General features: G+C 37.3%; 4 protein-coding genes and 3 pseudogenes across 4 annotated transcripts in view; 6 read left to right on the top strand and 1 right to left on the bottom strand.

Annotated features, from left to right (window-relative positions):
- The first annotated feature begins 5,861 nt into the window (after window positions 1–5,861).
- LOC122199268 (olfactory receptor 51A4-like) lies at window positions 5,862–6,815 on the top strand. Its single transcript, XM_042904156.1, is given in 1 exon segment — window positions 5,862–6,815. A coding segment is annotated over 1 exon segment (954 nt).
- Window positions 6,816–22,464: 15,649 nt separating this feature from the next.
- On the top strand, window positions 22,465–23,384 carry LOC122201223 (annotated as a pseudogene).
- Window positions 23,385–27,096: 3,712 nt separating this feature from the next.
- On the bottom strand, window positions 27,097–28,053 carry LOC122199270 (olfactory receptor 51I1-like). The gene has a single exon (XM_042904159.1). It carries the CDS (start codon window positions 28,051–28,053, stop codon window positions 27,097–27,099), a length of 957 nt encoding a protein of 318 aa, XP_042760093.1.
- Window positions 28,054–40,059: 12,006 nt separating this feature from the next.
- Window positions 40,060–43,964, top strand: LOC122201221 (olfactory receptor 51G2-like). Its single transcript, XM_042907139.1, has 2 exons — window positions 40,060–40,066; window positions 42,970–43,964. Exons 1-2 carry the CDS (start codon window positions 40,060–40,062, stop codon window positions 43,962–43,964), a joined length of 1,002 nt encoding a protein of 333 aa, XP_042763073.1.
- Window positions 43,965–53,885: 9,921 nt separating this feature from the next.
- On the top strand, window positions 53,886–54,806 carry LOC122201220 (annotated as a pseudogene).
- Window positions 54,807–64,204: 9,398 nt separating this feature from the next.
- On the top strand, window positions 64,205–65,136 carry LOC122201219 (annotated as a pseudogene).
- Window positions 65,137–71,321: 6,185 nt separating this feature from the next.
- Window positions 71,322–72,089, top strand: part of LOC122200844 (olfactory receptor 51V1-like) — a 945-nt gene continuing 177 nt past the window's right edge. The window contains exon 1 of the mRNA XM_042906620.1: window positions 71,322–72,089. This exon is cut by the window's right edge and continues 177 nt beyond it. Within this exon, the coding sequence (XP_042762554.1) occupies window positions 71,325–72,089 (765 nt within the window). The 5' untranslated portion in view covers window positions 71,322–71,324.

The following is a 72,089-nucleotide window of genomic DNA, read 5'->3' as shown; positions in this document are numbered from 1 at the left end:
ATTTTGCCCAGTGACCTGTGGACTATGAGTTTTTCCAGTGTGGCTGGGAACAGGCACTTACTCAGGCCATGTGTGGGTTATTAAACCTATTTCATTTTCCTCTTAGAGAGTTGTTTCTTTGCCTCAGGTAAAGGCCACTTCTTTACACATATGCACCAATCAGGACTCTGATAAGTATTTGAGGGAACCCTCTGCAGATCTTCAAGGCTCTACCTTTGGTAGTTGTCTCCTCTTTGTTACTCTGTCTCATGAACTCTATAAACAATTTTGTCTTCTTGGATTCTCAGCAATGGTTCCTCAACTCAGGAAGTTCATAGGCTCTGTCTAGGTTTCTGCCTGGAAACTCTCTCAAAGCAGTGAGCTAGGGCCATTGTAGGATTTATTTATTTATTTTTAAATGTTTATTTATTTATTTTGAGAGGGGAAGGCAGAAAGAGGGGAGAGAAAGAATCCCAAGCAGAGTCTGAGCTGCACAGCAGGGAGCAAGACACAGGGCTTGATCTCATAAACATGAGGCCATGACCAGAGCCAAAATCAAGAGTCAGATGTTTAACAGACTGGGCCACCCAGGCATCCCTGTGGGATTCATTTTGTATGTTTCATTGTCTTAAAAACTGTTACTTCATACAATTTTTCTAATTATTTTGGTTGAGAGTAGAAGATGAATTCAATTGCTCTTACTCCATTTTTGCCAAAAGTAGTCCTCCTCATCATTTATTTTTCATTGATCAAGAATATATTGAATGCCTCTATATGATAGGTATCCTTCTAGGCATTGCGAATGAAGTAGGAAATAAAGATTAGAACTTTAAAAGGAGAGGAAAATGTTACAATCACAGGAAAGACATAATAAAACTTTAAAAAGAGAGAAATTGTCTAACAACTAACAGCTTTGCAGTAAGAAAAAGAAGGAAAACCCAGAAGTTTAAATAAAATCCTGCTAACTCATACTAATATAAGTGGTCCTATACCTCTCAGAAAAAAACTATAGCAGTACAATGTTGAGAAATAATATAATAATGGATATTTATAACAATGATAGTGAAAGAAAGTGTCCAAACCTCTGCTTCTCAAAAACATTAGATTACAGTTCAAAATTATTCACCTCAGAAAATGATCCAAGCTAAGTATGGATACTTAAAGGTCACTTATCAGGAAAAATCACTTCTTGAAAAAAAGGTGTATCACATGTTTGTGGTGAAGAGTAGAGATACAACTGGTTTCATGCTGGAATGTGTGATTAATTACAGGGACTCTGGAGTATTGAGAAAAGCAGGCTTCGCATGTCCTTGCTTCCAAAGACTTTGTTTTCTGTGACATCTCATATGTAGCACATTGAAACCACTATCTCAGGAGAATATTTTGATAATCTCCCTCTGGCACCTTGTGTCTAAGATTTTCTACTTGTGGCAATAAATAACTCTGGCTGCTGGGCAAATATCTCTATCAGTGGTTTCTAGCATCTTCTAAGAGCCCATCCATTCTCCATCTATGCCAAGGAAGGTGAGTCCAAGAGAACTGTGCTGCTGAGCTCACCTGCCAACCAATGCTGAGGATGCAGGTTGCATAGTAAGGAGGTTGCCTGGCACATAAAAAGAACTGTTGAAAGTATATTCTTTAAAAGAACAAAGATGAGGGGCACCTGACTTGCTCGGTCAGAGGAGTATGTGACTCTTGATCTCAGGGTCATGAGTTCAAGCCCCAGCTGGGATATAGAGATTACCTAAAAAAATAAATCTTAAAAAAACAAAAGAAAAAAGATGGCGAACCCTCTTTAGGAGCTGCTTCATTGAAGTTTTCCATAGATTCAAAATGAAAGTCATGGAAGATCAGTGCCTTTAAAAAAGAAACCAAAAGGGAGTTGGGAAATGATGAGAATAAAGACATCTAATTGAGGAGCCAAGAAGTGTGTTCTGTAGTTCAAGGTTAACAGATGGGGATTCATAGTACATAAGTGAGAGAGCAAGGTTTTGTTGTGGGTTCTGGAGGAAGACTCCAGGAGTGATACATACATCTTAAAAGGAATTTTTTAGGAGCTTGGAAGGAGGGCTTATGGAGATGGTATTTAAATGTCTTTGGCTCTCCAGGAACAGCCAGCAAGATATCTCTCTGGCTAGGATGAGCAATCTACCAGAGTTAAATGGAACTCTAGCACAAGGATAACTGGAAATCAAGCAGGTTGATAAATACCAGAATGAATATTCTTCATCTGATTGTCACCTCCTTCTCTGCTTCTAATTTAGTGGCATCTACTCTTCAGTTCTAAACGAGCCTCAGTGAGGAGGATGACCCCAAAACTTTTTCCTACATCGGTTTTTAAAAGGGAGCTCAGGACACCTGAGTGGCTCAGTCAGATGAGCATCAGACTCTTGATTGCAGTTCAGGTCAAGGTCTCATGGTTGTGGAATGGAGTCCCGCATTGGGCTCCATCCTAGGCATGGACTCTGCTTGGGATTTTCTCTCTCCCTCTCTCTCTGCCCCTCCTCCACATGTGCTGTCTTTCTCTCAAAATAAATAAATAAACACTTAAAAAATAATAACAAGTAAAAAGGAGCATGGATTTCTTGTGAGTTTTAAATCTTCGCTAGGGGTTAGCAAATTTATACTACAGTAGGAACCTCTAAACAAGTAATTTATTTGTTTAAACAAAATTTACTATGAGATTTCTCTGTCCAAACAGTATTGGACTGCAACATGTGAAGGGTACAATCCCAATCTTAAAGGTATTTAAAATCAAACTGCGTAAGGAAAACTCCTTTAGGTTTCAGCTGGAAGACAATATAAAATTATATGTCATAAATGCCATCTATTGGGGGGAAAAGTACATTCTGTATGGATTTAATGGCTTGAGGAATTCTTATAATATGAAATAGCATGAGAAGATTTTATAGAATGCTGGATATAGACTGGCTTTTATTTTTTTATTTTATTTATTTTATTTTTTTAAAAATGTTTATGTTTGAGAAAGAGACAGAGTGTGAGTGGGGGAGGGGTTGACAGAGAGGGAGACACAGAATCTGAAGCAGGCTCCAGGGTCTGAGCTGTCAGCACAGAGCCCAACACGGAGCTGGAACCCACAAATCATGAGATCATGACCTGAGCAGAAGTCAGACACTTAACTGACTGAGCCACCCAGGTGCCCCATGGCTTTCAATCAATTAATTTAATCACCATCAGTGGAGATAGAGCATGATCACATTTGGGATCCCATCAGAAAGTGTACAAATATTCTGATGTTGGAATGAGAAAGTCGTATGTGGTGGAATTAAGCAACCAATCGGACTAGAGTGGAGAGTGACAAGAAAAACAATAAAATTAGTTGAAATAAAAGACATTCTCATGGAACAGGGCTAGGCACACCACAAAAAGTATTAAACTTGTAACGGCTAAAAAAAATTGAAACACTAACAATATGACTGAATATATACTTGAGTTTCACATTGCTGGTGCAGTGATGTCCCTGGTGTATGGATGTGTGTGCTGGTAGTGCTTCATGGCTCAGTGACCAAAACAGAAGGGGGAAATGAGTATAAAAGAGAGAAGAATGAATTCCAAGGTATATTGGGAAATAAAGCAAAGGGAGGAAAGATGGTTATGTGTATATATGAACCTGTAGTATATGTATTTCTGTGTGTTTAAATGAGGTACATTGTGTATTGTGGTGGGTCAGAATTTTATGTCTGTTCCAGCTCTTAGTGTGGTGGGATGCAGTGTGTTGAGTAACTGTGGGTGTGTGGTATGTTCAGATGCCCTCTCTATTCTGAACTATGACTTTCTTCACCCCCTTCTCCTGTTCCTCCTCCCTCTCTTCCTTCTGCTTCTTGACTCATGACAAGGAAGGCTGAGATATTTCATGTATACAGCTTATATATATATATATATATATATATAACAAAAATAATAATAAATAAAATAAATAAAAATAAAATTAAAAAATAAAAATAAATAAATAAAAATAATATTTTAATATTAATCTTTTCTGTATAATATAATATTTATATATAATTTATAATATATAAAGCTCAGTATTCTAATTGCCTAAAGTCAGTCTTCTTATTAGGGGCCCTCCTTATGAGGTGCTGATTCACTCCCTCAGCTAAAACGACATGCTTCGTGAAACTCTTTTTAATAGACATTCTATGAAAGAATATAGTAGGAGATAGTAGACATTCACTACCAAGAATATGAGAGTAGGGGACTGAACAAGCATAGATCTATACATCAATGCATGGAAATGTATATATTGTGATTCATTTGGGATCTGCTCCTCGAGAATATGTTTATATCTATAAAAAGATAACTTTGCTTACATTGACATGCTTTTAAAACAGCACAGTTTTGGCTGAGGGGAAAAAAAAAAAAAGAATGTCTCTTATGCTAATATTCCCCATCTCTAGCTTTTTTCCTGAAAAGGAATCCTTCATCAATCTCTGTTTAATTTTTCTTCCGGTTTTTCAATTTTGGGGCATACTTTTAAATGATATAATTTCACAAAAGACATTGTGTTTTGATTTCATGCTCTTCCAGGTCAGTTATATTACCTCCCTTCTTCCCCAATCTCACATATACGAATGCAGTTACATCACTGTTTTGTTTCCGCTTGCAATCGTAAACAAAAAACTTAAATCTAAGTGTATTCAACCAATTATTTGTAATCTCTTCCTACCCTTCTTTGTAAGATAAATACATAAGTGCTAACCTCATTTCCTCCAATTATGCTATTTTTTGTTTGAGCATAGTTGACAGACAGTGTTACATTAGTTTCAGGCATACTACACAGTGGTTCAACAATTCTATGCGTTATTCTACACTCACCACAAACGTAGCTACTCTCTGTCACCGTACAACACTATTACAATACCATTGACTGGATTCCCTATGTTATGCCTTTTATTCCCATGACTTATTCATTCCATGACTGGAAGCCTATATCCCCCCCTCCCCTTCACCCACGTTTCCCAAACCTCCAACTCCCTCTGCCATTAGTTTGTTCTCTGTATTTATGGTCTCATTCTGCTTTTTTGTTTATTACTTTCTTTTATAAATTCCACATCAATTACGCCATTTTTAAGATATTTACTGAAGTATTGTTATTTACTTCCTAGTAAACGATATCTATGTTTTTAAATAGATTTATTTCAAATTTTATTCAATAAATTATTTGTTAATATTTGAAACTATTCTAGCACCAGCTAAGATATAATAACAGTATCCACTTTAATGATTTTATAACTCATATTTTGAAAAATCAACATACGAATTAATTGTAAAAATGAAGGATGTCAGGATGTCACATGAATTTTTTTTAATGGTTTGAGGTTTATGTGGGTTATTGAAATATCCTATGCTTTATCTCTATAGGTAAAACAAACAGGAAAAATGACCAGATTTCCAGATGCCTGAATAGGTATGATGTTGATGTGGAGAAAGTGCAGGAATTTCTTTCAGAGTTTCAATTAAGGTGATTGAAAATAAAAATGGAAGCAAGCATAATTAAATAAATTAAGAAATAGAGTCCTCACAATAATTTTTTCTAAGCACTGAGATAAAAAAGAAAATTATTTTCTTTAAAGAAATTTCAAGAAATTTTCTTTGTCACTTGATCCATGTTGGAGTCTTCTGGGCCAAAGGAACTCTAGTAGCTCTTACCTTTTACTAGTAGTTATCCATTGCCCTAACTCCAGGTAGTTATTCAGATAAATTTGGAAACATTTTAAGGATCAATTCTTTGGTAGATAAGGATTTCTAGGATTAGTGCTGCCCCAGGGGAGTTAGGTGCACTAACTGAGAAAAAATCTGTGTTTTTCTCCTAAGAGAAATGCCTAGAAGCTCATTTGGGCTGGATCCCAAGAAATATCCTTATGGGTCCTATAAACAGTAGCTGGTTCCAGCCACCCACTCTTCTCCTAACAGGCATTCCTGGACTGGAGGTTGTACAAATATGGATCTCTATCCCACTGTGTGTCATGTATCTAATTGCTCTCCTGGGGAACTGCATCATCCTCTTTGTTATCAAAACCACCTCCAGCCTTCATGACCCTCAATACATCTTCCTATCGATGCTGGCAACCACAGATGTGGGTCTGTCTTTATCAACTCTACCTACGGTACTCAGTGTCTTCCTCTTGAATCACAGAGAAATTGAGTTCCATTCTTGTCTGACACAAATGTTCTTCATCCATACCTTCTCCTCCATGGAGTCAGCCATCCTGTTGGCCATGGCCTTTGACCGATTTGTAGCTATTCGCAACCCATTGCACTACACTGTGGTCTTAACCTCTCCTCGGATCATGGGGATGGGAATTGCAGCCATGGTTAGGGCTGTGGTGTTGATGGTACCCTTGCCAATCCTGCTCAAGTGATTGTCCTTCTGCAGGGATGTTATTCTATCACATTGTTACTGCTACCACCCTGATGTTACGAAGCTGGCCTGTGGCCCTGTCAGAGTCAACATCATCTATGGACTGTCTCTTGTGCTCTGCTCCTTTGGAGTTGACTCTGTGTTCATTGTCATTTCATACATCCTTATTTTGAAAACAGTGCTGGGTATTGCTTCAGAAGATGGTCAGCTCAGAGCGCTTAATACTTGCATTTCCCACATTTTCACTGTCTGCATCTTTTATGTGCCACTCATTGTCCTGGCTCTAATTCATAGGTTTGGTACATTCACATCTCCTCTTCTCCATGTCACCATGGCCAATCTCTTTCTCTTCTTGACCCCAGTCCTTAATCCCTTGGTTTATAGCCTAAAAACCAAACAGATAAGGTCTGCAGTACACAAGGTACTCAGGGCCAGGAGAAACTTGCTGAAGTAGTCAAGTTTGGCTTAGTGAAAGTGACATCCTGACTCTCTCTTTACCTTTCATCTGTCTGTTTCCCTCTGGGAAATACATCATCATTTCAAGGATGGTTTTGTGAGAGTGGAAGTATTTTCTTTTTGTCTGCCAAGTGGATGGTATTATTTTGGTTATTGTCTTGATGCAATTTATTATTTACTACTTTTTATCTAATTTATCATCCATAAAAGTATTGTGTGAAAGATCTTACTGAAATAATTTTTCTATCTCTCTTCTACTTAAATATTTGAGTTTAAATAATTAAGTGATTTACAATTAGGTATAAAATAAAGGTCAAGTTATTAACATATTTTAGAAAGTTTTCCATTTTCTTATCCTCACCTTTCTCTCCAGCCTCTGACTACACATTGCCACTTTTTTTCAAACTGGATGATTCAATGTATTTTTATACATATACACCAACCTTCCCAAGACTCTAAGCATTTACCAATTGCTTGGCTTGAAATTGTAACACCAATATTAAACAAAAATTTTTCTGGGGCACGCCTGGGTGGCCCAGTCAGTTGAACATCTGACTCTTGGTTTTGGCTTGGGTCATGACCTCACAAGCCCCACATTGGACTCCATGCTGGCAGCATGGGGCCTGCTTGGGATTCTCTCTCTTCCTCTCTCTCTCTCTGCTGCCCTGTTCATGATCTCTGTCTCTCTCTCTCTCAAAATAAATAAATAAACTTAAATTTTTTTCTGTGATGAGTTTTTCTAACATTTTAGTAGAATTGTCATTTCTCTTTTCCTCTCAATATAACCCACTAATAATTTTATTATAATACAGTACGATTTTAGTTACATCTTCATGTCTATCGTCCCCAGTTAATTAAGAATTGTTGTGGAAAGCATTGTGTTGCTTTATTCTAAATCTCTGGTATATACCTATTTAGTGTATATACCAGTGTATATACCAAGTGTATATACCAGTAAATCTCAATTGTTTTCTTTAATAAATGAATGAATGTCTGTGAGCATAAGTAATTGCATTTGGCAATCATGACTCTTACCTGCTAACATAACTGCTGTTTAATTACCCTCCCCTTCTAAACAGTCAGGGGACATGTCTGTTGTTTCTGTCATTGCATCTTCAGTACATAGTGGAATATATGTAATATTGTATACAATGAATGCATACTAATACATCAACTAATAAATATGTCAATTAGAGATGTCATTGGTATTTTGTTGTACTTATAAAGGTATGACATTTACACATTAAAATGTAACTATAAAACAAGTGGGAAATCTTTAAAATGATGTATTATTGAAAGACGACAGGAAATTGAGTTATTGGATGTCTACTTCAAACTCCAAACTTTTAATTACATTACAAAAATTAGCCTCGTTTAAACCAAAGGAAGTAAATTTTATTAACTCCATTTTAAAGGAAAGGAGACAGTTAAAAGATACTAAATAATATTTCAGTATCTCCCCAATCAAAAATTATTGGAGTCAGAATTAAAAACCACCACATATTATGTAAATAACACATAAATCCTGCCATATCCTAGTGTTTTTTGCCCTATATAAGATTTAAAGATATGTAGACACATAGGTGTCATTGAGACCCATGTATTTAATTGCAGTATGTAAACCTAATTTTATCTGTATTAATGTTCACTTACATTAGACACTACAAATTTCCTGATTCCAGCAAACCCTGTCTTGTTCAAAAATACACTATTTTTCTTGTCACCCTATGTCTGCATAAAGCACACAGTGCCCAAGAAAGCCGCCCACTGTAGAAGGAGGACTTAAACTCACATCCATGTTCCTTCAAACATCATGCTCTCAACTTCACCACATACTGAAGTCTAAGAAGAAAATTGCCAAAATGTATAGCCTTACCGCATTGTGAAATGTGAGTGTATGTGGAGGTCAATGTGTGTATATTTTTATTTGCTCTTTTTTTAAAGAAACATTGGGATATTCTATTTGAAAGACAGATGGACGAGGCAATTAACAATCATCTTCTGTAAAACATAAATTAACTACAATTAGCTAACACAATGGAAAAATTATCTTGTTCTTACGAATTTCTACTTATCTATGAAAAGAATCATTCACGAACACAAGTGAAACATCTGATAATTAAGGAAGGGCTTCTTTTAGTGTTCATTAGACATCAGAACTTGAAAGTTGTCTCTTCTACAGAAGTTGATCATTCTGTTGAGAGTTGATCAATGGATGAAACTCATTGTAGTATATGCATACAATGGAATATTATTCAGCTATAAAAATGAAGTATTGACACACTGTAGCACAGATGCTCCTCAGAAACATTATTCTAGGTGAAAGAAACCAAACACAAAGTGTCACATATTGTATTATTTCATTTACATGACATATTCAGAACAAGTAAAAGCATAAAGACATAAAGTAGATTGCTGTTTGTGAGGGGCTGGAGGAAGATGAGAATGTTGATTAACTGCTTAGTGGATATGAGGTTTTATTTTGGAGTGATGAATATATTCTGGCACCAGGTAGAAGTGATGAATGTACAAGATTATGAACGTACTAAATACTATTGAGTTGTACACTTTTAAATGGTTGACTTTATGTATATGAATTTCATTTCAATAAAAAGAAAAAAGGAAAAAATTATTCCCTAGACCAAATTCGATTGATATGTTAATGTCCAAAGAGAGTCTGGGTCAGTGTCCTTAAAAAAAAAGTGTTTATATTTGAAAAAAAAAAACATCATTTTAGGAATGGAATGATAAAATATGGAATTTTGCTCACTGGAATAGACTAAACAAGAAGATAGTTCTGAGAGGCGGAGAGTTTTGGGTGATTATCATGTGTCAATACATATCCTTCAAACACCTGGCTCTCTTTTCTTTTTTTTTCTTTTTTTAGAGTTTATTTATTCATTCTGAGAGAGAGAGAGAGAGAGATAAAATCCCAAGCAGGCTATTCCCCTAGCCCTTGACAAACTACCATTCTACTTTCTGCTTCTCTGAGTGTATTTTAGATTCCTGATATAAGTGGAGTCATGTATTATTTGTTCTTCTAATCAATATATTTCACATTTGCAGGGATTTAAGAGAATAACGATAATCCAGCCAATTACTTATGATTTGGAGAGAGTCTACTGGGAAGAAACAGAAATGTAAATTGTTATAGTGTATATCATGATAGGGGTAAGGTCAGAGTCCTGTGGATTATATAAAAAAAGCAACTAGCCTAGGATTTAAGGGTCAAGAGAAGGCTACTGCAGAGGTTGAGATGAGAAAACGGGTATAAATGACAACAAACAACATTCAGTCAGAGGAAAGTAGATCAGGTATATTGGGCAAAGTTCACAGAATGTGCAAACACATGGTAGTAAGACAAAACATTTTGCTTAGAGGAAATGCAAGTAATACAGTGTAACCAAAGGAGATACTCTGGAGTAAGGGTGACAAAGGGCAATATGGCAATGTAATGGTAACTGATATATTAACATATTAATTCTAATAATTAATTAAGATTATCTATCTTTTATTAGCTGATTCTATATTTTTCCAGGGCATTGAAATGCTCTGCTTGGGATAGACTGATGCCCTCAGACTGTTTTCACCATAACCAAGGTCACGCTGGTGATCTGTTAGGAAAAAATTTCTCATATATCTTTTTGAAATTATTTAACAATTATTAGAGTTCCCACTGTTAGGCCCCTTGCCTTGAAATGGATAGTATTTCATGTAGTTATTTTTTCCTGTTATCTTTCATAAACCCCCACCTCCACATACACACACACACACACACACACACCATGACGCCATGCTCCCAAATAGGAATTCTTTAGTTTCAGTATGGCCACTGCATTCCACGACCTATTACTGCTTATTTCTATGCATTGTATTTGGAAAAATAGATGTATGCAAAATGGGAGGTGAGTGAACACTGTAAATGTTTATATCAATATTCTGCACTCCCTTTGTTTTAGACAGTGTTAGGTGGTGAGTAATAAATGTAAAACACCTTTTTTTTGGCAAAATCGGACTGGGTGATTTCAGACAGTTTGAGAGAGAAGCTGTGTCTTAATTTCATGTACACACTGCACTTAACTGATAATTTTCCTTTGTATTATACAGGTGATTTCTTCAATTGCATTTCCTTTCATCAACATAAAGCTTTTTTATATGAAGTCTATCAGTTGATTCCTGCCTTAGGTTTTCTCTATTTCATTTTTCCGTAGTTTCTTCTAACGAGATAGCCCTCAGTTCCATCCATACAATTCAGAGGCCAAAACATGATGATTTCTTGTTGCTGCCTGTGTGCGTGCTTGTGTATCAGTACTGCATCCACATATCTCTGTTTTAGACTCCAGATCCCTCTTGTACTACTGGTAAATGCATACACAATAAAATAGTTGGAGTAAAGAAGATTGCACATTCCTAAAGTCATCATTAAACTCCACCATTTTTCACCTTGCACATCCTATTCATGATAACATCTCTTTTTATTGCTTCTGCTATTGCAACAGAGCAAGGCTTTTTAATCTCTTAGAGATGATCTTTACCAAGTAACTAAACTATATCCCAGAGCAAACCCTAAAAACATTCCTAGGAATGCAAAAATATACAGTAACCAGATTTACAATGTTTAGCATTTAATTAAATAAATATCAGACATACAAAGAAGGGAGATGCAGCCTATATAATAAGGAAGAAACGTGAACCAAAATTGACCCACTTGGATGACTGAGAGGATGTCATAGTAGAGCTAAGCTTAGGAGTCAATAAGCCAATAGACAAACTGGATTCATTGAATTTTTTGATGTTATAGAAGGTATAATATAGGAAATCATTATCTAGTTATTAAAAGATAAGCAAGGATTTTCTCAGTTAAGGATGAAAAGCTTACATCAGGTATAGGTATTGGCAAGTCAAAAGCTTTTTTGAACTAACATATAGTATTCAGAATATTGAAACTTGTTTCATGAGACTAGGGTACCAGAAAAGGTAGACAAGTCAAGGGAAGCCTAGCATATCATATACATTAGATTAAGTTTATCATATCAAAGCTGGATTGTATTGCAAAAATTCTAAGTAAACAGCATGACAGTATTTGCTTTACAAAGTTTATACAGCAGTGTAAATAGTTGAGGCATGGAGTAACATTACATGAAGAAAACTCAGTTATTGCAATAGATAAATAAAGAGGTAAAAAAAGCTTGAATTAGTGAAAACCACAGAGATAATAGATATATAAACCCATTTAACATATATTTAGGTGGTAGAGTGAATGAAATTAATGAAAATTAAATGTGGGTAAATGTAAGAGGACTATAGAGAGATAATAGGATCATTATCTTCTCTATAACAAAATAAAACTTCCAATTTATGTACAAAGGGAATTTAAAAGAAAGAAACATTTGGAGCAGAAGTTCATGAATTTGAAGACTGCTGTCATGATGAACATATAGACGTACATACGCTTATCTGGAGATCAAAAAGAAGTGGAAAACTTCTCAAAATGATTAATAAAATGTGTTCAGTAATTATGTTAAAAGCAATATATAAACTAAAAGTAGTAGAATCTATTGGAAACCAGGGCAAACGCCCTTCTCTGCAGAGCCTGGATTTTCACATATTAGGGGGAATGGGAAGAGTTTTCTTGAATTGAGCCAATGCTTGGGTAAATGAGCAATAAAAAAAAAATTATCTATGAACTTACTGCTATGATTCAGGAACTTGGCAATTTGACACAGTTAAAGTAGTGTAGCAGATATAAATATTCTCAAGGAGATTTCAGTGCAGGAGACAAGGAAGACAAAAAAATAAAATAAAATTAATAAAACATAGTGGAAAGAAGAGAGATAAACTAGAAAGTTAGAGAATAGGGTGGGGGATTTGTCAAATTCTTTGGACTTCTCACAAACTTGCTGAGTTAGAAACTGCATTTGGAAGTGGAAGAATACTAGACTTGCCTGTGACAGTGGTGTTGTCATGAACACTGTCCAAGGATCCTTCATCTGTCCCCGTTTTCTTCTCAAGATGTTTGAAACCGCATGTGAAGGAAGAAGTGGGAACGCATAGTATATTATGACTATCTAATTTATATCTTTATTTATAAAAGCTATAATTTATACCATTTCATTCTATATCCACATTCTACACCTAAAATTACAACAAAGGTCATCAATATTTGCAAGATCCTCCATCAGCAAAAAGATGAAGACCTGCTGACACTCAGATAATGGTCAGCACTTTTTAATAATAAAATATTCTAAAAATAATGTGTGTACATTTTTTTAGACACAATGCTATTGCATACTACAAAGACTAAGGTACAGTGTAAACATAACCTGTATGTGCACTGGGAAACCAAAAATTCTCTTGACTCACCTTATTTCAATATTCAATTTATTGCAGTGGTCTGGAACCAAATCTACAGTATCTCCAAGATATGCCTGTGTATTTTTTCATTATTTTCTATCTAAAATTTTATGTTATGCTATTTTAAATAATTTAAATATTCCATAAAATTTCTTATTTTACATTAAATAGCTTAGGTTAAAAGTTCATGAAACTAGTTTACAAAATTTCATTTTTTCTTTTTTTTTTAATTTTTTTTTCAACGTTTTTTATTTATTTTTGGGACAGAGAGAGACAGAGCATGAACGGGGGAGGGGCAGAGAGAGAGGGAGACACAGAATCGGAAACAGGCTCCAGGCTCCGAGCCATCAGCCCAGAGCCTGACGCGGGGCTCGAACTCACAGACCGAGAGATCGTGACCTGGCTGAAGTCGGACGCATCACCCACTGCGCCACCCAGGCGCCCCTAAAATTTCATTTTTTCTAATAAAATATCACATAGTAAAAATTGTAATAAGTAATGACTTTATAGTGCTTAATACCTGCAATGAAATTTTCAGATACAAAACAAATTCGAGCTTAGTAAGGAATTTATTTTAAAGGATTATTGCAAAGGGAGGAGCAGACTGTTGCAAGAGGGAGAGGGCTGTGACTAAAACCTGCAAGCATCTCAAGGATTAGGCAATATATTCTCTTTTTTAAAAAAAAGAATATTTATTTATTTTGAGAGAAAGAGAGAGAAGGAGTCAGGGAGGGGCAGAGAGAGAGGGGGACACAGAATCCCAAGCAGGCTCCATGCTGTTACAGCAGAGCCAGACATTGGGCTCCATCTCAGGAACCATGAGATCATGACCTGAGCATAAATCAAGAGTCCTTCACTTAACAGACTGAGCCACCCAAATGCCCCAAGAATACATTTACTTTTCTTTTTTTTTTTTTAATGTTTATTTATTTGAGAAAGAGAGAGAGAGGGAGAGAGAGAGCACGAGTTGGGGGTGGGCTAGAGAGAGAGGAGACACAGAATCCGAAGCAGGCTCCAGGCTCTGAGGTGTCAGCACAGAGCCTGATGCTGGGCTGGAACTCATGAACCCATAACGTCATGACCTGAGCCCACATCAGATGCTTAACTGACTGAGCCACCCAGATGCCCCAATACATTTTCTTTTATAGACAGGAGTGAGCTAGACTAGGAAGACCGAAGTGTGGGGAAGTGCAGATGAAAATGTGGTGTGATTGGATAGGGAATCAGAAAGTGTTTTATCCTGAGGCCCACGTATTCTCCAGGGGGGCTATCAAAACTCAGAGGCCTGGGGGAGGAGATCAGCTTAACCACCATTTGTTGAACAAGCATTAATATGTTCTGATTGTTCGGTGGGGACAAAGCAGTTTAGCTAAATATATACGAGGCAAAAAAAAAATGGACAAGGGGAATATGAGTGGTCTTTGTCTGGTTTGTTATGGGTAAAAGGGGGGGCATCCATGAGTCTCATCTCTGTCATATGGGGAAGGGAGGTTGTTTGCAGAAAGCAGTTTTCCCAAATACAAAGGGTGTGGGGTAGCTTGATTATTTGTTTTCCAGGATGACAGGGGCTCAGGTACAGCTCAACATTGTCAATTGTATTATTTTCTTTATATGTTTGATGCATTAATACAAATACCCATTTCATAGGCATGCAAATAAAGGCACAGTGAGCTTCAGCCATTTGTTAAAGGACACCAAATTGAGTGGCCAAGTCCAGTGGAGCTTTGTCTCCAGGCATTCTGACTGCAGAACCTTTTAGTCTTCACATTCAGTGACCCTTAAGCTTAAATACAGTCAAAAAAACTTGGAATTACATTTTTTAATTTTTTTGATGTTTTATTTATTTTTGATAGGGAGAGAGGAAGAGAGAGAGAGCACGAGCAGAGGAGGGGCAGAAAGAGAGACAGACACAGAATCTGAAGCAGGCTGCAGGCTCCAGGCTCCAAACTGTCAGCACAGAGCCCGTCTTGGGGCTCAAACTCACGGACCGTGAGATCATGACCTGAGCTGAAGTTGGATGCCTAACTGACTGAGGCACCCAGGCGCCCTGAAATTACATTTTTAATTTCTGTATAAACATGTTGGATGAACCTGGACAATTCACACCCCTGCTCAGTGTCTCCCATCTATAAAATAATGTATCAGGATGGTCTTTATAATCCTTTTTCATTCCAGCATCTGTGAGGAAGGGACTCATCAACAACTGAATTGACATATTATTTATTTGTTTTTGTGGGGAAGTGTTCTTTCAATAATCTTGCAGTCTTTTCATTTATCCAAAACTATAACAATATGCTTTAAATTTCGTCTCAGAATTGGTCTGGCTGAGCTAACATCTGTGTACTTGTGTTCTCTCAAATAGGTGACAGCATTTTTCTGTCTTTCCTAGGTGCCTTGGCCCCAAATGTGAACAAGGACTTTACGTATGGAGACCTGAAAACAATAAGTTACTACAGCTCAAGATGGGTACAGGTTGGTTAACACTGGAAATAAAAGCACTCTTACAGTGGTTGAATTTAAGGCAACCATGATGAGTATGATTCAGATTGACATTTTGAAAATTAAAAAACAATTTTTTAACTAAAAATAATAAATTCCAATCCCTTGTCCTTATATTCTTCTAATAATTCACACACACACACACACACACACACACACACACACACTCAGACATGACACTAAATTTTCAACAGAGAAAAGACACAGAACTGAAATAAAATGAAAGCATTTATTTGGGGGGTCTCAGAATTCCAATTCAGGGAGCCAAAGTCCAGGGTTTTTTTTTTTTTTAAAGACAAAAGGCAATGCCCTTATACATTGTTAAAGAATTTTTGTTGTTGTTGGGAGGAGAAAACTAATCTCTGCTAAACAATTGGGTGCTAAGGCTATCAGAAAGCAAAAGTCCATTACTGTGGCACTGGAATATTTTGGTTTGGCCCAGTTCAAAAGTTCGAGGTTCCAGTGGGTGAGAACGTGCATAAGGTCCACCTACCTCCTCAATGGCCTCCTGCCTCAATTTTCAAACCCCCTGACATAAGTTGCCCCATTTTATCTCACCTTTCACAAAAATCTCACTATGGATCTAGCTACTTCCATTATTTATTCACAAAAGTGGTTTTTGCTACAAATGACCCTGTACAAGGACAATGAAGGGACATTTTGCTGAGCTGTTTTGTTTTGTTTTTTCACTACTTACTTCCTGACCTTATTCCCTTAGGGATTCTGTGATCTAGGACATCACAGGCCTGGTCAATCCTCAAAGGAAGTGGAAGAGACAGAAGACCTTTTACTGCCTTTTAGCTATTCCACCTGAAAGAGGGAAAAATGCCCCAAGTATTATGCATGGTCCAACAGATGCTACTGTCTTTCCTAGGTGCCTTGGTCCCAAATGTGACCAAGGACTTTTCTGACTAGACTTTATGTATGGAGACCTGAAAGCAGCAAGTTACTACAGCTCAAGATGGGTACAGGTTGATTAACACTGGAAATGAAAATACTCTAATAGTGGCTGAATTTAAGGCAACCAAACCATTAAGATTGCTGATTCTCTCTTTTGTTTATCAGTGTTAGCCTTTACTTTTCATTCCTTTCCATATACTCGTTATCCATTTTCTCTTTCTCAATTTTTTCTGATAGTTAAGTCCTTAGTGAGTTAAACCATTTTACTAAATGATCTAAGTGGTCAATGTCATACATAGTTTACAACAGTATGGTTTATCCTCTTTTGAGAAACTAGAACAGAAACTAACCTACTTTATTTTGTTGGAATATTTGAAGAGAACATATGGGATGAGAGTTACTAGATAATTTTTTCTTATTGCTCCTCACACCTGATCTGTGGAGTCTTTGAACAACCAGCAAAGCATCCTCCCACCTCAACCCAGGAGTAATTAAGAGAGACTATTGTTCCACAGCCCTCAACTGACTTGCAAAAAAAGAAGATTCTGTACCTGAACAGCTCCTTCCTTGCCAGACTCTCTCACAGTGAGCATATGATCCACCTGGCAGTTGCTGAAAGTTCTTTGTATATGTATCATGCAGAGTGATGAAAAACAGTGTGTAACTTTAATAATGCAATTCTACAAGGGCACCTGGGTGCTTCAGTCAGTCCAGTGACCAACTCTTGATTTAGGCCCAGGTCAGGATCTCAGGGTTCAACAGGATCCAGCCCTACCTCGGGCTCTATGCTGACAGTGCAGAGCCTGCTGGGGATTCTGTCTCCGTCTTTCACTCTCTCTCTCTCTCTGTCCACCCCTCCCCCAAATTAATAAATAAATAAATAAATAAATAAATAAATAAACATTTAAAAAATAATGCTGTTCTACAGTTGAAAGAATGTGCAGACTTTGATCTTTGAAAGGTAGGTGCTCTCTTTCCAAATCCCCTACCCCCCACCTGATTTTCTTAAGACCTATCCACCTCACTCCTTTCTTAGAGTTTCCTACTTCCACCGGTGCACACTCTGTTGTCCTTTTATTTTGAAGTTTCTCTATCAAAGGCAGTGTGATAGATTGTAGTTAATCCATTCTACAGAACAGAATATTGAGGAACAGAAAGGTTAAGCAATTGGTCCAAGATCACAAATCTAGTAAATTGGAGGGGAGGTGGTAGCAGGATTCTGATTTGAGTCTCTCTGACTCCAGAGCGTAAGGTCTTAAACCCCATTTTAAATCGTCTTTCTTATCTCTGTTATTTTGTGAAAAATCTTATGCTATGTTTGTGTAACTTATATTTTTATAGATTTTATAAATATAAACATATAGTTTATATTTTTTCACAACCAGTTTCTCATTACCCATTCACTCCTAGATGCTTCCTGTCAGTCTTGCTTTCTGGTGATTGATTGATTGTTTGATTGATTTTGAGAGAGATAGGGGGAGAGGGGGAGGGCCAGAGAGAGAGGGCCAGAGAATCTGAAGTGGGCTCTGTGCTGACAGCAGTGAGCCAGATGTGGGGCTCGAACTCACAAACTGTGAGATCATGACCTGAGCCGAAGTCAGATGTTTGACCACCTAAGCCACCCACACACCTCTGGTGTTCTGTTCTAGAACCACTTTTAACAACAACCTCTCTAATCACCAAGAACACCATAGGGGATTTTTCAGTTCTCGTGTTTCCGTTACAGAACATTTATTTACTTCCTTTGACTATCTATTTGTTGAAACCTTCTCATTATTTTATTTCCAGGACAGTCCACTCTTCCGCTCTCTTTTTTTCTTAATCTACTCTTGTGTATCCTGTGCTTTCTTGCTTGTTTTCCTCCTCCAAGTTCCTGAGTATGGACATCAAATAAACCTCATTAGCTCTACACCTTTTGGCCATCCTTCCCATTACAGACATCATCTATTCCAAAGTATAGCTATAAACGAACTGAAATACCTTTTCCTGTCAATATCTAAGCCAAGAACTCAGACTCAAAATCTTAGCATAAAATGAGAGTGGGGGACTTCTTGCTACACATCTAGTTAACTAAATCCTGTTTGTTTGGTTGTTTTTCCCCCCCAAAACACCCTTGCCTCCATTTCTCCCTAGTGAATCAAATATTCTTATTTAGGTTTTTACCACTTGACCTTTTAATGATTATAAGAATTGCTGAGGGGTTTGTCCTGAGACCACACAGCCTTACCTACTAATGTGTTTTGGGTTCTGATACTTGGTAGAAGTCTCATTATGCATACCGCATCCTCTTTACCCCGACCTTATGGTTTCCAACAAGACTCCATTCTACCTATTCTATCTTATTTAACTTTCCCTGTTTTTACAACTCTTCATTCTATTCAGGAGGATATTCTCAGTGCTCTTCCCTTATAAACCTTATTCTGAATTCCACACCTTTGCTCTTGAAGTCAATCAGCCTGCAATTATTTCTGATTTTGCCTCTTCCAATTAAAGTTCTTCATCAGCCAATGACAAGTTACATTTCATTCTCTCCTTGAATCCTTCTATGGCTTTTCAAGTCCTCATTTACTTCTCTTTCAATGTATGCCTGCTATTTGCATATTTATTTTACATAATTTAACAGAGGAGTGTTGTTGAAAGAGCACAATAGGACAGAAAAATTAGGCTTTTCTAAGGGCTGACTGAAAGTCATGTGACCTTAGGAATTATTTACCCTTCCAAGCCTAATTTAAGGTTTAGTGTGCTTTTGGTTTTTGTTTCTCTTTGTTTTCTTTGTTTTGTTTATTTTGATTGTGTTTTTTTTTTAATTTTTTAATGTTTATTTATTTTTGAGAGAGAGAGAGAGAGAAAGAGAGAGAGAGAGAGTTGGGGAGGGGCAGAGAGAGAGGGAGACACAGAATCTGAAGCAGGCTCCAGGCTCTGAGCTGTCAGCACAGAGCCTGATGCGGGGGTCAAACTCATGAACTGCAGGTCATGACCAGAGCTAAAGTCAGACACCTAACCAACTGAGCCACCCAGGTGCCCCAATTTTGGTTTGGGTATAGTAAGGCTGGCTTCCTCCTTGCTGGGGTGAAATTATAACCAAATAAAATAATGTTTGAGAAAAAAATAGTGAAGTTCTATTCATTGTGAGAGTTCGTTATACAATGCCTTTCCTTGTTCATAGTTTTGAACTGATGTGCTTTCCACCAAATATATTGTACTCCATCAGGAACTTTAGAACAGGGATCATAAGTTGCATAGCATCTGTTATCAACTGCAAATCATGGAACAATATGTGGTACATATTAAGGGTTCAATAATATTTGGCAACTGTGTCTCACAGTTTTCTATTGTTCTGTCTCTCATTGCACTTGTACAAGAGTCTGGGTCACGATAATTGCCATTCTTCAGTTGTCCTTTATAAATTTCCTCTTTTTTAGTACCGATGCATACGGGCACTTGTACCCCAATGTTTATAGCAGCACTCTCAACAATAGCCAAATTATGGAAAGAGCCTAAATGTCCATCAACTGATGAGTGGATAAAGAAATTGTGGTTTATATACACAATGGAGTACTACGTGGCAATGAGAAAGAATGAAATATGGCCCTTTGTAGCAACGTGGATGGAACTGGAGAGTGTGATGCTAAGTGAAATAAGTCATACAGAGAAAGACAGATACCATATGTTTTCACTCTTATGTGGATCCTGAGAAACTTAACAGAAACCCATGGGGGAGGGGAAGGAAAAAAAAAAGAGGTTAGAGTGGGAGAGAGCCAAAGCATAAGAGACTCTTAAAAACTGAGAACAAACTGAGGGTTGATGGGGGGTGGGAAGGAGGGGAGGGTGGGTGATGGGTATTGAGGAGGGCACCTTTTGGGATGAGCACTGGGTGTTGTATAGAAACCAATTGGACAATAAATTTCATATATTGAAAAAAAATTAATGTCCTCTTTTTTAACTCCTTTTATTAATTACATTAATCTTCTATTATTGTTTCCTTTATTTAACATTCTACTTCTGTTTTTTAAGCAGGAAGTTTGATGTAATATATACTGATGTAGGACACATGGTTTGAAAATGATTCTTAGCCACTAGCAATTGATTCTTAAATAAGTGACTTCTACTTCCTATGCCTCTAAAGTGACAGAGAACTCTGTTTTGCTTCTAAGGTACTGGAGATAAATGCTTGCTTGGGAGCTATAAATAGCCAGTGGCCATAGCCATTAAGGCAATAAACTTATGTCAGATAATCCTGCCCAGCAACTCGTTGCACAGCAACTGTTGGTTTTATACAGACACACTTTTCCCCAAAATGCTATGAAAGCATTCTCATGGCTGTGCTTACAACAGAAATGTGTTAAGGTAGCCTGGTGTCCTGGGTGCCAAGTTTGTGTGGTTTATTTAAATTTTTTTTTTTTTTACATTTATTTATTTTTGAGAGACAGAGTGAGACAAAGTGAGAGTGGGGGAGGGGCAGAGAGAGAGGGAGACACAGGATCTGAAGCAGGCTCTGGGCTCTGAGCTGTCAGCACAGAGCCCAATGCAGGGCTCGAACTCATGAACCATGAGATCATAAACTGAGCCTAAGTCGGATGCTCAAGTGACTGAGTCACCCAGGCGCCCCTGTGTGGTTTATTTTAGCCTAGCGTGTCCTGTGTTGATTGTGGTCTGTCCCACACAATCAATTCATTATAATTATAATTCATGTATTAAGTTCTTGTTTTATTTATAGATATATTTTATATCACTCTTACTGTGTTACATATGTATTTGCTTATTTGTTTGTACCTGTATATCACACCACCAAACAGTAGCCTATATGTAGGCAGAAATCATATCTTAGTAAATTTTGTATCCCCAAAAGTAGTAATGTGTATTTTTTGTATTACTTAAGAATATTTAACTTGAGTCCAAAAAACAAGATGTTAAATGGAGTATAGATTAAACTCATGAGATACTTTAAACATAGATAGGGAGTAAATTTATAAGTAGCTTAGAAGATATCATATGACTAAGATATAGGCATCATTCATCAATTATGGTAAATATGGATAGTAGGTAAGTTATAGGAGTTATTAAACAACATGTTAAAGATAAAACATATGGAATCTATGATAAACAAAAATTTTATTTATAGATAAGAAGAATAGAAAAAAAGTCATAAGGCATGATAATGCCATGTCTAGAATGGCGGCTGTGTGATACCTAAATCAGTCACCTATTAATGACATCCGTTGTGGTTTTGTCCTGGTCCCACATGCTCTCAGCATAAGAAATACAGGTAAAATTCATAGATATTCCGCAGTCTTATTGATGAGCTACAGCTGTGGTCATGCATGCATGATGCTGTGTGCCTGATAAAGTGTGAGTTGACCCCAGGTACCTTTCATCTGTAGGATTCCCTTTGCTCAAACCTCAACTCTGGTGATCTTTCTAACATGATCAGCAGAGAGACAGAACAGAGAAATATTTCATAATCTAGCATTCAGATACTGTGGGCCTTCCTTCCTACTTGGATGCAATTCTATGTGTATTAACACAACCCCATCTCTGTCCTCCTGCTTCTCACTGTGTGTTTTAAATTAACTAAGTTAATCATGTGATTTGTGAATATTACTTTGTTCTGTGAATGTTTCTGTTCAAAACTTCCTTAGTTTATCTGGTAGTGTTTTTGAAGGCTACCATTGCATCCACAAAATTGCCCACAGGATAGCAGTTACAAATCACCTAAGAATTACTCATATAGGCTTTCTGAATTAAACTACATTCTACCCTATTCAGTTTGCTTGGCATGCAACAGATATTTAGTTTGTTTCTGCCTCTAGACTCTCTCTTCAACCACTGAATGAACTTGAATTAATTTACCACTTGATTTTCCTACATGTGTTCTCTTTTTTAGGTTTAGCATCATGCTTATGTTCAATGGCACCTACTACCAGCCACCCTTCTTCCTTATTTCAGGAAGACTCATATCTGAGTCTCCATCCAACTGAGCATCACGTATATAATTGCCATCCTGGAGAACAGCATCATAATTACCATAATACACAAGAATCCCAGCCTTCATGAGCCTCAGTATGTATTCTTATCCATGTTGGCAGCCACCGACACAGGCATGTCAGCATCTACACTGCCTACTGTACCTAATATGTTTCTCCTTAACCACAGGATTGAGTTCCATGGTTGCCTAGCTCCGATGTTCTTCATCCACACTTCTCTTCTGTGGAGTCAGCCCTCCTGTAAGCCATGGCTTTTGATTGCTTTGTTGCCATACGCAACCCACTGTGCTACACTGTGGTCCTGACCCATTCCCGCATTACTCAGGTGGGATTGGCTGCTATGGCTCGAGGAGTGGCGCTGATGGCCTTCTTGCTCATCCAGCTCAAATGGCTTCCCTTCTGTAAGAACATCATCCTATCCCACTCATTCTGCTTCCACCCTGAAGTGATGAAGCTAGCTTGTGTGTCCATTCATGTGAACATCACCCATGGGTTGGCATTGGTTCTCTGCACCTTTGGTGTTGACTCTGTCTTTATTGTTTCTGTCTTATGCTTTGATCTTGAAGACAGTTCTTGGCATTGCTTCTGGGGAAGGATGACTTAAGAAACTCAACACACGTGTCTACCACATTGTCATGGTCCTCATTGTCTAGGTCCCACTTATTGCCTTAGTTCTGATCCACAGGACAGGCAGATACAACTCCCCTTTACCCCACATCACTATGTCCAACATTATCCTTTTCCTCACACCTGTCCTCAACTCTTTTGTTTCTAGTGTGAAAAGAAAACAAATTAGAAGTGCAAAATGTAGACTGTTTGCACTTAAGTAGGTTGATGGAACAGAGTAAGATCCCTTTGAGGGACTGACTGAAAGTTACCAGGGATATTGAAAAAAGAAGAACCAACAGACATTATTTTCCTGTGTGCTCAGGTACTTCCTTTAGTACATCTCTGTATGGTTTTATTGTAATTTTTCTAGAAATATTGTATTCCTCTCTGGTTTTAAATATTCAATCAAGAAAGATGCCCAAAACCCCTTTCACCTTCAGTTATGTTTCTCATTCCTGGTGTTTACAGCACTCACCTATGAGCCCATTTCAATCTAAAGAGTCCTACAGATACTTCTATCTGAGACTCCCACATGTATAGCTATATGGCTGAAATATTATTTAAAATAAAATATTTACATTGTTATACAGACATATACTATCTTTTGGGAGTTTGAGATATTAGAGGGGAATATTCCAAATGAGAGAAAAGAAGGCTTATTTTCACTTTCATAATTTTTATTTAAATATGTTTATGTTTTATGATTCCTTTGCTGAAACCATCTCAATCTAAGCCTCATATAACATGAAAATTCAGTGAGAGATTAAAATGAAAATATAACAAAGCAGTGTACCTAAAATCTTCCATTTATGTAATGTATTCTTGATTTTCTCAGGTTGTATTAATTTAGATTTCATATTTAGTTGAAGATATAAATATATACTGCTTAAGCTAAAATCAGGACTCTGAAACTTATCTGTTATGTATCCAGGGAACATGATGACCCTGATTTCTGTGCTTCAGTGTCTCTATCAGTGAAAATGAGTTAATAATGGTATCTACTCTGTAAGGACACTGTAAGAAGAAATGTGATAAGTTATGTAATATGTCTATAACAATGAAGAGTATATTGCAAATGTTCAATGAATATGAATAATTTTATTATAAACCAAAAATATGGTAGAGGACAAAGGCCAAGCCAGGATTTAAAGATAAATACAAATGAATAAAGGCTTCTGTCATTCAGATGGTGATATCAAAGGTGACCAGAGGATAATACAGTTTGGTCAAAGACTTATTTAGAGTTCTCTTTTTATATATATTTTATAAAATATGTTTGTTTGCAAATATGTAAAATGATTCAGACCAGGTTTATATATTTCATATTTGTGTATATCATATTTATATGCCCAATATTATCATTGCAGATCAGAGACAGGCATCAAATTCTTTATATATACTAGTGATGCCTCTAAAATAACTATAATACAGCAGAGCTAGACATTATTACTTCATCCATTTAAAATTTTTTCATGTTTATTTATTTACTTTGAGAGAGAGAGAGAGAGAGAGAGAGAGCAGGGGGAGGGGCCAAGAGAGAGGGAGAGAGAGAATCCCAAGCAGGCTCCATGCTGTCAGCACAGAGCCCAATGTGAGACTCTATCTCATGAACCTTGAGATCATGACCTGAGTCAAAATCAAGTCAGACACTTAACCAACTGAGCCATCCAGGTGCCCTATTACTTCATCCTTTTTTAATCAAGTTATGTGGACATGAATTCATGGTTCATTAATTTATTGATTCAATAATAATATTTAATTCTTTTATTTTCACCTTTTGTCCTTTGTGACTCCTTATTTTACATCTTCACACAACCATTCTGGGGTTCACTATATACCACACTGTATGGGACAGATGAATCAGACAAAAATACTATCATTTAGGGAAGTACCACTTAGTAAGTGAGACAAGACAGGAATACATTGGCATACTTTAAGACAGAATCAAATAAAGTATCCAATCCACTTCATAACAGACAGAATATGCCATTAAGTTACCTCATCATTTAATTTATAAGTGAAGAAATGTAAAACAAAATTATCAGGATAGGTCACAGATTTAAAGGAAGGATCTCAGGGACTCAAGCTTAAGGACTCAACACTGTCATGTCACTTTTCCTCTCTGGGGCATCCTCTTATATCTGCTTATTTTCTCCTCCATACTCATGCTCTCCTAATGTAGACAGGTATTGCTTCCACAAAGCTATGGAGCATGATGACCACGTGTGATGTGATCGCCTTCCAGAAAGGAGACTCTTTCACACTAACTCTAGCATAAAACATGAAGGAGATTTTCTTTCCTCAGTTTTTAATATCTATAGCTGAAAGATCAGGGGAGGGATATGGTAGAATTTTGTTATTATTGGTCTCATTCAAACTCTACAGACAAGTAAGGATTTCCTCAAAGGAAAATTGTGCAGTGTTTTAAGACAATGAAACAGTTGCTGAAAAATGATCCCCAGTTCCTTCTACTCATGCTCAGGGAAGTCAGAGTTAGGAGGCTTTTGGCCAGACTCACAATAAAGAAAATGATTAAATTAGGCCTTAAAAGATGAAGAAACAGTTTAAGAGTTAGAATTTTATTTAATTTTTTCAGCGTCTTAATTATACTTCTCAAATAATCTCTCCATAAAGGTAAAGACCATACTTAAAAAAAAAATAACTCCCTTTATGTTGTTAATACCTAATAGATAGAGCTTACTGAATGCTTTTGGAATTGAGATAGATTTCCAGCTTCCATAATACTTATTCTCTTGATCTTCTCTGTCTTGCATGCAGAAGATCTTGGCAACCCCAGTCCTCACTAGCTTACTTTCCTCTGAATTCATATTAACAATTCAAAGCAAGCCTCAGCCTTACTAATTACATTCTGTAACATGGTTTTGCTGCTATTTCCTGATTTCCATGGGTAGAATGTAAGCTATACGAATATTAAATCTAGGTCTTTTATATGATTCTGGTGTCTACCAAATATGTCAAACATACATTAAAATATTTTCCAGTTGATTGTTTGAGCTATCCTTTAGAAATTCATTCAAATCTCTCTTAAAGTTGTTTGAAATTCTTGCTAATGATAACTGCATGTTTATTCATTCCCATGGACAACTAAGTCTCTCTCTTTACTTGCTTCCTATGCTGATCCTAGCAGGACAATTCTTCCTTTGCTTACTCTAACTTCAAGAGTTGACCCTAGAAGAGAATAAACTAATTTGTTTTTCCTCTTGGAAATTTAGGTGAAAAAAAAAAAAAAAAGATGTAGCCTTGCTTTAACAGTCAGAATATAACCCTATCTACCCTCAGTATGGAATGTGAAATAAAACAATATCCAAATAAAGCATGAATTCTGAATGAAGTAGCAAAATGAGTAAGAATAACTTTTTATCAGATCCTTATATATTATTCTTTTCAGAAAGCTCCTTTACTTTTTGTTAAAAGTCAGAAGGTTCAGACATTAGTTAATATCCAACTATAAGAAGTAGTCAGAAATAATAAACATACAGTCATAAATTTATCATCAATTTTGAATTTTCGTGCTTCAGCTTAAACAACATTGCCAATCAAGAATTAGGAGACATTTTGTTTTCTCTATAAAATTAATCCCTCATTGATCTTTTACAATCCAGAGTTAGACTCCTCAGTTTAGCACGTGGGGCAATGTGATTTTCCTCCAACTCACACACCAAACACATTGAGCTTGGCTTCCTGTTGTCATTTCTCCTTACCACTACCAAAGTCATCATTCATGATCACAGTTATGATCTTTTATCTAAGCGTTCTGCCTCTCTTTCCCTCATTAGTTAGATTAAATATTTCTTGAGAAAACCTAAGTATTTTATTGTTTTGAATTCATGGTGCCTAACATATTACTTGGCACACAGTAGATCCTGAATAGCAGTTTTTAAATTGGTTATCTCTTCTAATATAGAGAAAATATCATTCCCCAGCAATGACACGTTGCACCCAAAATCGCTTGCGCAGGGCAGCCTGGATCTGCCGGGATTTGAGACTATAGACGAGAGGGTTAAGCAGTGGTGTCATGAGGAGGTAGGCATTACTCATGGTGGTATACAGAATTGGGGAAGTGTCCTGGGTATAACGATGCAGCACTGCCAAGCTGATTAGGGGCAGGTAGAACACAAGCACCGTGCATAGGTGACAGGCACAGGTGTGCAGTGACCTCCAGTTTCTGTCTTGAGTCTCCAGCTTCATAATAGTGTCCAAGATCTTCATGTATGAAGCTAAGATGAAAACAACATCCACTGCAAATGTGCAGAGAACAAAAACCAATCCATAGGCACTGCTGAAGGTAATGTCCCCACAGGCTAAGTTCAGCATATCTGGGTAGTAGCAATAGGAGTGTGAGAGGATATTGGCCCCACAGAAAGGAAAAGTCCTAAGGAAAAAAGGCAGAGGAGCCAGCAGAGTGGCACCTCGTATGAGGGCAGCTCCACTAAGGCAGGCAACGGTGTAGTGGGTAAGGATCTTGGTATAGTTTAATGGAGCACAGATAGCTACCAAACGATCAAAAGCCATGGCCACCAGGACACCTGATTCTACTGAGGAGAAGGTGTGGATGAAGAACATCTGAGTTAGGCAGGCATTAAGGCCAATGTCACGGACATCAAACCAGAAGATAGCCAAGACACTAGGCATTGTTGACAATGAAAGGCCTAGATCAGTAAGGGCTAGCATAGCCAAAAAATAGAACTGAGGTTCATGAAGGTTCTTCTCTGCTCTAACTAGGATAAGAAGAATGGCATTACCCACAAGGGCTATGAGGTACAGGACACAGAAGGGGATGGAGATCCATATATGTGCAGCCTCCAGACCAGGAATACCAATGAAGGAGAAAGTGGGCCAATTAAAGAAAGTGTTATTAAAAGCCAACATAGTAAGATGCACATAGGACTGTAGTTCAGGATACTTGCAAACCTATAAAAGAGAAATCATGTGTCAGGAAATGTGAAAGCCAAATTTAAAGTAAATAGGTTATTGATGCACAGAATATAAAATTAAAATATGGAGAACTGAAAAATTGAGTTTCTATTTTTAGCTTCATAACTATTTTCATATGTGGATGGCAACTAAGTACATGAAAAGATGTAGAACATAATTATTTATTAGGTGAATGTAAATAAATACAATAGGATACCATTAGAATGGCTAGAATTAAAAAGACTGAAAATGCCATGTGTTGATGAGGATATGAACAGCTGGAACTCTCTCTCCTGGAATGTAAGTGGTACAACTTCTTTGGAACACAGTTTGGCAGTTTCTTATAAAGTTATACATACATTTATCATACAGTTAGCATTACCCAGAAATTTCACTCTTAAAAGTTGGCCCAAGAGTCAAAAGACATGAATAGATGCTTCTCCAAAGAAGACATCCAGATGACCAACCAACATATGAAAAAATTCTCAACGTCATTCATCATCAGGGAAATACAAATCAAAACCACAATGAGATACCACCTTACACCTGTCAGAATGGCTAACATTAACAACTCAGGCTACAACAGATATTGGGAGGATGCAGAGAAAGAGGATCTCTTGCACTGCTGGTGAGAATGCAAGCTGGTGCAGCCACTCTGGAAAACAGTACGGAGGTTCCTCAAAAAGTTAAAAATAGAACTACCCTATGACCCAGCAATTGCACTACTAGGTATTTATCCAAGGGGTACAGGTATGCTGTTTCGAAGGGACACATGCACCCCCATGTTTATAGCAGCACTATTAACAATAGCCAGGGTATGGAAAGAGCCCAAATGTCCATCGATGGATGAATGGATAAAGAAGATGTGGTACATATATACAATGGAGTATTCAGCAATCAAAATGAATGAAATCTTGCCATTTGCAACAATGGATGGAACCAGAGGGTATTATGCTAAGTGAAATTAGAGAAGACAAATATCATATGACTTCACTCGTATGAGGGCTTTAAGACACAAAATAGATGAACATAAGGGAAGGGAAGCAAAAATAATATAAAAACAGGGAGGGGGACAAAACATAAGAGACTCTTAAATATGGAGAACAAACAGAGGGTTACTGGAATGGTTGTGGGGAGGGGGAATGGGCTAAATGGGTAGGGGGCATTAGGGAATCTACTCTTGAAATCATTGTTGCACTATATGCTAACTAATTTGGGTTTAAATTAAAAAAATAAAATTAAAAAAAAAATTTGGGCCAAGAGAAATGAAAACTCGTGTTCACACAAAGACTTGTACACATTTATCCATAATATTTTTATTCATACTAGCAAAAAACCCAGAAAAAAAAATATACAACCACTGTTGAATGAGTAAACAAACTGTGACAAATCCACACAATTCAAATCAAAGAGGGGGGTGCCTGAGTGGCTCAGTCAGTTGAGTATCTGACTCTTGATTTTGGTCATGATCCTGTGGTTCGTGAATTCGAGCCCTGTGTCAGGCTCTGCACTGACAGTGCAGAGCCTAGTTGGGATTCTCTCTCACCCTCTCTCTCCTTCTCTCTCTCTCAAAATAAATACATAAATAAACTTTTTTTAAAAAAGGAAGAGATTACTGATAGATGCAACAGAATGAATGGATCACTAATGCTATGTGAAAGAAGGCAAAAATAAAAGATCAAAGATGTATGACCTCGTTTATATGAAATTCTAGAAAACACAATGTCATAGTGATATTTGCTCAGAGGTTTGAGAGATGAACAGGGAGTATGAAGAGATTGGTTGCAAACAGGCAGAACTATCTTTCTGGGAGATGAAAACATCCCATACTGGGGTGCCTGGGTGGCTCAGTCAGTTGAGCGTCCGACTTCATCTCAGGTCATAATCTCACGGTTCATGAGTTTGAGCCCCATGTCAGTCTCTGTGTTGACAGCTCAGAGCCTGGATCCTGCTTCAGATTCTGTGTCTCCTCTCTTTGCTCCTCCCCTGCTCTGTCTGTCTGTCTGTCTCTCTCTCTCTCAAAAATGAATAAACATTTAAAAAAATTTTTTTAAAGAAAATGCCCATACCATGGCTAATGTACTGATTGAATGGTATATATATATATATATACATATATATATATATACACATATAGATATGTATATATATATATATACACATATATATGTGTATATATATCTATATATGTATATATATATATATATTTAATTCATCATATTGTACTATTAAAACGGGTAAATTTTATTCTAGGTAGTTTTCACCTCCATAAAGCTAATCAAAAATATAAGATTTTTGTCTAAGAAATAGCTTTTTAATTATTCTAAATCTGTAGTTCATCAAAATGTATCTCTTCAGGATATCTTCTGCAAATCCTTCCTTTCAACTCATTCATAAAGAAAATGTCACTGTAGTTTGTGAAATTACTTGACCCCACTACTAGAAATTTATTGTATCTAGGATGAGTGCCAAGTTATATTTTTTTACACATTTACCTATTTGACTCTGATCTAAATGGTGCACATCCACACTGAAAAAAAAAATCCCTATGTCCTCTTTTAATATTTTTGTCAACAGTGTCTTTCATTTTTTCTCCATTTTAAAGAATTATAACACCCTACATGCATCATATCCCTTAGAAATCTAAAGGTGGCTTTGAACAAAAGGCATGGCTTCTCTAGTTCAAATTGATTTACTTATCTTCTTCTCTTCTGATTTATATAAAATTTATGAGCAACTTGAGTACTCTCAAGACTTTAGTTAACTCCCAAATTTCCATATCCAACCCACATACCTTTTCTGAATATATATTCAGCTGACCCATAGATATCTCTACCCATATGCTTCAAAGGAAATTCAAATGTGTACCCTAAGCATAAGGGCTAATTTAACCCTTATCGATGCTTACAACTTTTTCTTGTGCTTTCTCCAGAAATATCCCTCTTTCTTACATACCTCATGAACTTCTCTTCAGTCTTAAAAATAAATCTCAAATTTATCTTGTCCAAAAAGTATTCCCTAACCCCTTTCAAAATAATTGAACAAACTTCCTTCTTTGGTACCTTTTAATGCTCCTATCATTACACCCATAAACTTTTGAATTTTTTATTATTTTTCTGCCCTGTCGACTAATCTGCAAGTACTTGAGATTACAGGTTATTTCTCTAAATGAGATTTTTTTCCTGAAAAACCTTATATATTATGATAAACAATTTGTATAGGTAAATGGCTGACTTGATTAATAAGGATTGAGGTAAATTGCTTGATTTCACTAATTTCACTAAATTTCAGGGTTTTTTTCAGTAAATTTGTATTAATGATACTTTATTAAGTAATTCTGTGAGGATTAAATGTATGAGACAGAGCAAAAGCACACTGCACACTCACTGCCTAAAACCTTACCAATCAACATTTGTTTCTTGGCCTTTATCATACTCAATTCAATACAAATGTATGTCTAAGTGAATTGCAAACATTATAAAAATCCTTATTAACTTTGCTAGGACACACACTGATTGTTAGGAAATATTAAAATATTTCTACAAAATAATATACTCTCACATTCTTTTATTCTGAGATTTCATATTAAAACCATGAATGGATTTTATTAAAAATCAAAGTATATGAGAGAAGTGATATGTATATATAAACTGTTATATATACATATAGGTCAGAGTATCTATCTAGTGTGTCTATCAAACCTCTCCCATGTGTTATTTATATTTTTGAATACATTATATAAAAAAAAATAAGGTCAAGTTGATCAAACCAATATTCCAGGTGAATGAGGAACTTAAATATGTGTTGGAGAAAGAAAAGAGGCAAGAGAAACAGAGATGGAAAGGCAGAAAAAGACAGTGGTACAGAAGGAAAGAAGAAGGGAAGAGAAAAAGAGGAAGAGAGGGAGGAAAGAATAAAAGAAAGAGAATTCTAGAAAAAATTAATTAAAGAATAGCTGATACCTGGCCCATCTTCAAATACTAGTGGTGAAGTCAATATACATTTCCTGGATCCTAGTACTTGAATTTCTATAAGAAAACAAACTAATTAATATAAATATTAATTCACCAAAATAATATATGGATATTGAGTGTGTTATATATATATATATGTGTGTGTGTATGTGTGCGTGTGGGTATTTTTCCTTCAAAATCCAACCAAAAGCTATGTTCTTACACAAATTTCTAAAAAAGTTTCACTTTGATTTACTAAAGGCTCTATCTTAAACATGTATAAATGAGAAATGCCCCTGGTAGCAGTGGGCTAAAAACACATAACACATCTGATTATAAAAATATCCTGCACTTACACATACATAAACATAGTCATTCACATACATGTATCTGTTATGAATACATCTTAGTTACTAGCATAAAAGCTTCTTGTTTTACTATAACTCCAGCTTCAAACAACAAATTGAATATAATTCATTCTATTCCATCCCATTAGCCCTGTTTCTTTGATTATTATTTTTACATATAAATATATCATATATGTAAATATTATTTATAATATTTTACACAGGTAATTATATAATATAAATAATTATTCAAATATATACTTAAATATAAATGCATTTATAATGTAACTATACATTACATATTATAATATGTTATATATGAATATAATAAACATCTTTTTGGTTAAAGAAATGATATGGCTTGGGGTGCCTGGGTGTCTCGGTCAGTTAAACCGAGTCCGACTCTTGATTTCAGTTCTGGTCATGATCGCATGGTTCATGGGTTCGAGCTCCGCATGGGGCTCTGTGCTGCTTGGTATTCTCTCTCCCTCTCTCTCTCTGCCTCTCCCCAGCTCATGATTTCTCTCTCTCTCAAAAAATAAACAAACTTAAAATAAGAAAAGATCTAGCTCTAAATCCATTCTTATATCAGCTGCTGAAAGGAAAATTTTATTTTACTTGCTTCCCCTTTGAAGTTACACTATGTCATTTTATGTCATGTCACATCATGTCATGTCATGTCATGTCATACTACCTTATATCAATTATGCACATTTTAACAAGAATGTTGTTTGTCAGGTATCATTCCAAGCATTGGAGTAAAGCATTAAAGTAAAGCATTAAAGTAAAACAGCATTATGAAAGAAACTAAATTATTATGGTTTAAAAACTGGCTTTGTCTTTTCCCTCCTATGTAATCACAATGGTCATTTTACCTTTCGAAGAACTAATATTCCTTGCAGTCAAGATATGGGTAATCATACCTCTTAACGGGTATTTAGAAAGATTAAACAGAAAACAGTAAAAGAGGTTATTATAATGCTGACAGAATTGAAAAACAAAGCTTGCGAAAGTCACTGTGTAGTACTGTGTTGAGGTCTGATTGAGAGGTATATATCAAATTTATACCCATATCTACTTCACTCTGTATAAATTTTAACTTAGGGATATTGCAGATGGTTCCAATGATCAGTTGAATTTAAGGAGGATTCTAAAGAAGCATCAGTTGGGTAAAAGCAAATATGTTTCCTGTGCAAAGGAACAACATTCCTTGTGTAATTCTGCAAAATTACAGTGGCTTTACAGAGAACTGAGATCAGGAATATTATGGCAGCTTAGTATTATCAATACAGCATTGACTTTGCAGACCGACAAGTCTCTAAATATTAGCAGAACAGCTCTTCACCCAGGTCAAGTTTATATTTTATCTGAACACCTAAGTTTGGTTTTAAATTGTCATTTCCCCAAAACACAAATCTTCATCTTGAAACTTGTAAAGAAGATGACTATTATTACTAGTAGGCATGAACTCAACATTTATATTGGGAAAAGCACTTTTGCTAAACAAGGTGGGGAGAAAAGTCCCAAAATTTGCAAAAGCATTTGATCTCTCCATGAACCTAAAAACAGCACCTAAAAACAGAACATGCTGATTGAGTCAAATCTAACTCATGTTGCAAAATATATTCCTGAGGCACAGGTTTCAGGATTCCAGGGAAAGCTATCAAATCAAGAAATGCAGTCCATGTAATTTGGGAATCTAATACTAGCTGTGTAACCACAATATGCACAGGTAGCATTAACAGATACTCTTTAAATTGATCATGACTACACCAATTAGTACTCAGAAAAAAATACAGATGAAATTCAAACAAGCATGTAACTTTAACTTTACATTTAACTTTAAAATGTATAGTTTATCAAACGCAGGATTCTCTGAACAATTTAATCCCCAAATCTCACATACCCTAACTCAACACTAGCCATTCCTATGGGTCCCTTTACCCTGGAAAACTGGTTATTATTATATAAGTTTACTTGAAAGAACATTATAACCAATTTACTTGAAAGGACATTTACAATGGTAGTTGCTATTATTTATCTCTGAAATACTTCACTTACTACACGGCGAATGGCCTTTTCACTTTCCCATGTGTCTGTTGGCAGGACTGTCCCTCCCTGGAAGACACAAAACCCCACAGCTCTGTGTGCGGAAGCAGTTTTACTTCAAAGGCTTGGTCGTTTAATGGTAGCTTACAGGCCAACAAGAGAAGGTCTCCCAAGTACCCAGAAAGCTCTGCTGAGATTTAAAAGGCACTGTGGGCTCCCAACCCCTAGCTAAGAAGCTTAAATTTATTTTCACCCCAAGGGATCTGAGAAAGGAGGAAGCATCTTTCAGATATTGTACACCATAGAGCATCTTTTTTGTACTGGAGAAACCAAAAGCTTTCATTTTTATTTGAACACAGTGGATCTGAGCAATTTCTTCCTTTGTTATATGAAAAGCAAGCTGGAATGAGAACATGTAAACCAGAACTATGTTTAAACAAGATCGGCTGTTTAGGAAATGTTAAGCTTCTTAGCAAATAGAATAATAACTACTTAAAAGTATTTAATACAGAGGCTCCTGGGTGGCTCAGTCAGTTCAGCATCTGACTCTTGATTTTGACTCAGGTCATGACCTCACAGTTCATGGGTTCCTGAGCCCCACCTCAGGCTCTGCACTGACAGCATGGAGCCTGCTTGGGATTCTCTCCCTTCCCTCTCTCCTTCTCTCTCTCTACCTTTCTCTATCTCTTTCTCAAAATAAATAAATAAACTTTATTTTTTTTTAAAAAAAAGTATTTAATACAAATAAATACTTGCATGCTGTCAAACTTTTTTCCATGTAATTTATTGCAACAACTATTTTCCCCAGAGTTAACAAAACAAAACTGTCTAACTTTATCTTTCTGCATAAAAAATAAAAAAATTTCGGGATACCTGGGTGTCTCAGTCAGTTAAATATCCAAGTTAAACTCGGGTAATGATTTCTAAGTTCACGAGCCCCGTATCAGGCTTCTGCTTCGGGTCCTCTGCCCAATCTCTTTCTGCCCCTTCTCCACTTGTGTGCTCACATGGGCAAGTTCTCTCTCTCTCTCTCAAAAATAAATAAACATTAAAAAAAGAAAAGAAACATTAAAAAAAGAAAATATATTAAAGTTATTTAGTACATGACTTCAGACTGTATCTTTCTATATCTTGTGGGTTTTTTTCTCAAAGATTTATCAAAGGCATATTTCCATGACAGTACAAAAAATGTCCCTCTGAGTTTTAAAAGATAGTTCATATTGGGGACCCTGGGTGGCTCAGTAGGTTAAATGTCACACTCTTGATCTCAGCTCAAGTCTTGATCTCAGGGTCATGAGTTTAAGCCCTACACTGGGTTCCATGCTGGGCATGAAGCCTCCTTAAAAAATAAATAAATGATACTTAATACTGCACAATAAGAATGTAATATATTAAGCACCTCTCTGATTTTTAGACTGCTTATGTTTCACAAATATGAATAATTATACCATCTTAGTACATATTTAATTCCTGTTTAGCTTCCTTTCAAAAATGTTAAATAAATATACATCCAGAGAAGTATAAAGATTTGACTTCTTTTCCTTCACACTTGCTAATCTCTTAAATTTCCTAACATACTAGACCAGATGGGAAAAAAAAGTGTATTGTTATTCCCTTAATTTGTATTGTTACATTGATTATTAGTAAGGTATGATCTTTGTTATGTATTATTGGACATGTGTGCAAATTCTTTGGTAAATTACTTAAATTCATATTTCAAAATATTCAAATAGATACTTTTAGAGTCCCTATTATCTCAGTTCTATCTTTATATTTAAAATAAAGGCAAACTATTTTTCAGAAAATTTGAGTCCATGTAGGCACTTGATTGGGGAACATCATTAAATCCAAATTTCTAAACCAGGACCCCATTCAGAGTCACCCTCAAAACCTTTTCATGTCTTTATATCCTTGTCCTGCCTCCACTGTGATTCTGCCTTCACTGTGTCAAAATATTTGCATCTAAGATTATTCTGGGTAATATTAGATAGTAAAACTCAAATTTTTCAAAATCAAATTTCTCAACTGTAATTTCTACCAATATATCAACTGATTGATGTATATGGGAGTACTAGATCATATTTTCATAAACTAAAGTTCTCTGTAAAATTTTGTCTACTTATTTATGCTAGTAACCTAGTCTAACAATCCTGCCTGAATTCCTTTTGGAAGCTTCCTTAAACAAGTCACAAGTTCACATTTTACTTCTTTTTTATTTTAGGGAACTTCTCAAATAGACAATTCTTCACATTGAGACTTTCCCAAAGAGGCCAAAGTCATTATAAATTATATTTGGTAGAAATATGCCATTTGAAAAGACAGGCGCACTAATGAGAGTTTTAGCACAGCTACAGTTAAGATGCATAATCTGTCATGGAGAGGAAAACACTTGGAATGTGACAAATCAATACATGCCTGATAATACTTGGGAAATTAAATTGTTCATGCACCTGGGGTCTTGGGTCCTTAGTTACTGGCTATCTAAACTGCAGATTTAATAAATATGCAATTCCTGGCAGATAGAACATTAAGAGAAGAGCTCTCTCTCCCCCAACCAGATTCCCATGGTAAATAGGAAAAGAGCTGAGACAAGTTCTCCTAATCCTTTTGGTCACTCAAGGCAAAATTGCTCCTTTAAGTCTGCTGTACTGTGGAGGCCTTCTGTCTTCATCAGTCCTTGGAGCCATCTCAAGGACAGACTTATCAGTTGTGGATTTGCCTTCACCCACGTGAAACTTCTTAAACACACAAATTAGCAATAACAACAGAAAGACAAACAAAAGTATGTCTATTAATAAGGCAAATTTGCACCAACGGAAGCAAATGTGAAAGGACTGCATAAAAGCAACTGCTCTTTATTCATGATGAAATATAATCTCAGTAATTTGAAACTCGGTATTAAGAAGTTGGAGACCAGGCACAACATGAGGTTTACCTCATGTTGCATCTTGGATATCTCCAAGCAGGAGATTCATGAGTTATGAGGTCTTAAGCCATGGTAGGACACCAAGTATAAACTAGATCCATAACTTACTAATTGAACTAATAGAGAACACTACTTTGACATATTTCTAGTAGTACTTCAGAAGAAAGTGGTCAGGTTGGGGTATTTCTAGGGTTTTGGGATCCGGACCCAAGATCTGAGATATCTTTTTGAAGGTTGGAACTGAATGGCAATATATAAATCTTATGGCATAATAGTTTAGGGTAGAAATAATGTGGTATGGAAAGTGAAAGCCATCTTGATAAATAAATTGTTGTTCGATAAAGGACCTAAGCTGTTTTTCTATGTGAGCAATCTATTTCTCTCAAATAATTTCCATTTGCCCAGATTGCCTATTGATTATTTGAATAAATTTATTTTCAGGAATTTAATAAAACAAAGGATGGGTTTATTTGCTGTTTTACATCTTTAATTCCTTGTGCAAAAGTGTTCCTGCACAAGTAAGAGAGTTGACATAAGTATTCTCAGTTCACAGTCTGGATATGTTCTGTGTTTATTCAGGTGTTCTTGGTTCTGTTTGCCATTTCACTGATAGGAATAGTAGGAATTTTTACATTTAGTAAAGCTGGAGTTAAATGGTGTATACTACCTAGTACTCTGAGATTCTACACATCTTTATGTATTATCTTTAGTTATTCTCAAAGGCTCCTGAGAGGTTCAATTGATGAATTCCATAATGACATTTTATATAGTTATTTCTCACAGCTATATCTCAAGAATACAGCTACCGTCATTAACACATTAACACACAAAGTTGTTCAATGCATATCTTCAATAAATAGCATATTGCTGGATCTGTTAATACTAATGTAACATTTATGTAACACCTCCTCTGTGTTGGGCCTTGATATATCTGATAAATCAACAGGAGAATACAAAAAAAGAAATATTCTTTTTCCTGGAGGTGACTTAACTTTCAGTTTGAACACCTCATCTAAGAATCTGTCCTCACATGTTAGGAATCATTTATGCAAGACCTCTTTCTCTGGTTCCCAGTCCCACATTTAACTTATACTTTTTCTCAAAGGTCATAGGTCTTCACAACTTTGAGTAGACACGAAACTACCTACTTTACTTTAATCTAAGTCACACAAAAAATTTTAATGAGTAAAGGATTATTAATTATGATCTATATTTCAATATTTCTATCTTTAAATTAAAAAAATAATAATGACAAAAACACCCAGGGAAATAGGAAGCTACTTTGGGTAATATATCATTCTCAGTGGTATTTTATTTATATATATTAGTGGCTTCAATTCACAGCATTATTATGAATATAGAAAGCCTCAGGACAAGAAGAATCCGTGGAAATAGCTGATCAACCAATTTTGCACTTAAGTGATTTCCATTATGATTGCTTTTCCTCCATAGAAGGGGAAATAAACATTTTTCATCAGAGAAAGGTACTTTATCAATACAAGTCAGGTTTATAAAAATTATAACTTTGATGTTATTTTTGAAGTATATTTTGATAAAGGGAGAACATGCTGGGGACCATGAATTACCTTTGAATCCTAGATTGGCTACATATTAGTTGTCTGACGGGGGGGTTTGATAAATTAATATATTTGAATTTCAGCTTGTTCAAACTGAACATGATTTGCTAATTGAAATGATGAGAATATATGGCTTTTTATGTGAGAAAGTAAATAATAAAAGACACATAAAAGTGTTTTTTTTAATTCCTTAACATGATTCATCACAAGGAGGGTCTAATGCTATTTTGTGGAATTTGTGGAAATTTGACTACTCCTGTTGAATACCATTGAATCTGTGCATTCTGCTAGCCTGAAAGTCCATATGTTTATGTGAAACTACATGACAAAAAAAGGTCCTTGACATGCAGTTATGTGCAAGGTGCATGGTGTGTGTAGGGGTACAGTGTGGAATGATGATGGGAAAGTTTATATAGTTTATAATTTCAGAATTCCAAGGTAATTTCTACATATATTCTATAGGGTTTCTGAAACATATAGTATAAATGGAACAATAGCAGAATTCAAACAGATGTCTGTGAAGCAATTAAATTTTGAGAAATCTCAAAATATATTGTAGAAGACATGAACAATCCCAAGATGTAGATACTACATTAAAACAATTCGCTTCAGAGTGAAATGAGATGACACCAAGACTTAATGAGAGGCTTTCAATTAACCTGATGCAAAAAAAGTACCCGGTACTTGGGCTATTTCTGGAGCTTCCCCAGGAAACAATGAAGAATGGACTTTAAATCAAGAAAAGTGGCACCTGGTGGCTCAGTCAACTGACTGTCAGACTCTTGATTATGGCTCAGATCATGATCTCACATTTCATGGGTTCAAGCCCTGCATCGGGCTCTGTGCTGACAGTGTGGAGCTTGCTTTGGATTTTCTCTCTCCGTCTCTCTCTCTGCACTTTGTGCGTGCTCCCTCTCTCTTAAAATAAATAAATTAAAACTTTCAAAATAAATAAATCAAGAAGAGACTGGGGCTTCCTAGGAGATTATATCCTCGTGAGATAGCTGCATGAATAATAAAGAAGCTCAAACCAGGTCATAGGACTCTTGATTTTGGACATGGAAGAGAAAGCTGCCCCTGCAGGACTTTAGCAAACACTCTACCTTGAGATGTCAGGTAAGAGAGAAGATATTGTTTACTTGCATTTGGAAAAGACTAAGAACAAAGAGACTATGGATAAATTAGTGAGTACATACACTCTAGCCTGTAATACGAAGAACTACAGGAATCTAGAGGTGTTTCTTTCTGTGAAAGTATCTCTAATTTGTTTTCCCTCAAGAACCTGAAACAGTTGGACAATGCTATTGAGCCAAAGAAAAGTGAATGGGTTTAACGTATTCCTGAACTAGAGAAGTGCACAACTACCCATGCCTGTGTTTACACCGACCATGAGATTCAGCCTCATATCTAAACATGGACATCCTTTGAAAACAACAAGTGTAGACTCTGGATTCTGAAAATGCTTTGCAAAACCCATGCATAATAAAAGGCATTGTGAATAAACATGGCACCAGACCCTTAATGTTGGAAGGTGCAATGATTTGACTAAGCAGAATGAGTTTTATCCAACAAAGAGTGAGTTTTCTAGCCATTCTACCTCCATTCTCTATCTTTTACAACAAAACTCCAGATTAAAAAAAATACTAATAAAACCTCTTGAAGATAATTCCAATTATTGTAATTTTTAAACACAATGCATAGAAATCTAGTGAATCCCTTGTTAGTATTTCTAAACGTCTGATCCAAATTGGCTTGAATTGAGATTTTGAAAAATTCACTAACCTGTCAAATGGAAGCAGAGACAAATGGGCTGGATCTTCCAGCTTCTTATCCACAATGCCAACCAAGTTAGGTAGTCAGACTTTATAGAAAAACTTTTTAAAAAACCATTATTATCTGAGACTCTTAATCTGACCAAAGATTAGACTTAAGGGAGAATTCAAATAGGAACAGCTGGGAAATACTCAGGCCACCACAGCTAAGGCCCATCAGCTCCACCCAGGGAATGGTGATTTAGAAGTGCACATCTCTACAAAGGCCCACAGATGATCCAAGGATGACATTGGTGAGTGAGGGTAGATGAGGGGTTGGGAAAGGCATACGTGCAAATATTTGTATGCCTTATTGTCATTGTGAGATGACTGCTACGATAGGAAGGGTATATAAGTATAAATGCAATGTGTATGTAGTTCCATAAAAACAGAATCCGGTGAGAGGTGAACTCATAAAAATGTGTACTTTGCTGTCTGTGGGAAAGAGATTCAGTGTATCACAAGATTCATTGTTTTATTTAAATAAATAAGTTTTGGTAATGAAGACTATGAAAACGGTCTCATCTCTGACATACTGTGCATTTTGTTGATTATTAAATAAGCTTGTCACTTCTTCAAAGAATTTGCTAATTTTACTTTCCCAGATCTTTGTTATAATATTCAAGCTTAGAGCCAATAAGAATATGGAGAAAAATAATTGATATTTATTGAATATTTGGATGAATAAATAACCATACCCATATTGAATTAAGTCAATAAAATAGGCATTGTATAACATTTTGTTATCATCATTAAAAATGAACTGTTTGCTTACACAAGTACATAGTAACTATGCAAAATATCTCTAGATCTTTTTAATTAAAATTCAAAATATTTTAATACTTTGGTCAAACATGGTCAAACATAACCATGAACATGATTTTTTTTTTTAATTAAGCAATCTAAGGGCACCAGGGTGGCTCAATCACTTCGACTTCGGCTCAGGTTATGATGTCACAGTTCGTGAGTTCAAGCCCCTCATCAGGCTCTGTGCTGACAGCTCAGAGCCTGGAGCCTGCTTCAGATTCTGTTTCTCCCTCTCTCTCTCTGCCCCACCCCGGATTGCACTCTGTCTCTCTCTCAAAAATAAATAAACATTAAAAAAATTAAACAATTTGTTCAAAATTTTAGTATTTTTAAATATATAGAACTAAATTCTTGCTGTTTTTGTTCATGTTCAATTGAAAAAAAACACATTTACATTCAACAATGAATTATCATGAAACAGTGCTTCATAACCTATGGAGTGAAGGTATACTTAAAATTTTTCAATCACCAAATACTTTCATAAATATAACTAAAATTATGTTTAATGGAAACTAAATGAAAAATACATGCAATAATAACCCTGTGATTATATACTAATAATAATTAATATTATTAAATTAAATTATTTAAATTAAAGCATAGATACATTATGTCAATTCATACAAAAGTTTCTAAAGATTTATTTTACTTTTTTATTATTTTTAATTTTTTTAAATTATTATTTATTTTTGAGACAGATAGGGAGCAGGGAGAGGCAGAGAGAGAGGGAGACACAGAATCCAAAGCAGGCTCCAAGCTCTGAGCTGTCAGCACAGAGCCCACTGCAGCGCTCGAACTCACAAACTGAGAGATCATGACCTGAGTTGAAGTCAGATGCTTAACCGACTGAGCCACCCAGGCTTTAAATTAAACCTTTAAATCAAAGGTTTATTTAAATTTCTGCACTCATCTCACTGGAGAAATAATAGGATATCAAAATGTGCCAAGAACTACAGTTTAAGTAGCTTTGTCTAATATGGATCAAGGTAGTCTAAGGCAGTAAGAAATACCCAGGAATGATGTACCACTGTAATTACAGTAACAAGTATGAATTTGCATGGATTTTTAAAAGAATTTACTTGAACATATCATATACTTTGGATTTTTTATTTATTTATTTATAACAATTATATCAGTTAAAGTACTTAGATAAACTAAATACCAATGATACTTTTTTTTCCTCATTTTTCCTTCATAAAGCTACAATATCTAGGGAATTTGATAAAAAAAAACAGGTCTTGTTTGTTAGTCTAGAGGCTTAGATGCTCTGTGTCGGGAAACAGCATTTAATCTCATATTAGAGACAACTCAGGGTCAATTTAAAGTAAGGTGTATTATGAGTTGTCAAAGGTTCAAGTCAAATTTTAACATCTGTGACTGAGTCAATAAATTTTGTTCTAGGAAAGGCATGCACCTCTGGCATTATATTGCCCACCAATAGCACCACATCCATAGTCTCCACCTTTGTGGTGACAGGCATACCTGGACTAGAGGCTGTGCACATCTGGATCTCCATACCCTTATGTGCCATGTTCTTCATTACCTTGGTGAGCAACATGACCATCATGACAGTTATCTGCAAGGACCAGACCCTCCACGTGCCTATGTATCTCTTCCTGGCCATGCTAGCTGTCTCTGATCTGGGTCTGTCCCTCTTCACTTTCCCCACAATGCTGGGGATCTTCTGGCTGGATGCTCGAGAGCTCACCTTCTCTGCTTGCTTCACCCAAATGTTTTTTATTCACACCTTCCAGGATTTTGAGTCAGCTATCATACTGGCAATGGCCTTTGACCGCTATGTGGCCATTTCGCGTCCATTGCACTATTCTTCCATTCTCACCAACGGTGTAATTTCCAGGATAGGTTTGGCCATTATAGTGCGAACATTCACTGTGCAGGTGCCTCTCCCCATCCTCTTGAGCACGCTGTGCTTCTGTGATTCCAATGTACTATCTCATTCCTACTGCCTGCATCCTGATATCATAAAGCTCTCTTGTTCCAACACCAGGATCAATAGCATCTTTGGACTGTTTGTGGTGCTATCCACTATGGGACTTGATTTTCTCTTCATCCTCTTTTCATATGTCCTGATACTGAAAACTGTACTGAGCATTGCATCCTATGGTGGCCGTCTCAAGGCTTTCAACACCTGCATTTCCCACATCTGTGCTGTGATTCTCTTTTTCACACCCATGATCTGCCTGTCCATACTGCACCGCTTTGGCCCCAAACTTCCCTCATGTATCTACGTGACCATGGCTAACATGCATTTTCTCATTCCCCCTGTGATGAACCCTGTTGTGTATGTAGCGAAAACCAAGCAGATACGAGATAAAATTCAGAAACTCTTCACCAAAAGAAGACCAGGAGAATCCCAAGTCACATTTATAACATAAATGAGCACGATCCTAAAAGAGAAAGAATGCTTCATGAAAGCAAAGAGCTGCTGATATTCTAAAAGCCCACAAAGATTCTGTTTGACTCTTCTGAATTATACAGTATATTGGTTTGGGTAACTTTTAAAACTGTTTCTATTCTATGATTTGAACAAATGTACATTGAACAATAAAATTTATTCAGGAAGTAAAAATCTGAAATAATGAACTATTTGCATTATTTCTTTGTCCACTGGTTCATATATCTTAGAGAAGTTTATAGTCTTATAATTCATCTTGGACAGAGTGAACAAAGTACTTCGTCTTATCATCTGTATATATACCTTGACATGGTGTTAACTTTTTAGTGAATACCTACTTTATCCTTGACTTTTTGAGGAGCTGAAGATATAATATGAATTAAGCAAAGTTCTTGCTTGCATAGTGCTTTGTTTTATTGATGATATTGTTGTTGAAGTAGGGAGTAAAGGAAAGAAGCAAACAAGTGAATATCTAATATTGCTATTAAAAAAAACTATAAAATCATGAAATTTACAATACCAACAATCTCTACCTATATTGGACGTATGAAACTTCTCTTGCCACACTGTAAAATAAATCTAAAAATCATCATCATTTGGAAAAAGTATAATGTTTAAATCCAGTATGTCAATCTGTAGTATCATATTCTGTCTTTCAAGAATGTTCACTCCTTGACTTCACTGCATTTGGACTTTGGGCTTGAGATCTTTAGTCCCAAATATCTCACCTTCTCTAAGTCCAGGACAGCCATCATTTTATCATTGACTTTCCTATTCACTATGGACCACACATATTCCAGGAAAAGCTCCATCAGCACTCATTTTTTTTTCTTTTAATACTTTTCAACTGTAAACTTAACTTTGGAATCAATTTAAATATTTTGTATTTTCTAGTCTTACATCTGTGCTTTTGAGTTTTCCCTAAGAATAACACTAGAATTTTCATACTGTAATGGCTACAAATTAATGATCTTCAATTCATTTGGTTTTTCAGTGTCTGGATGCATATTTTTGAAACCCTCGGTGACATTTTTCATGATCCACACTTGCCATTTCAAAAACCTGCAACTTTCTTCCAGTCACTTATGCTTCACACCAGACCCTTTCTTCACTTTCACATACATAAAAGAATCTATATCTAGAAATGCCATCAAAATTCTTCCTTCCAATATTAGAAAAAGAATGTAATCTCTTTTATTCAAAGATGGTCGAACATGTCCATCTCTAAATGTGTTTCTTTTAATATTATCTGAGACACTCCATTTTGCCATCCACCTTACTCTCTTTTCTCCTTTTGTTTATATTATGATTATGATTATTATGAAATGCTTCAAGGATGAAAAGATTCAAACAATAATACAAAAAACATACAGAAGCCATACAATTTCTATATGGTTCTATTGAATTATAATATTTTGCCTCAATTGAGTCAGAATTTTTTAAGTAAAACAAATTACAATAAAGGCAAAATTTCTTTCCATCTCTCTGAATCATAGATGTTAAACTCAATATCCAAAAGTAATCATACAATTTTATTCTGTTCCTTATCTTTCTTTTCCATGTTTTATTATGTTAAATGGATGTGTGTGTATATAACAAGCATACACAAAAGTGTATGCGATAAGCATGTATGTGCTTTATAGCACTGTTTTAAATGTTCTCCAAAAAAAAAAAAAATCACTATTCTTTGTCACAAATGTATGCTTTTGAGATTTGCCCATATAGATACATGTTATTTGGATATATTTATTTTCACTGATGTAAAGATTCCTGTGTTGTTTAGGAGATAAAAGGGAGCTCCAGAGGTTCAGTTCCTCCAGGTAATTCTGCCTCTTGCTTTACCTACATATTATCATTAATAGTATTGCAGGGGTTTCTAGAATTCTGCAAATACTTCCCATCTCCATAACATTGTCAGACTCAACCCCAATCTCTGTAAGAAACCTTCTGGGGTAATTTCATTATACATGCTATCCTTATTTATATAAGACTCTTATCTCATCCCTTGACTTCCATTCAATAAAATTCACTTCAATAAAATTCACTTCAATAAAATTTTTTTGGCATAAATAAGCTACTTGAAAAAATATGCATTAATTGTCTTAATTTTCTCCCCCTTGTCAAATTTAAATATATTTTATGGTGGAATATAAAGTACATACAGAAAGTTGCATTGAAATAAATGTGCAATTCAATAAATTTTTATTAAATGAGCATCTGTATAAATATCACCTAAGGAATGAAATAATAAATTTTCAACACCTAAATTTTCTCTGCAGCCTTTCCTGAACATAACCTCACCACTGTCAGGGCATTAAACCAGTATGCTGACTTTTGTACTGTTCATTTCATTGTTTTTCTTTATAGTGGGGCTATTTAAGTATGCATCCTCAAACAACATAGTTGCCAACAATTTAACTGAAGTAGAAATCATTTCCTCTTCATTGCCATTATGACAAAATTTTGCCTCTACAGTTCTATTGAAATTGCTTGGGCAAAAGTCATCAAGAAATCTAAATAACAAATCAAATAACGTATTTCAAATCTGTCTTTTCAGCCCTGGACCTCTCATCAATTATTGACACTGTTGGCCACTCACTTGTTATTCAATATCTGTACTTTTTGGCTTCTCTAACACCCCTCATTTCTGCTTAGTCTCTGATCTCTGGGAATAATTTGACTCCTTGCATTTTCTGTTTTCACTTCTTTTGCTAACCCCCTGAATATGAATGTTGCCATATCAATCTCAAACTCAGCGTCCCTCCTGAATTCCAGATACGTTCACATGTCACTCTGGGATAATTCCCTTTGTATGCTACATGGAAATCTTAAACTCAACAAGGCCAAAGAAGAACTTACTCATTCTGCTCCAACCTCGATTGCTACTTCTTCCTGCTTCCACTTTTGTGTTCTCCATGTATGTAGGTGGCATTTCCCTTTACTCCCTCACTCTAGCCAAAAATGCAGACCAAGTGCCACACATGGTTCTCACTTTCCCTCACTTGTAATTTCCAATCCCTTATCAATATTGTAGATTTCACTCTCTTAATATTTTTCACCACTTTTACATTTCCACTCCTCCTGCCTCAGTTTAGACCTTAATGATTAAGTAGATCATTTAGCGATCCTGCTAGTTGGCTTCCCTGTCTTCATTCTCAAACAACTCCAAGCAGAACTGAAAATAGCTCTCAAAATCTAAAGATTATGTTGCACACTCATTTAAACTTTTCCATTGCTCCTCTTCACTTGCAGGTTAGTCTTTACTCACAGATACCACTATTATTTTTTGACAATTTTCTAGCTCAAAATTTTTGTCGCTGATTATATGCTCCATGCCCTAAAATAAATGACCTTCTTACTTAACCACCTGCTGTCTCTCTAGCAAATTATTACAATTGTTCCAGCTATATTCTCTTCCTTAAATATTCTCCTTGTCACTTAAGGATCCACAATGGGAATCCACCTAGTTTTGATTTAATATTTCTAGTCTTTTTTGTATTTTGTCTAGGATTAGAATTATGTTTAGGTCACATTAAAAGTTACTCATATTTCACACATGCTGAGTGAAAACATTTCCAACCCATGTTCAGTGTGTTCATGGTCACGACATACTCCTGCAAATGCACAGAAGATACCTCCAAGAAAAGAGTTAATGCAACAGATCCATTTTACTCAGTTCTTGCATATTTCTGTAGACATGTTGATGAATGGTCCTTGACCAAACTCTGAAAATAATTCTCTGGAATGTTCACATAGTTACTGAGTAGTAGTGTTATTATGTATGCCCAAGCAGTAGTTCAATATGAACCAGGTTGGTAGCATATGTTAGACAAATATAGAATTTATTATGTGTACCTGTTGCCTGGTTTGGGGTCTACACACACTGGTCATGCAACAGATATGTACCTATGTAACTGGCTTGCTTTAATAACACTGACTCCATAACTCAAGCAGGCTTCTCTGGATAGAGGCATCTCTCATGTGTCCCTGAGGTTTGTGGCTACAGTGACCCTTGCAGAAAGAGAAGAAACAGTTGGAAGCCTGTATGTGGCCTCTCTTGACATCACAATGGACACCTTTTTCCTGTTGTTCCTGCACAGTGTCCTTTGCTGTGTCAAATCTTAGCCGTGAGTATAACTTTCTGTTGAATTGTATGAGTGCTTTGGTGAACCACTGAACTAGCAAGTGGTTGTGGTACCCCTGGATGTTTCCTCTGCCTCATGCCCAGTGTGGTCCCTACTTCAATTTCCCAGGCCACTCCTGCCCAGCTCCATGCCTACTATGACCAAACTTTGCATCTTATATCACTCTTCTTTTTACCTTCAAAACAAAATCCAGGACCCTTTCATATGTTCCTGGTGAATCCTTTTTAATCTCCTTCACCTATTCCTCAGTAAGTTTGAAAACTCACTTTGAGGAAGTAGGGAGGAGGAAAGGGGGCAGCACTAGGGAAAAGTTAGCTGTATGTTATTGTAACAAAGACCGATCAGTGCAAAATAATCTTGGTCATGTTATCATTCATGAAAATAGTGCTGCAGATATTCAACTCTCACCACCCAAGATATATACAATTGAAGGGGAAAAAAACCTGCTGAACTGGGGGATCAGGGAGGATATAAAGATTGTATGTCCTGGAGATCAGAATATGACGCAAGATGTTTCCAGGACCCAAAAAAGCTAGGATCAATGTGATAACTTCTACTTCTTAGGGGCTAAGACACATGGGTGGCTCAGTCAGTTGAGCGATCGACTTTGGCTCAGGTCATGATCTCACGGTTCAGTTGGTGAGTTCAAGCCCCACATTGGGCTCTGTCCTGACAACACAGAGCTTGGAGCCTGTTTTGATTCTGTGTCTTCCTCTCTCTCTCTCTGTGCTCCTCCCCATCTCATGCTCTGTCTCTCTCTGTCTCTCTCAAAAATAAACATTAAAAAAATATCTTATAAGGGGCTAAGGATGTCTTAGAGTGGGAAAAGAAGAAAGAAAGTTCAAAGAAGGACTGGCTCCATGTTCTAAGTGTATAATCATACCTCACCTAGAGGCCTGGCAAAGACACACTAAGATTAGCACATGAACATCTGATGCTTGTTGAGATCCTATACCACAAGGATTGGGTGTGAGTCTCACTGGGATTGGTTGTGAGCCTCCAGAACCAATGCTTTATAAACTTGCTTACTTGGCACTATGCTCAAGGCAGGGGGCCTCATGAGCCCCCAGCTGCATGACAATCCACAGAGCTTGTGTCCCTGCCCTGGGGTCTGGTGAGTGATAGAAACTCCTCGAACGACATTAGCTTACCTTAAATCATGTTGTATGCATACTTGGGATGGAAGTCAAGAAAAGTCATGGGCTATCCTAGATATGGTTGTAAACTCGGTGTGAGGATCTCTGAGACAAGAAAAACATTTACTGGAGGTATACAGTGCCTCTAATCCTCTTATATGATATATTCTATAGTTTTGGGGAATAATCCCTGGCCCCCTTTCCTTACCCAACAACCACTCAATTATTTCCCGTAAAGTTTAAGATCAACCACCAACCCAAACATCATTTATGTAAGGCACATATTAGATAATTGATAAATAATTTAGGTAAGAAAGACAAGAGGGAAGAGGTAAGCAAAGGGGGGAAGGAGGGAAACTGGAAATCTGAAAATATGATTCATAATTCTCACACAATATTATAACAGAGGCAACACCAAATATTTACTAATAAATCTCCCAGGATGAAAAGCTATGTAGAGTTCTTGTCTTAAAAGAAATGATTTAAAGGATTGATAAAATGGAACCTAGGCTATGAGATTTTTTTAAAAAGCATAATGACTCTGCATTCATGCTGGGGTGTTTTAAGTTTTTATTGAAATTCCACTTAACACACAGTGTAATATTAGTTTCATGGGTACAATATTTATAGTTTCAACCTTTCCATACATCACCAGGTCCTCATCGAAAGTGCCCTCCTTAATCCCTAACACCTGTTTCACCCATCCCCCCCCCCCCCTACCTCCCCTCTGGTAACTATCAGTTTGTTCTCTGTGGTTAAGAGTCTGTTTCTTGGTTTTCCTCCCTGAAGAACTGATGTGACTTAGTTCATGTAGTGTTTCCAAGGGCAGGTGCAAACAGTTCCAGGACTCCATCTTTGTCCATCTAGTGCTTTGAAGAAGCATTAACAACTTGAAAGTCTGTAAAGCCAAAGAGCCCCATAGGGTATGGGCAATACAGCAGTGTTTCTCAGAAAGTTGTATATTTTTGAGACAAGATTTTTGGAATTCAAATTTCCACTATCTTCTACGAATATTAGGCACTATTCAACAAAATGTCAACGCCCCTCAGTTTATAATGATGAGACACTTAGGGAAGAAACTGAGGAGTGAATTGTGTCCAGAGAGAAGCATAACAGGGGAGCCTGGGTGGCTCAGTCGGTTAAGTGTCCAAGTTTGGCTCAAAGCATGATCTCATGGTTTGTGGGTTCAAGTCCAAGTCAGGCTCCTTGTTGACAGTGTGGAGTCTGCTTGGGATTCTCTCTCTCTCTCTCTCTCTCTCTCTCTCTCTCTCTCTTTCTTTCTCTCTGCTCCTCCTCCCTTTCAAAATAAATAAACTGTAAAAAATAAAACAAAAAAAATAAAAAAAAAGAGACAAGCATAACATTGGCTTTCACTGCAAGTCATAGCCTTTATCCAGAGGTGTCCTGCCTTCCACTCCTTGTTAATTCCTGTTATTTTAGCATTTCTTTGTGAGTCCAAATCCAGGGAGTTGTATATGCACCCCTTCTCTATGAGTAAAAGAATAACAACATTTTATAGTTACTCCTTACTAAATATTAAACATACAGAAATCCTTTCAGACTATGGGAGTAAAGGAAATCCAGGTGGCTCATTTCATCGGGTACAATCTAGACTGTCAATTACTAAGTAAGGGCTTAGAACACGTCTCCAATTCGCACAAAAGGCAGCACAGAAAGATGTCTTTTGTGAGTTACTTAAATACCACTATAGAATGGATTACTTTCTGAGACAGAGTTTCACATTTATTTTATGGATATTGCAGTAACAATTTAGTAGGAATTGGACAAGATGACTTTGAAAAATCTTCAAAATTTCTCTCTCTCTCTTTTTTCTTTTTCCTGGTAAAGCTCAAATAAAGAAGATAGCATTTTTGCTGCTCACTTTGTGACCATAAACATCCTGTCAAATGTTCATGTGGGAGGGTTAATTCTCCCATATGCTCATACTCAGAAGTGGACAGCGAGGAGAAATAAGCAGAGAAATACATGCTTCTAACTTCTGCTTGATTATATCTCCTTGGTCCTTAAACATTTGGCATCATGACTGGGCCTGTCAGAAACACCTCTCCCTCTTCTCCTCACTGATTGCCACAACTATTTCAGATGAAATGATGCTCTTTGGATAATTATTCTCTACCAGAATTAGGTTTTATATACACCATTACCTCTCTGCAAAGTCCAGTAATGTGCCTGACACATAATATACATCGAAATATACTGAAAACAATTACTTCATACTATTCACAGAATAGAGTGTCTGGTACTATTTTCTTTCTCTGCTTTCCTGTCTCAGGCAATTCCCCAAATCCCTAGTGTCCTTGATTCTTCCCATTCAGCTTTATATTTGGCGAGGATCCACAATCCTTGGAGGGTGGAAGCTTGCATTCCTGACATGACTGGTTCCTACACAGCTCAATACCTATTCTGGACAGAATGAGACACATAGATAGAATCCATACACCATGCTTTAGAGCCTGATAGTAGCAGCCTTTCTTTCCCGACATTCTTAGAAGGTAGAGTCAGGGCAAAGACTTCCAAGTAGCCCCTGAGACTTTTCCTACTTGTGAATTGATCACTGGTTAGTCACATACTATCTAGTCTTCTGGATATAAAATTGTCCTCTTTCCTACTCGTCATGCTTCAGTAATGGATTTGCTGTTTTATTTATAGCAGCTTGTTAAATATTCTCCCAGGAATATTAATGCTGAATCCCAGATGTTTTATTTTGATTAATAATTATAACTTCTCTGCATTCATGAGAATTTTAGTATATGACTTTGGGAGGGGGATGCTTTTCTTTTCTTTTGAAAATACACTGCGATTAACAGCTTATAAGAAAAACTGTTGAGGCAAGTTAATGAATACCAAGTGTATGCATTGCACACCTTGCCCTCTGGAACCAGAGGGAGTTTTTATTAGAACAAAGATGACTACTAGTACTCAGCTACCCTTACTTCTCCATGGGCATGAACACACAGAAACTCAGTCCTCCTCTTTCCATTGCAGATCCTTTCTCAAATCTGATAGGCTTGCCTCTGCTTTTTGCCTTTCTTATGCGTGGTTATACTCTTCTTCCTCCTCCACAACTTGCCCTATAATAATTGCCAATATTTGTTTACTGTTCAAATGCCATGTTGTTTTGATTCTGACACGTTGTTCACTCTTCACAGAATTTCTTCTCTAGGTTTTCCTTAGACTAATGGTTAGTATGTTGAAAGTATTCTTCATGACTTTATGGGCAACATTATAATTAGCGTATGAAAAAGTGGAATACGATGATTGTTCTACTGGTCACGGCTGCCCCCTACTGGTCATGACTGCCCAGAGCATGTTGAAAATTCCCTTGTTAAGAGAATTTTCCTAAGGTATTAGCAAAGAAAATCATCATTCAGTGTGAACTTCATATATGTGACCAAGGTTTCTTTTGAACTCTATGTACTCAATTTTCACACTGTATTCCTTTCTTTAATAATTGTCTTTGAAAGTACCAGGATCATTCTTTAAAAAGGTGAGTTGTGGTTGGGGCGCCTGCATGGCTCAGTAAGTTGAGCGTCCAACTTTGACTCTTGTCATGATATCACAGTTCGTGAGTTCAAGCCCCGCGTCCGGCTCTGTGCTGACAGCTCGGAGCCTGGAGCCTGCTTTGGATTCTGCGTCTCCCTCTCTCTGCCCCTTTCCTGCTCATGCTCTGTCTCTCTCTGTCTCTCAAAACTGAATAAAGTTAAAAAAAAAAAAATGAAAAAGGTGAGTTGTGGAGAGCGTAATGTAGATTCCCAGCGGGGATGTTTTATCTGTCCCATGGTCATTGCCCTCATGGATGTGTTCTGTGTTGACCAGTGGATTACTAGACCTTCAAAGGCATAAGTTATAGATTGCCTGTCATTATATTATTTAAATGAAGTAGTAGGAGCTCAGTAAATGTGTGATGCCATTGAGAATACATGTATTTTTAGCTGCAAATATTATCTAGTCTTCATCTTCTTCGTCTCATACATCTGAACCAGCTATCCAAACACTTTTTCAGAGAATGATAACAAAAATTGAGAAGGGATTTAACCCAGTAGACATACACATCAAGCCCAAACCCTTGGGCTTGTCTTCTTGTCACATATATTACTTTTGAATCCCTTTCAGAGAAAAAGATATTTCTGGTGACATCAGGAGTTCAGAGTCAGTATTAACATTCTTACACTTTATTTTCTAACTCCCAGGCAGCCATTAAATACAATTATCCTTACCTAGGTTTCTTTAGAGCCCGATTTTCTGGTATTAAAACTAATCTAGTTTATGCATCTGTACCGCGCACTCTCACCACAGAGTTTCCCTTTCCATTTTTCAAAACTTGACATATCTTCAAATGAGGAAGGAATTTTCTGTCTATGAAAGGCACAAAAAGCCTCTGAAAACTAGGCTTCGTGGCAGCCAAGAAAAGAGCCAGCATTGTACTCTAGAGGAACTTCTAAAGGAATGGGATTCAGAGCTATAAAAAGAGGAAGAGAGTGATATTACTCTGCAAGCATGGGTCATGGGCATTGTGGGATGAGATGCTAGGAAAATGCTGTGAAAGAATAACTTTTTGCCTTCTCCATAATTTTTCCAGGGCAAGCTCTTCCCAAAGTTATGGCAGTTCTTAACAACAATAATGCCAGCAACTTCATTTTCATACTGATGGACCTCTCATTGCTGGACAGCTATTCCTATCTGCTCTATCTATGTTGTGTCTTTGCTGGGCAACATCACCATAATGTACATTGTCAAGCCTGTCCCTAGCCTCCACACACCTAGGTACCTCTTCCTGTCCATGCTTTCAATGGCAGACCTGGGCCTCTCAGCTTCTACATTGCCTTCAATGACAGCTGTCTTTCTCCTGGGCCAGAGAGAGGTGGGAGCTGCAACCTGCTTTACACAACTCTTCTTCATCCATACTTTCTCAGTTATTGAATCATCTGTGCTCTTGGCCATGGCTTTGGACCGCCATGTGGCTATTCGAGAGCTTTTATGCTATGCCACCATTCTCACAACCAAGCGCATTGGGGCCATTGGGCTGGCCATTGTGATACGTAGTGCTGCTCTCCATCTGCCCCTGTTCTTGATCCTTGGAAGACGGCAATTTCAGCCTATGAATGCTCTGTCTCATTCATATTGTGTTCATCCTGATGTTTTAAGGCTAGCCAGTTCTAGCACTCTTGTGAACAGTGGCTTTGGGCTCTTTGTCATGCTCTCCACACTGGCTTTGGATGCTGTACTCATTCTCCTCTCCCACATGCTAATCTTGAGGACAGTATTGAGCATTTCTTCTAACACTGAGGGGCTCAAAGCCTTTAACACCTGCATTTCCCACAGCTGTGCTGTATTACTATTTTATACGCCACTGGTCAGCCTGTCTATGATCCATCACTTTGGGAAAAAGAAGCTACCAGCTCAGGTATATACATGCTTCTCTCCTATCTACATTTTCTTGTTCCTCTAATGCTCAACCCAATTGTCTACAGTGTTAAAACCAAAGAGATTCGGGCATGCATTCTGAAGATGTCCACCTAAAAAAACTCTGAATCACAGAGATAAAATACTGGTTTGGTAATCAGCCTGCTGACTGAACCCATCTCTGAGAGGAAACAGAGTATACAGCTTCCATCTGATGTTGATTAATTATTAAAAAAACTGACTGAAATATATTATGTATTTAAATATATACCATTTAAAACAGCACCTATTTAATGAGAAAAAACATGTTGCTCATTCTGCAAAAATCAATATCAGCCTGTGAAAGACTCAGATTATTACAGAGGAAACTGTCAGCCCCTTGAAAGAGTATCATTTACATGAAAAAGCAAGCAGATTAGAAGAGTGGAATTCAAAGACATCTAAAATATCTTCCAACTAAAAATCTAGAGGTTTATAAACTTTAGCTCAAGAGGGCTTTACTTTGTATATTTTCTGAAAATTTGGCAAATATTAAAATCAAAATATGTTTTTTATGAATTATGTAATAACTTTAGATGTGTGTTACACTGGAAAATACACACCAAATGAGCTACAGAACTTTTAAATACATTTAAAGAAACAAATACCTGAATTACCATAATAAAATGTATTACAATGTGACTATTTGGCAGTTCAGGTTTTTTTAAGCTCCATGATACATGAAAGGTGGACACAGCTTCCAATATTCTTCAGCTCTCTGAATGAAGTGAAAGCTGTTCCTCACTTCCTAATAAATACAAGAGATATTCTGTGCTCTCATAAACTTACCATGGCATGCTATAATTTTTGAATGATAGCTATCATGTAGAACTTAATTTTTTTCTCAATCTTTCAGGGAATATTAGACAAAATAAGCAAAGTAGACCTCCTGGAAGATGATTCTTAAAAGAACTGACTAAGCTTTCATAAACAAGTCAAAGCTAGAGAAACTGATTTGTTCACTTTATCATGGTCTTTTTCTTTCTGGATTAAATCTTCAGCTAACCTCTCTGATAGAATTGCCCTGTTAAAAACATAACCAGTGCTAAGTCAACTAAGACTTTTACCTAAGTGCTAGTATTTAGGATCAGAACACCTTGTAAAGTTATTTATAATGTTGAGATGAAAAGAAAAGAAACATACTACCAGTATTTTATTTCTCTCCTACAGAGTCATTCATTTCGGTATTATTTATTCATCTATACTAGGCCACTTCCTATTCAAAATATAAAGAAAACAAAATAGAATATTTCTAGCTCAGTGTGAAAAGTTTAAATCATCAGGGAAAATTGAATTGTAAGCATATAATTCCCCAGTGAGTCACAGGTGCTCTGACAACAGACAGCACAGCTTCCGGTGAGGACACAAGAAGGATGGGTCCATTGGAATGATGGAAATTTCAGGATACTTCTTTGAACTTACGAATTTTAAGTGGGGACTGGAAAGATGAAATATATAAGCACAACATACAAAGCCCTTGTGATTTGACTTCATCTCTCAACAGATCCTGCATTCCAGAAACACAAAAGTTGAAGCGCCTAATGAACACTTGGCAGTTCCTGGCATCTGACTGTTACTTCATTTTGTAACTCTAATCGCAACATCCAAAGCTCTTCCTCTTCTGCTACCACTCTACTGCTCCCACCCCACACATATAGCTCTATTGTCAAGGTGCTGAAGACACTTTTTTTTTTTAATTTGAGAGAGAGTGAATGGTAGAGAGGGGCGGCGGAGGCGGGTGGGGGGGGAGAGAGAGAGAGAGAGAGAGAGAGTATTAAGTAGGTCCCATGCACAGCAGCGAGCCCAACTCAGGGCTCAATCCCATGACCCTGAGATCATGACCTGAGCAGAACTCAAGAGTCTAATGCTCAACCAACTGACCCACCCAGGCGCCCCTGAAGATGCCTTTTGTTAGCATACCACCACATTTTCTGTTATGTTGGGTAACCCTCCTCAAAATCTATTAATATCACATGCATGTCTTTATTGAGGAATAATTGACATATAAGAAATTGCACATATTTACAGTATACAATTTGATGAATTTAATACACATACACACCCATGAAATCATCACCAATCTCAAGATAATGAACATACACACTACTCCCAAGTTTCCTGTTGTTTTTCTTCCCCGGTACATTTTTCCACTCAACCCGTCAAAGGCTGAGATGATTTTGTTATTACAGATTAGTGTACATCTTTCTAAAATTTTACATCAATGTATTCATAAAGTATATGCTTTTTTGCTAGCAGTCTGGCTTTTTTATCTCCGCATAAGTATATTGAGTTCTATTTGAGTTGTTTTTATATTATTCCATTTTATTGCTGAATAATATTTCACTGTGGATATATCACAATTTGCATATACTTCCCTTCGCATTTGCCACATGTAATACTCTGTATCCCTTAGCATATGTGCAAATTTATACCTGTCATCATTTTCTTTCAGCCTGAAAATGTTTAATATTTTATCTCTAAAATTTTACTAGATTAGAATTGTAAATTTCAAGGATTTTTTTCCCATATGACTTTAAAAATATGATTTCTTATTTGTTAATTTCTTTCTCTGGCAGTGAGAAATCTGGATACCATTATCTATAATTTATTTTTTTCATCCCTCATATACATAAATTTAGTTTCAAAATTATTAAGGCTCTTTTCTTCCAATTCTAGAATCGCTGTTCATCCTGAATCTCTTCTTATTAGCTGTTTTACTTTATTCTGATTATCTTTCTACTTTTTATTTGCCTTTTTTTAATGTGCCCATAGGCATTGCATATGCTATGTTATTGAGAATATGGGTCACATTATCCTATATAAAGAGAATCTGATTTGAGCTGGCAGGCAGGATCATGTTAATGTTTTTGCATCTTGACTGTATGCCTTATTAGGGTTGATGCTAATTAGCCCTCACTCTTTGGTTACAGTATTCTCTCCTAATTTCCTGCTATTCGCCTTGTTGGTGAGAAAGGGATTTCTACTGTAGGGTTATGGAAATAGATGAAAGCATGGTACTTGATGCTGGAAAGATAGAACTGATAGCAGTTTATTAGACATAGATACTCATAGACTAGGGGAAGGAGGAAACTGCACACCAGGGGCACGCCTGGGTTACACTTGGGGACAAAGCAAACAAACAAAGGGCCATGAGAGGCAGGCTCGGTAGTAACAGTTAGATGGGGTTACTCCTCTCATTCCCAAAGGAGAATGTGAGTGGTTTGTTTGAATAATTTCATGGGTTTACATGCAGGTGAAAGCCATTAGTTGGAGTGCAGCATATTTGATTGTTAGGGGAACGAGCTGGGAGGGGACCCTTGTCCACTGGATGTGGGGCATATCTGGGAAGAGCAGGGCAGCTATTGTTAGGCTTTTAGATGCACTCCCAGTTTCAGATGTCAAAGGAACACATGATATTGAATCAATTTCATGAAATCAGAAACCATACCATATACTCCTATTCCTATGGTATGGCCCTTCTAGGATTTCATGTCAATGTCCAAGGTGTTCAAAGAGCTCTGTCCACTCTCCCTTTTTGGAACTCCAGTTGTCCCAATACTGAATGACCTCCAGAATTTCCATGCAACTTACATCCCACTCTGTCTCAGAGATGTTCTCTGCCAAGCTTTTTGGAATCTTGACCCATGAATTTGCAGCTTAGTACTTGGTGAAAACCTCAAACGGATACCTAAGTAGATTTCTAGGACTCCTTCCTTCTTCAACTTCTTTATATCCAGTAGGTGCCCCAAATTTTGACCCCTCACACTCTCTAAAATCACTTTGGTCTTCTCCCTCCAGTAGGTAGAGAGCTGCCCTCAATTTGCATTCAACTTCCTTGGCTGAGCTTATAAAGCACCATCTGGCAGAGAACCTGCATGGATATCTAGCTCACTTCCTGTTTCCTTTATCACAAGGAACCACAGCTCTACACTGTCTGTTTTACAATGCCTGACATATTTTATATATCTTGCCCAGAGTTACAGTTGTTTATTTGTTGGAATATGTTCAACATCCAGTTCTTCTTTATGACCTATAATGTTGAGTTTGAAAGCTTTGGGAACCTCACGATTTTCTTTCATTCATACTCAAAGGTTTGACAAATGTGCTCACAACGAACTGCAATTTTTTGTTTTGCACTTGTATCGTGAAACAAAGAATTTTACAAAACATTTTTTGGGGCAAGTATGAATTGTCGGCCTTGGTTTTCAATGCTGTGGCTAAACCTGTTTCTGTTCTGTTTATTTCTATTTTCTATTTCTATTTTCCTCAAAGATAGAAAGTCCTTCATTGCATTCAACTCTTATTATTTCTGTGGCAACAAGAGAAAGTTTCTTTGTTGTATTTGTATGTACATCAACATCAGCATCACCACATTTATCAAGTGCTTAATGTGCGTTTTTTTTTTGTTTTTTGTTTTGTTTTTTGTTTTGTTTTTTAGGAATGATAGCGGATGGTTCGCATATACTATCATATTAAATACCCACAATGTTATTATGGAAAAATAATGATAAAATAATAGGTAATTATTTGAGTATTGAGAAACATTTTTGTAAGTTTTCTAAGGGAGTACCTGATTTAATCCTCACAACAACATTGTACATTAGTTTCTTTCACTATTTCAATTTCACAGGTAAGGAAACTGAGAGGTTCAATTCAGGTCTTTCTGATGTTGAAGCCTGCACTCTCGAGCAGCTAATTACTTTTTAGTCACAATACAAGTAGAGTCAGAAACTGAGACAGACTTGGACAGGACCAAAGAGTTTCCAATCACGACGGAGTTTCTTTACAGGCAATGCAAAACTTCTTTGGCAGTGACATGGTTAAAGGTATTTGCACTCCAAAGCCCATGCTGCCCACTGTGTTCATCAAGGGATGATATCCAGGAATGTACCCTGGAGGAGGGTGAGAAATGTCTTCAGCTCTTATGTCCTCCTGTGGGTGAGCCAGGAACACGGGGCTTGGGAGGAAAGCCATTTGCCAAGGTTCCTTATTAGTGCTCATCTAAGAATAGAGTTAATATGTTTTAAGACCCTGAAAAAGTACAGTATTAAAGATTTATATGGAGAAAAAATATTCTTTATCTTTGGGTACCATCTGGGAGCTACTGGATAAGTTTCCTCAAATGTGCTGTCACAATAGATAAAACCAAATAAATGGGAAATTAGGAGATCAGCTGAAAATTAGGAGATGAGCTGGTAACGAGCATATATCTTCAATGCCTTAAATACAGCCTGATTTATGTTTTCCTAAGACTTTAGGCAGATGGATTCTATGCCCCTTAAGGGAGACATGCTGAGATGAGGAAAAGTTTGAGGAGCAGAAAGGAATGGAAATTTCCTCATTTGTGAAGACAGTTTGAAAAGGCAGTCTGTTTCTATTTGTATGATGGAAGGTAACAGAATGATGATGTGAACAGACAAATCCAGAGTGATCAAGGTTAATTGCAATTACTTCTAAATCTTTGAAGAATCCTATTTGGAAAAGCTCCTTGAATTCTGAGCATGGTAAGTAAAGGTAGGAAAAACTAAAGAACACACACATATTAACAATGATTATTTATTTTCTAAGTGCTGTACAGAATACTAGGAACTCATCCACCCAGTCTTAGTTTATCATCAGAGAAACCTACGAGATTGGTATGCTGTGAGAATTGGTACAATTCACCCTATTCCATTATTTAGACAATAGGAAAAGTGAAATCAGCACTGTATATGTAAGTGTAGATATATGGTATGAGAGGAGAATCCTTTGTGTACATCTATTCTCTTATTTCTTATTAATGGCGTTGCAGAATATTGGCTGTTAACACTTAGTATTAATCTGAATCCAAATGTGACTCCAGAAGAAAACACATTGGTGTTAGGAACCACCACTTTATTCCATAGTTCCCCACTTTATTCCATGATGCTGCAGGTTGACACCTGATTGAAAATCTGCTGGCAAGCCAAAAGGAACAGTTTCTGTAAAGGAGGTCACAGCACAGTCTTTTTTTTCCCCAAGTTTATTTACTTATTTTGAGAGACAGCATGTGTGCAGGAGCAGGGGAGGGGTAGAGACAGAGAGAGGGAGAGAGAAAATCCCAAGCAGGCTCTGTACTGTCATCACACAGCCCCACACAGGGCTTGATCTCATGAACTGTGAGATCATGACTTGAGGCAAAATCAAGAGTCAGACACTTAACGGACAAGCCACCCTAGCACCCCTCTCGTAGTGCATTCTTACTTTTGGATAAATAGCTGTTGCTTAAGTCTAAGTTTGCTCAAGTTTGTTTGGTTTTTGTTTTCCAGTGTTTCGTGCTGAAGCCAGGACCAGAAACCAGTTGCCCTGCCTTTTCACCTATATTTTTCTGTTTCTTACCACAAAATCCTTTCATTCCACAAGTATTTCTTAAAAATTAAGAAAAACTATCACACACACAACACACACACACACACACACACACACACACACACACACACGAATTCACCAAACTCTTCTTCTTCTGCACAGTCAGCTTAATGCAGTATACAAAAATAATATGTTCCACATATATGAGCACCTCAGGGCCTTTTCTAATAAGTCCATTTTCTCAAATGCTAAGTGAAATAATGTCCAGAAGTTATGACTATGCTTAAACTATGTCCATTCATTTTGTTTCTATCTCCACATTTGAAATCTATGGGTTAAGGGAGAGAACTCTCAGTCTGTTAAAAAAAAAAATCTTAAAGATCATTTTCTAATTTTAAAGAAACAGTGCAGCATGAACACAGGATGAAGAATTCATACGTGGCATTCAAACACTTAATTTGAACACACAATTCTTCCCAGTGTCCTCAAAAATCTCTCCGTCTTATTTCACGCTCGCTCCTCTGTCAGTAACTGACTAGGAATTCATACATCTGTATATAGAGAGCTAAAACAGTCTGTTCAGCTTCCAACAGCAGCAGAATTTAGCAGACTGCAGATTTTCTTAGCACTGGGGAACAAGGTTTCTTTCTTTGTCTAAGAATGTCCCTTTTCTGTTAATTCATAACCTCTGCTTCTCTCCTGCTTCCTTGCTTTTCCGACAGCACTCATCTGCTTACAAAAAAAATACTATAACTAACGATGTGCCTCAGTGATTCTCAGGCTTTGGTTTGCATCAGAATCACCTGGAGAGTTTGTTAAAACACCAAATGCTGGACTTCAACTGGAGATATCCTGATGGGCATGTAGGTTGGGGGTGGAACCTAATGATTTGTATTTATTACAAGCTGTCCTGTGCTGCTGATGCCACCAGCCCAGAGTCCACACTGTCAGAGCCACTAGGTGTATGTGCTGAAGCACGGAAGAAAATACCTCCCCACTCCCAGTCAAGTGAAATGCAGTTTTCTTAAGTAATCGTGTTGGTTCTGGAAGGTTATCTCTATTATCTTAACTTCTCCTATTTCTATCACAATTCCAGCTTTAACAAATACCTATCTCATAGCTACCTTGTGCACTAACAACTTCAGGTTTCTAGTGATGTGCCTTCATACATTCCCTGCCAATCAGAACTCACTCACCCGGACAGGTACAGTCTTGCTCCCTCTTTCTGTTTTGCCCTGTCTACAATTCTCCCTTCTTCAGAGAACTTTCACCTAAACTCACTATTGAAAATCATATGCCCTTCTCTTTCCACACTGTTTTATTTTCTTCACATACTTGAAATATTGATTCATGCTTCCCTTATTATTGGGATCTTATTAATATCTGTGTCTAGAACAGTTCCTTAGATGGTTTAATTATTGAATGAAAATGAGGGCATTTAATCTGGAGGAAATAAAGTAAACTAGAAGAAGAAAACCAGAAATGGCCATCATATAGGAAATTTTTAAGAGGAAAACCAGAAATGGCCACCTAATAAGAAATTTTTAAGCACAGAAATTCATGGGAATTTTTTATTTCCTTAGATGTAAGGATAAGGTTTGTGAATGTCTTGGTATGTTTGTTAATAGCTGGCATTTGTCTTTACATTCAAACAATAATATCCAGAGTAAAAGATACTGAGTCAGAGAGAATTTTTTCCAGTCCTAGATTCTCCTTTACAATTGATAGGACTTGAGTAAAGTTATACACTTGAATTCTTAAGGATTAAGTTTCTTAATCTGGAAAAACTGATCTAACTTCTAAGGGTTGAGATGCTTTATAATCAAATATCAGAGAACATTCTGTAAATTACTTTAGGTGAAATATGGAAGCAATAAATTACACTTGCACATTTTTACCTGCTGAAGAAAAAGTGACATAATTCATTATTATGTGGAAATCCTAGAAAGGAGAACAAATACTAGATTATTCTCAAATACATGAGAGAAAAAGCAATAAAATGAAAAATCAGTATCATTGGAGAAAGACCAAACATAACAAATCTCTGAATGTATGATTAAGATTCCTAAAAATTAAGATGTCCTTGTTGGCTATTATTCTTCAGTTTTGTACTCCTGGGATACTCCAGAAATCTCCCTCCTTTGTTTATGATTAGGAGGAAAGGCAAAAGCTTTTAGACAGTCCTTTGAGTGCTTTCTCAGAAAATGGAAATCATGATGGATGGAATAAGAGGGAGCCCAACTGGCAGGGAATGAAACAGGAGCTAAAGCACATGGGAGTGAACATAGCAAAGACAGAAAATGTAGTCCCCCATTATTGTATTTTTCCAGAAATCACTTTATCAGTGGATCTAAGTTCTGATTCCTCCACACATAATATCTTTTTCTGATTTCTATATGCTCATCAATATAATGCTGAAAAAATTACAGATAAGCTTCAAGGTAGTTTTAATTTTCTATGAGTTAGAGATCATACTATTTAATGTTCCCCAGACACAGGTCGATTGGAGAATGACTCATATTTGGAAAAATATCTAGAATTTTTGCCATAGCTTGACACTTTAAACCATGTGGGTGATAAAGTTGTATTTGTGTGCTCACACAGGTGGGCTAACATGTGAAAGGGAATTATTTTGAATTGTTTTAATTTTAAAACAAGATGTCAGTCTGCAAGATTGGGATATTCACCACCCTGAAGTACCTATTTAAAGACAGTGTGAAGGAGAACTTGACAGGAAGTGAGGGACCTGTACTCTGCTCCCAGATCAGACACACTAACTACATAGGGATCTAGAGTTCACATCCCAGGATGTATATAGTGAAGAGTTGAGACCAATATTGTCTCAGACCCTTTCTAGATCCATGTTTCAAACTCTGATTTTTGTGGTAAATTTTGCTGTGTGGTTCCCGAGCCAGGCTCACCATGATTATAAGATTTCCTTTTATAATTCAAACTCACCTTTGCTTAAGGGCCCTTATCTAGGAATTGGGGGAAAGACCTCAGAAATCACAAGGCCAGGGTTGTCAGGGAAACACTCTGGGGAGTCACTGCAAGGTCTTGGTTCATGGTGGAGGTTCTGACGCAGCAACTCCTCTGATTTCAGGGCCTGTAGTGGCATTTCTGCCTGGAACTCTGCCTGCTGGGTCACCATGTCAGACTCCAACCACACTGGTAGTTCCTTCCTCCTAGCAGGGCTCCCAGGCCTTGAGGCTGTGCACAGCTGGCTCTCCATCCCTCTGTGTGCCATGTATGTAGCCTCTCTGGCAGGGAACAGCCTGATCCTGTAGGTGGTGAAGTCAGAGCCCACTCTGCACCAGCCCATGTACTACTTCCTGTCGATGCTGGCAGCGACTGACCTGGGCCTGTCTGCCTCCACGCTCCCCTCCACCATGCTCCCCTTCTACATGCTGGGTCTCAGACAGGTGGTGGTGGATATGTGCCTGGCCCAGCTCTTCTTCATCCACACTTTCTCCATCATGGAGTCCTCTGTGCTGCTGACCATGGCCTTTGACCGTTTTGTGGCCATTAGCAACCCCCTGCGTTACAGCACCATGCTCACCAGCTCCCACATTGCCATCTTGGGCCTGGCCAGTGTGGTGCACAGCATCGGGCTCCACGTCCCTGCCCCCATCATGCTGAAGGAGCTGCCTTACTGCCAGAATCACCTGCTTTCCCCCTCTTACTGCCTACACCCAGATGTCATGAAGCTGGCCTGTGCGGAAACCCACATCAACAGTGCCTATGGTCTCTTTGTGGTGCTCATTGTGCTCTACTATGGGCTGATCTTCAAACAATGCTATCCATTGCTTCCAATGTTGAGCACCTCAAAGTCCTCAATGCTTGTGTCTCCCACGTCTGTGCTGTGTTGCTCTTCTACACGCCTATGATTGGCCTGTCTGTGATCCAGATTTGGGAAGGGGGCTTCCCCTTCCAGCCGTGTGCTGCTCTCTTATCTTCATTTTCTCACGCCTTCGGTGTCAATCCAGCGGTTTTCATCATTAAGACCAAGCAGATCTGGCTGAGGATGCTAAGCCTCTTCTGGCTGGGTGGGGCTGGCATCAGAGACCCTCAGGCTCATTAAATCTTTGGTAGAGAGGGAAAGTCATCATTGTTGTGTAATGAGCCATTTAATATAAAATACCATTGTGAGGAGAATAATGTAACAAGGAGACAGCACAGTCTTTTTATGAAGTTCTCACGCATGGGAAAAAAATAACCACATTCTCCTTTACTTATTTCCAATAAAACAAAAATTCACTGAGCACCTACTCTGTAAAATACACTATTGTTGACCTTGGAAATACAAATGAAACTTAAGATACAGCCACTGTTTTAGAGGAAAACCTCATGATATCTAAGACTCGAAGGGGACTACCAATTTAAATAGAAAACGTTTGAAAGAACAACTTAGGAACTTTACAAATGCATAAAAATGCACATGAGGGCTTTGCCTCAGAGTTTAGGAGAAAGAATTTTTGACAAATAGAGTGATGGGTATATTTGGAATTCAGTTATATTAGAAGCATTCTGGAAAATCCCCACTAAAAATAATCCCCACGAAGAAAGGCATTCATTCTCTCTTGCTAAAGATTGCATCCCTTTTCCTGAAGGTAGCCCTTTCCTATACATTAGGTACTTGGTTAGTATTTGCTGAATAAATGAATGATTGCGGGGGGGAGGGGGGCTACATTTGTGAAACAGGCAAACCAAAAGGACTCCACAAAAATTGCTTTTTTGCTACCTTTCCTGCTTCTGTTCTTGCTAGGACCTATACCCCGACTTTACACACACTTTATGAAACAGATAATGTAGATCCTCCTTGTAAAGGAGGAGTTAATGATTTCTTTGGAGGCTTCCAGCACAATAGATGACATCGAAGGGGTGACCAGGTGGGTTGTCATGAACGTTTTCCAAGAAAACTGACTCACCAAGATGCCTGGCTCCAGGGCATAAATGATTTATGGAGAACCCCTAAGCACTCCAGATGCCTGAGAAGACACGTGCACCAAAGCACAGCCCTCAATAAAAACCCACACCCGAAGCAAAAAGGAGACTCACTTTCCTTTCCTTTTTGAGTCTCCCAGAAGTTCTGTCTGTATCTGCACTCTCTCTGTCTTCAATAAACTGCTCTCACTTCCTACCAGCTCACATTTGATCTCTATCCTGTGCAAAGCCAATGACCCTTTTGGCTGGTACTGTGGGACCCACTCTCTGAGTCCTCCGACAAAGCCAGCCTGTATCACTTGCAAGGGTGAAATGTTCACAGGCAATGAATGTAATTCCAGGTATGTGAGAATCAAACCTGTGAGGACTTCTTAATTTTGCTTTTAGGGAATTTTAGGATTTTGCTGTTTTTCTCATCTCAATAGAAATTTCAAGAATGGTAAGGTTATCCAACTCTTAAACTGGTCACAGTTACCAACACATATTTTTTTCAACACATATTTTTAAATACCAAGAATGAAAAAAATTTCAAGCAAAATTATCTTCTCTGTAGGCTTTTTCTAAAAATCTCATCAGTTTTGAACGTAACTGTAAATGAAGGATGCTTTGAAAATAAAACATGTGAATTTCATTGCTATAGCTTGTGCACTGAATGCTGTGGCTACTTCTTTGTGCATACTTTGTAAAACCTTCCCTTTTAGCTTTTGCACTGACAATAGATTAAGAGGGCAACTTAGAGATACAGTGGGGGATGGAAGTAGTAAGTGGATGGATGTTACAACACAAAATACAAAACAACAAAATTATAATTTTGGGCAGAAAGAGCTGCACTGGGGTTGTGAAGAGTGACTGTTTATATGCCCTGGAGTTGGAGGAAGTGAAGTCAAGAGGATGTTTCTTTTCTTTTTTTAATGTTTATTTTATTTGAGAGAGAGACACAGACAGAGAGAGAGAGAGAGACAGTGCGTGAGTGGGGGGGCCGGGGGGGGGGGGAGCGTAGAGAGAGGGATAACAGAATCTGAAGTAGGCTCCAGGCTCTGAGCTGTCAGCACAGAGTCCAAGGCAGGGCTCTAACTCTCAAGCCCAGCCATGAGATCACGACCTGATGTGAAGTGGGACACTTAGTTGACTGAGCCACCAGGTGCCCCAAGAGGATGTTTATTAAAGGGATTTCCATTAAAGAAGACTCACAGATTACTGGAGGCCTAGCTATTGTCAAGCTAAGGTTGTTTTTCTCTCTAGCAGTAGAGAGATTCCGGAGATTAGGCTATTGATAAGATCGCCTTTTTCTTGTAATTTACTAAAATATTTGTAAACTGATGGAGACTTTATCAGTTTAACCATTTGTTTTTGTCATTTCCTTTGTTCTTGGGCATCCAGGAGTGCCTGAGGAATATCACACTTATCCCACCTGGGGGTGGGGAGTGGATTGCAGGGTGTCAGCTTGCCTTATGCTTCCTCACCATAGATGATAGCATATTTTACTGGCACTATAAATAAAGATGGATGAGAAGATGAAGAGTTCAGGGGCACCTGGGTGGCTCAGTCAGTTAAGCATCGGACTCGATTTTGATTCAGGTCATGATCTCATGGTTTGTGAGTTCTAGCCCCTCATTGCTCTGTATTGAGTGGAGCCTGCTTGAGATTCTCTCCCTCCCTCTCTCTCTGCCCCTCCCATGTACTGTGTCTCACCCCCTCCCCACAAAGTAAATAATGCACTCCCCCCCCATGCACAGAGTGAATAAATTAAAAAAAAAAAAGATGAAGAGTTCTATTCTGCATTGTGTAATGTGAGTTTTCTGCAGGTAATTAAACAATTATGTACAGAAAATAGCTAAATATATAGCTCTGAACTAGAGCTCAGGAAAGGGTCAGAACTTCAAATACGTATGTGTTAATAATTAGTATACAGGTGATAGCTAAAACAATGACAAGGACTTTATTGCCCAAGGATTTCAAGGGAAGCAAGAATAAGCAGTGGCCAGAGAATAAAACACTGAAGAAATCAAGATTAAGTCAATGAGAAAGTATTTAGCTTTTAATGGACTCCAAGAAGGATAAGGGAGTGAAGAGATTGTTCCTTCACAAGTCTCATAACAGATAGTTTCAATAAGGTAAGCTCAGTTCTACTACTTCAAATGCAAAAGTAGTAGTAGTCATGCTAATGCGGGTATATGTTCCTATCAGCACACCACCCTGAATTACAGAATCCTGTCCATAGAATGGTCCCTTGCTGCCGTAAGGGCCTCATTGTTGGTCCAATAGCTAAGTGTCTGCTTAGCCATGCAGAAAAAGTCTCAGAAACTAATTTTCTACAGTCAAATAGCTGGACAATGCGGAGACCATTGGAACAATATTCCTGGCTCAAATAGTTGATTATAACTGGAAATCACCCAATAGCAAAGCACCCTTCCATGTCATGGACTCTGATCTGGGGTGATTAGTCACTATTGAAACTGAAAATGGGAGGCAGAGAAGTGAGATTCATGTGAGGAACAGAAGGATCTGTTTGATAGATGATAGATAGATGATAGATAGATAGATAGATAGATAGATGATAGATAGATGATAGATGGACAGATATAAGAAAACACAATGTAATAATAGTCATTCTGTAATTGAAGTCAGAGTGTATGGAAATAAAAATTCCCTTCCCAAATCTCTATAACAAGAACAGTAGACCTATATGGTGCAGATATTTAGATTTCCCTCAAAGGTATATTGCAAAAAGTTTTCAGATAATTCCCTCCAGGTAGATTAAGAATTAGCATATATTCTCTTTGTCTCTGAATACATTAAAAAAGTACCAAAAGGAGCCCAAGGCACACTGATAAAAGCTACCTAAACTCACCAAGTGAGGAAATTGCTGAGACTTTTTGAGTTTTCCTTCAGGAAGGTGTGCCATGAGCCACCCTTTGTAAGAAAGCAGATAGAGAATGAGAGAAGAAAGGAGCTCTACAGAAGTACCAGACAAGAGGATAATACTTATCTCTCTTTAGTCTGAGACAAACTGGCTATCTTCCCCAAAAAATAATAGTTGCTTTGCAAAACTTTTATACTTCTCCTTTCCTCCACTTTCATATGGGCACAGGACAAGTGTTAAATTTCATATGGTAAGAGCCATGAAGCATTCTTAGGCATAAAATATTAGAAAGCTGAGGATAATAACTAAACTCAGAAAAGCAAGTATGTAAGGTGACTGAAGACATATTTGCTTGTTAGAAATTTTTTAAAAAATTATTTAAAAAGCAATTATTTTAAAACTTAATTAAGCATATTTAGTTGACTAATGACCCAAATTGTGCTTAAATGGACAGAGAAAACATTCAACATAAATATATATTTTTTAATTTTAATTAGATGGAACGGAAGGGTTAGAGAAGATATATTAAGAACATGGCCATTGCTCCATTCCCTGTGCTTGGAATATAAAAAATTAGGAACAAATTGTTGAGGTGATAAATTAAATAATGAGTGGTATATTTCTGAATTGCCTGTCACATGAATTGCATGACAAAATTCTGACAACTAATCAATTATTGAGCAATTAAATAAATGGCAAAAGTATACCAAGTAATTTATAAATATTTCTTATATTTTTCAAATGATGAAAATCTAATACTTTTTATTCTTAGGTGAAAACTGAAGCTTAGAGATATTTAGTAATTGATCACATTGTTAGAAAGTGGCACAACTGGGATTTGTAATGAGGTCAGTTTGAAACCGAATTTGATACTCTTAAAAATTATATTGCCCAATCCTTTCAAACTCTTCAAACACTGAAGAGGAGGGCACACTTTATTACTCATTCTATGAAAAGGCATTACCCTTCTACCAAAGCCAGACAAAGACATTACAAGAAAAGGATAATATAGACCAATATGCAGGCATACCTCTTTTTATTGTACTTCTCTTGATTGTACTTTGCAGGTAATGTGTGTTTTACAAACTGAAGGTTTGTAGCAGCTAGAAGCTGAGCTGTGTTTATTGTAGCTATAGAGAAGCTATTGTCCCCATTCTTCATACCCCTTGTGACGTTAATTTTTCCAATGTATTCCTCCTTAGAGAAAATCTGTATTTTTCAGATCTTTTAGCTGTGATCAATTGTTATTTCATTGGGCCACTGTTGGGTTGCTGATAAGGGACCTTAGATGGAGAAGGCAAGCATACAATAATCTTCTAACTACATCTTAGTGCATCTGAGATTTTACTGGGTCTGTTTCTCAGAGGAGTGACCTCCACAAGGATTTCCACAGTGGTCTTCCTCCCCCTCTACCACCACCAGGCTCCTTTTTTTTCCCTCTCTGGCTTAGAATGCACAATCTTTGAATGGTGGTCCCTGTTGTCCTTAGGTGAGACAGGAATTCTGAGACAGCTGGACCAAAGAGTATTCCTTTCCCTCAATTGGGATAAGGTTGAGGCAGTCTTTTTCCTCAAAATCATTGGTCTATTTTATACAGAGTCCTCTAGGTATATTTCACAATTGTTACCCTTTCTGAGGGGCTCAGAAAATGGAGAAATGTTTACTAAGGATTCAGTGAAAAATAAAGGTGAAATTTGGGGAAGAAATAAATAAGCCTTATATAAACATTTTTATTGATTCAGATAGATATGGAGACTCAAAATTATTTGGTATACTGATACACCCTTTCTCCCTGTTTACCTCGTTCCATCTCCTTTAGAGTAGGTACTGAATTTTCAGTCGACCCAGTGAATCTCTCTCCCTGACAAAGATCTGGAAAATTCTGCCATTTACCCAGTCCTCTCAATCCCAGGGAGCCACTAGCCTGCAGTGACCAGGTGGAATCTTCCACTTGCATCAGCCACCAAGAGGGAAGAGTGTCTCCCAGGAGCCTGGGTCCACCCGGTCCACACAATCCTCTCATTCCTTCCTCATAAACCGGAGCCTTCTGACTCCTTGTGCCACAAGCACTGGCCACAGGACAGCGTGCAGAGGCTTCCTCGGGACAGCAGAGCAGGAGCAGCCCTATGCTCTCAATAGCTTTGCCACTGTCACCTGCTGTGTGTCCTGCAAGCGGCTCAGAGGGACTAAAAGCAAATGAAGGGCATGATCTGATTCGCCCACAATGGTCAGGACATTGATTTGCTCCCATAACCTGAGACCTGATACCAAGGAGCTTCCCTGTGAGACCGTCCTGTGCTGTAGCTCCTCCTGGAGAGGGGGCTTCCCTGGCGTCTACGTTAGCTTGACCTGTGCTACAGTGTGAGGACCTGTGTTAGACTCAACTGCCACCACACAGCAGACAGTTTGACAAAACTGTCAGTAAATATTGATCTCGTCTTGAACATTACCTTCAAATAATCATGCCTGTTTCTTCTGCTTCCATTATCAATACCTCAATATTCATTCTCACAGGGTTCCCTGGCCTGGACCAGTACCATCCCTGGTTTTCCATTCCCTTCTCCTCCATCTATACCTTGGTTTTCCTGGGAAACTGCATGGTGCTGCATGTGATCCGGACAGAGCCCAGCCTGCACCAGCCCATGTTCTACTTCCTGGCCATGCTGGCCCTCACTGACCTGTGCATGGGGCTGTCCACAGTGCACACGGTGCTGGGGGTCCTGTGGGGGCTCAACCAAGAAGTTAGTCAAGATGCTTGTATTGCCCAAACTTACTTTATCCACGGTCTGTCCTCCATAGAGTCTGGGGTCCTTCTTGCCATGGCCTTTGATCGCTTCACTGCAATCTGCAATCCTCTGAGATACACATCCCTCCTGACTAACAGTAGAGTCATTCACTTCATGGTGGCCATTTTGATGAGGGCAGCTTTGTCCATTCTCCCTGTCATCATTCGCCTGAAGTTCTTCCATTACTGCCGCCCTCACATCCTCTCCCACTCTTTCTGCCTGCACCAGGACCTGCTCCGGCTCGCCTGCTCTGACATCCGCTTCAACAGCCTCTATGCCCTGGCTCTGGTGATCTGTACCTTGTTGTTAGACGCTGTGCTTATTCTCATCTCCTACGTTTTCATCTTGCACACAGTGCTGGCAATTGCATCCCGCGAGGAGAGGCTCAAGTCCTTGCAGACCTGTGTGTCCCACATCTGTGCTGTCCTGGTCTTTTACATC

Source organism: Panthera leo, chromosome D1 (assembly GCF_018350215.1).
Source record: "Panthera leo isolate Ple1 chromosome D1, P.leo_Ple1_pat1.1, whole genome shotgun sequence".
NCBI classification, from domain to species: Eukaryota; Metazoa; Chordata; class Mammalia; order Carnivora; family Felidae; genus Panthera; species Panthera leo.
This window is presented reverse-complemented; position numbering and strand designations above follow the sequence as displayed.

Excerpts from the sequence above, each read along its gene's own strand:
- LOC122199270 (XM_042904159.1), bottom strand. The coding sequence starts at position 28,053 with ATGTTGGCTTTTAATAACACTTTCTTTAATTGGCCCACTTTCTCCTTC.